The sequence below is a fragment of the Hakea prostrata genome, unplaced genomic scaffold (genome assembly GCF_041222555.1).
Source record: "Hakea prostrata isolate BN-2017 unplaced genomic scaffold, UWA_Hpros_2 contig_19, whole genome shotgun sequence".
NCBI lineage: Eukaryota > Viridiplantae > Streptophyta > Magnoliopsida > Proteales > Proteaceae > Hakea > Hakea prostrata.
In genome coordinates, this window is record NW_028291138.1 from 342,797 (window position 1) to 414,885 (window position 72,089).

At 41.3% G+C, this 72,089-nt stretch overlaps 3 protein-coding genes and 1 pseudogene across 3 annotated transcripts; all 4 read left to right on the plus strand.

Moving 5' to 3' along the window:
- Positions 1–8,582: 8,582 nt before the first annotated feature.
- On the plus strand, positions 8,583–9,088 carry LOC148999267 (uncharacterized). Its single transcript, XM_089141335.1, has 2 exons — positions 8,583–8,808; positions 8,859–9,088. The coding sequence occupies exons 1-2, from the start codon at positions 8,583–8,585 to the stop codon at positions 9,086–9,088; spliced, it is 456 nt and encodes a 151-aa protein (XP_088997461.1).
- A 5,514-nt stretch (positions 9,089–14,602) lies between these two features.
- Positions 14,603–27,440, plus strand: LOC148999268 (uncharacterized). The gene is made up of 4 exons (XM_089141336.1): positions 14,603–14,881; positions 14,978–15,267; positions 15,382–15,913; positions 27,117–27,440. Exons 1-4 carry the CDS (start codon positions 14,603–14,605, stop codon positions 27,438–27,440), a joined length of 1,425 nt encoding a protein of 474 aa, XP_088997462.1.
- Positions 27,441–33,652: 6,212 nt separating this feature from the next.
- Positions 33,653–35,598, plus strand: LOC148999269 (cytochrome P450 84A1-like). The gene is made up of 2 exons (XM_089141321.1): positions 33,653–34,609; positions 34,708–35,598. The coding sequence occupies exons 1-2, from the start codon at positions 33,686–33,688 to the stop codon at positions 35,329–35,331; spliced, it is 1,548 nt and encodes a 515-aa protein (XP_088997447.1). The 5' UTR covers positions 33,653–33,685; the 3' UTR covers positions 35,332–35,598.
- Positions 35,599–36,223: 625 nt separating this feature from the next.
- LOC148999270 (hydroxycinnamoyl CoA quinate transferase pseudogene) lies at positions 36,224–36,688 on the plus strand (annotated as a pseudogene).
- The last annotated feature ends 35,401 nt before the right edge of the window (positions 36,689–72,089 follow it).

The window sequence follows — 72,089 nt, forward strand, 5'->3', positions numbered from 1 at the left end:
AATATAAATAACACAATTATAAGTAAATTATAAAAAAAAAAATTGAAATAAAGCATACGGGCTAAATTTGTGGGAGAAATTGTAGGAAAAGAAGATAGATTTGAAGTCTATTAACTAAATATAGGGAAAACAATCAATTTCCATATATTAAGTAAAAATAAATAAAATTTCAATGATGATGATTAGATCTAATAATATTAATGACTGAAATTCTAAACATCCAACTAATAAAACTTAAAATTTTAATTGCTATTAGTGGGAATTGAAAGTTTAGGGATTCAAAAATAAAATTAAATAATTACGATTAGATCTGATAAAATTGATGGCTGAAATTCTAAATGAGATTTAAATTTCTATTAATAGGAATTGAAATTTCAGGAGAAAGTTTAGGGATTAAAAGAAAAAAAAAATAATGATTATGATTAGATTGATAAAATCAATGGCTGAATTCTAACGACATTTAAATTGCTATTAGTAGAATCGAAATTTAAGAAGAAAGAAAGAACAACGACATAAAAAAAATTAAAAATCAATTTTGCTTTTTGAAAAGAATACTAGAAAAATCTTGGGTGAGAGAGAGAGAGAGGAATAATTTGAAAAAGAGAGGATGAATACTTGTGGAGAAGATTTAGGAAAACTCCAATGTCTACTAACTACTCCAATGTTTTGTGTGAAAAAAAAAAAAAAAAAAAAAAAAAGAGGAGATTCATGATAGAATAAATAGGGATAAATTTTATTTAGGATTTAACTTTTGGCTAAAGTGTAGCTAAACGGACCTTTGAATAGGTTAGCTGAATGGCTCTAAATATTCATTATCAGATTTGTTAAGTTAAATCTGAATCGTCCAATAAAATTCCTATTTTTCCTCCTATTATTTGTGGGTTAGTTAAGTTTAACCTAATATCACCATTGTCAATTCTTGGTAATGTCTCTTTCTTCTTCCTCTATTCATTCTCTATCGGCTTCACTAAAAGCCCTTTCACCTGCGTTCATCAAGCTAGGAGTTCCTCACTGAAAATCCTATGATTCCAGTAGATTTTTTGTTGTCGTCTAGAAGAAGTGAAAAATAAATCTCGTTTCACAAACACCACATTTTCTCTCGTCTCACTTGCAAATCCTTTCGATGTTTCTCACAACAATGATCATTGCTTTCTTGCCTGAGGTTCTCAACTATCTCTACTAAATTATCTCTCCATTGTCGTGCATCCCATTCTTCTCAGGAGAATTCTTTAGGTATTCCTCATGTTCTCTTCCTTTTATTTTATTTTATTAATCGTTTCTGGTTTTCTATAGTGAAGGAATGTGTGGTTTTGTGGTTTTTTATGAAAGAGTTTTCGGTGAAGCCAATAGAGAAGGAATAGAGGAAGAAATAGAGAAGGAACAAAGGAAGAAATAGAGTAACGCTACTAGCTTGTCAGGGAGAATCGAGAGTTGTTTTCTTCTTTTCTTTTTGAAAATATAATTGATCATAGAAGGTTAATTTAGTTAACCCATAAATAATGGGAGAAAAAATAAGAATTTTATTGGACGATTCAGATTTAGTTAATAGATCTGACGGTAGATATTTAAATCCGTTTAACTAACATATTCACACGTCCGTTCAGCCACCACCTTCCCTTAACTTGTTATGATTTAAAACTAGGGGTTTAATGGTAACAATCAGATACCCTCATTTATAAGCATAATGGGGTTGATGCAAATTCATTTCTTATCGTTTTCTACAAATATATTCAAAAGCTTTCATGGTTTTTTATTTTATTTTTTGATGAATGGCTTTGTTTGAATTCATTACCTTAAGCAACTAAATATGAGCATTGGAGGAAGACTGCAGGTGGGGGATGGGGTGGGGAGAACGAGGAGGAAATAGAATGAGTGTCGACAGAGAGAACTCACGAGCAAGGTTTAAACTATCGTGTATTGAGATCGTATCGGTCAGGTGATTTTAAGAGACGTATTACCTTGTATCGAGTATTGTATCGCTCTGACTAATATATTTTAGAGTAATTCAATGAAGAGACGTATCGAGATGTATCGTATCGGTTGGGTCAAATATGGATACGTATCGACTAGTATCGTATGGTATCGTGGAATATTTTAAACCTTGCTCACGAGTGAGAGAGAAGATTTGATTCTTAAATATTTTGAATTAGGTTTGGTTTTATTAAACTAGCCACTAGGTTCTAATGATATGTGTTGTCTTCTGTCAATCAATAGTCTATTCAATAACTATGGCTAGAGATTAGGGCCACACTCTCTCACTACAACCATTGGCATGAGAATTAGCGCGTGTTAGGAAACTTCCTAGCCCAATACAAGAGTTCATCTACTTAATCATGTTATACTAAGTTTGGATATCCTTCATATGACACCAAACAATTCGATTAGAGATTATTGTCTATCTAGGAAATGTCACATCTTATGGCACTAACCAACTCGGACTACGTTTCTTGTAACCTTATGATCATCCACATATAATAGGTAGGCTACCTTATATCCCCTCACTTACTTTAGTAGGCTATTGGGTGTCTATGAACCCATTTTTATTATATGCAACCCTACCATGAATGACATGTGGTCTGTTTCTATCACATCGACCCAATTGGTATCCCCTCACTCCACCTAAATATCTGAGGGTAGTGATCTGTTCGTGAAATAAAGTAACCTCAAGCGCACGGTATTGTGTAGCTAAAGGGTCGATCCCAAGAAGATATATAACATTAGAATTTAACCTCTTAATGGTAACGCGAGAGTGCAAGGATTCAAAAATTTCAACTGATTAATTAAACTAAATTAGTAGATCTAAATGAGCAGTCCTAACATATACATCTATTGCAATTGTATTAAGAATAAAAATAAAATAGACAAAACCTAACCATTCCTCATCCAATAAATAAATAATGCATAAATAAAAAGCAAGAATAAAATATGCGAACAATAAATAAATAAACAAATAAAAGGGAAGTGATCCAAGTGTTAGCTCTAGATCGAGGGAAGGGGAGTATAAGTATGATGAATTTGACCGTGGACCATTTGCCGTAGCTTATTGTCCATCGATCGGGGGAACAAATATTAAAGGAAAAGAAAGCGTAAAAAGTAAATAGTAGAACAAATAACAAAGCAATAAATGGAAAAGGAAAACCTCAACCAAAGAGAAGCACGACTATAGGCATCTTTGTTCAAGGAACCAAGGGATAGGAAAATAATAAATGAATACTGAAAAGTAAATCCTAAGTTAAGAATATGGAGGGGTAGACAGAAGCGAGAATGAAGGGGGGGGGGAGAGAAGATTATTGATGAAGGCTACTCACTTGCATCCTTGAATCTTGAATAATAAAAAAAACCTTGAACGATCGATTTGAATCTCAACCAACCCTAACAACTAGATTTGGAATGATCCAAATCTGCTATTGCTAGACCCAGAGAAAAACAAATCCTCTTCGAAATTGAAACTTGCAATTTGAAGCTTGAATTTGAATTTGAATTTGAAATTGAATTGATCAATAAGAAATAACACTTGCATAAAAGAAACTAAACAACTTGAATAATCATTGCAATACATATAAAAGTTAAACATAAACATTGAATCTAAAAAAACTAGAACCTCACAAAGCAATCAAAGAACTATAGAAAACCTAAACAAGTTAAAGAGAAAAGAAGTGTGGAAGGCCTAAACAAACTAAAGAGAAAAAAAGTATAACCTAGGTGTAAGAGGAGAGGGTATTTATAGGGGATGGTGAATGGGGGTAGAAATAAGGAAATAATAATAATAATAATGGTAATAATGATAATTGAATAAATAGATAAATAAGAGTTAAAAAGAATAAAGGAAAAAAATAAACAAATTCGTTTGAGAATGTAAGGGAGGGAGGGAGGGAGGGGGAGAGAGAGAGAATGAGTGGAAGAAAATAAAAGAAAATTTTATTTAGACGTGGAGAAGAAGGAAAGAAAAAAAAACTTTTAGAAAAGTAATGTGGGTTAATTAAGGGAAGGAAAAAAAAAAAGTAAAGTGAAAGAAATAGAAAGTGGGGAGAGAGAAAAAAATTAGGAAAATAAATAAAATCTTCTAGAAAATCTATGGGAAAAAAAATCATAATGGTTGACTACTTGTGGGTCCCATACATTTTTCAATTACAATAAAGTAAAATAAAATAAAAATCATAACTAATCTAAGTCGTAGATCAAAATTGACTTCTTTATTTCTAAGATATTCTTGGAGTTGACCCATAATTGCATCTCTAGCCCATCATGCTCCAAATCAGGCCATTTTTGCACTTGAAAAATTGAATGGATCTCTTGATGTATAAAATTTCATGTTTCATACCCCAAACTCCAAATATTTGCTCAAATTTTGAAAAATCCTAATCTGTAGAAACAACATAAAACCCAAGGTAACTTTGCTCTAAGTGTGTAAAATGTATATTTTATGTCCTAAAATTTCACACATAAATGTACTCCATCATGATCCACAATCACAAGATCAAGGTTTCATGTTAAGTCACACACCACACCACATGATAACATAATCATGATCAAAATATCAATAAAAGAATCAAATGTTTTAAATAATAATAAGTATCAAGGATATTCGAAGATCTCAAATAGATCTCAAAACAATGCAGAAGCAAAATCAAACTGATATAAATAACATTTGTCCTAAAATGGAAAGTGAAACTAGAAGGATAAAGAAGTCAAAATTCCTAAAGTCTACATCAAGTACATGTCTTTAATTAAATGATATATATGAAACCCAAAATTCTCGGTTTCTTGGATAGTCTCTTTCTTCCTAAGTGTTGGGCTAATCTTGGTATGCACAGTCTACACATGCACACGTGTCACCCCAGTAATCCGGTATGTCGTACACATTGGTCATTGGCATCTTGTAATCTTAAAATGTCAAGGCTTCTTGATTAGCAATAAAATCTAAAACAATATACAAAAGGGATGAGTTTAAAAGAACTTAGTGAGTAATTCAAAACTATATATAAATCCACCATTCAAAACATGAGAAAATGTATGATAATATGGTATAATATGCATTGCAATGTCATAGTGTTCCTATAATCTAATCAATGGAAGTCTCTATGTAGGTAGACATGTATTAAGATGCAACACCAGCCTCCTATAGGTAAATTCACATAGACCCCAACGGCTCCAACCTAATTGGGTGTCATGACCAAGGTATTAGGATAACAGTCCTCTCATCAACCATGGATGGGGATTAGGGTCACACTCTCTCACCATGATCATTGGCATGAGTGCTAGCACGTGTCAGGGTAATATTTAGCCTAATGGATGTAATCTACTTAATCATATAATTCTAGGTTTAGATATTGTTGCTTGTATCTAAAGATGCTACCCAAGTGCACGATTCACAATCAAGTAATATATAGTAAGTAGAGTATCGATCCCACGGAGAATTTTATCTTTAACTTTCAATGTAAAAGTAAAACTGATTTAAACAAGATTAACAAGATTGATTTGTGATTGATGAACTAAATAAACAAATGACAGGTAATTAAAGTTGAGAACCTAAATGGAAAATATGCAATAGAAGGACCTTTAATGAATGATATGAGTGTTGGGAATCAATTTCCCCTCCCCTGAATTTATAATGCAGACACCATAGTAATACTACATCACAAAATATATCAAGAACTTGGAACGAAATGACATAATGGCATTTTCCAATCCACATATGCATTAGCATCCTAATTCAAATTCCTCATATTCCTATGGAGAAATGAAATGAGAATGCAACTTATACCCAATTCCAATCATGGCAACGTGAGGCAAGTGAGTATTCCTACCCAACCTACTAATTAGTTAAAACCAAATGAAGGTTAAACTAACCCATGCCATTCAGCAATCACTTAGACTCAATTAACTTTCCAGTTAACTAAAATCACAGCATTCATTCAATGATGATCAATCAATAAATGAAATTAATCAATAATTAACATGCTGAATTCATTGATAATAAACTATACTGCAGTAAAACTAAAGAACATTGGATAATTATAACTCAAAATACAAGTTCAGGTACTCTTATCATCCCAACACAATAAGAACTTAGCTCATATCAGAATTCAAAAGCACATAAATACATATAATCATCAACATCATTCAGCTAGAGTATAAGAAAATAGAACTATAAAACTGAATAAAAAACTAAGAGATGCAATGCTTCCACATGAGCTCTAGCCTTCTTCTTCAACAAGTCTCTTTCTCCAGCAGCTTTGTTCTTTCCCACGAGCTCAGCTTTTTTGGTCTTTTTTCTATTCTCTTCTAATTTGCTTCCAGCCCCTCACGTTCTTCTCTTTCTTCCTCTTTATTTTCCCCAATTTTCCCCTAATGATAGGGTAGAAATCTGGGCTATAGGATTAGAACATTCCCTTCTGATATCTAAGGCTGAGAACATTCACGTATTTACAAGAATAAAGTCCCCTTTAGTTAGCCATTTTTAGTCATTTCCATGTGAACTCAATCTGAGAATATTCTGCTCCGTGATGCTATAACATCTCTACGGCAAAGTTAGAAGACATGTTCTTCTTCTCTTATGGGTCTTCACCTACAATGCCAAGAGAAAGAGGCTTAATCAAATTCATCCATTAATTGAAGAGAAATTCATGCAAGAATGACATAAAGGACCTTCACAAGACTTAAAATGTTAAGACTCACTAAAACAACATCTAATGACAACTAACACTAAAACAAAGATAAAATACTCTTAAATCAAGCTATCTCAAGTATAAAATAACCAAACTTAACTCTATTTCATAGAGTTATCAGATACCTCCCCCTAGCACCAAGCACTCGGTTCAATATCCTTCCCTATCTGGAGTCAACGTATCCTATGGCTTCAACTAACTCGGATTATGCCTCCTCTCAACCCTATTGGTCATCCAAATATGATGGGTTGGAAGCTCTCATGTCCTCATGGGTTGGTTACCAATCTTGAGTGCCTATAAGTCCAACCCTACCAATGAATGGCCCCCACAATGTGGTTGTGTCCCCTCACCAATTGATTACCTATAATAACCCCCATATTCCTAACCCAAAACCTAAATTGCAGGTCCGAGTACTTGAAGCTTTAGCTGAAGAAGTTGTGGGTCATCCGGATTGAAGCCCAAGATTCGGCCCTAAAGCTTATTGATTGAATAAGATTTGTTTAGTGAAAAATCTTAATTTTTGAAAAAAATAAAAGAAAACAAAATTATTACATAAGTATTGAGATTGATACCATGGCCCATGGGTGTCCCTAGTCCATTCATCATCGATTAGAGAATAACATCTAAGGTAAGACAAATGACCCAAAAGTCAAAGTATTGTTTACTTTGTTTTGGGTTAAAATGTTGGGTTTAGGTGTCTTGTAATCTATGGGTTAATATAATTATAGTTTGGGTGTATTTGTAATTTGATCAAGGATTTGGGTCAATTACTTGTACATGGCTAAAATTATAATTATATAGGGATTAGGGTTTTAAATTTTCTTGCAAATAGTCTTTAGGATAACCTAGATTGAATCGACTTGTAGGGGATTAGGGGATTATCGTTGGAAGGGATGGGGGACAAGCAAAGGAGTAACACTTGTACATGCGTAAATTTTAATTATATAAGGATTAGGACTTGTTTAAAGATGCTTTTTTCAATAACTATTTTCCCAAGTCGGTGAAGGATGCGAAGGAATCTGAATTTATGGCTCTTACTCAAGGTTCCAATTCAGTTTTGGAATATTAGCAAAAATTTGAAGAACTTTTCTTCTTTTGCCTTGGAGTCAATAAAAGTTGATCTTGAGAAGGTGAAGAAATTCTTCAAGGGATTGAGACCTTCGATCAAGACTTATCTTGCGGCTCAGCTGATGGAAAGCTATGCTTAGATTGTTTAGAATGCTAAGAAAGTTGAAGAAGGTGAAAAAGAGAACTATCAGCCGCAAAGGTTTGTAGTGAACATGAATAACTTTGTGGATTGTAAGAGAATATTTACTAGGCCTACCATGTATCCTACTCCCACCCATCAGCCTAGAAGTGTGAGTTCTGGATTGAGTTATGAATCAAGCTACGGGTCAAGTAGTGGACCAGGGCATCCAGCTATGAGTAATCAGACTATTAGACCGGTATGCAACCCGTCGACAATGATTAATCTGAGACCTTTAGCTTCGACTCCAGTGACATTAGTTGGCTCGAGGGACATTACATGTTTCACTTGTGGGAAGACATGCCATGTTTCCACAATTGTTCATAAAGGCCCAATCAACAACAGTTAGCAGGGACAAGACTGGTGCTGACCTTTAGCAAGAAAAGTCTATTGTGTTACCAGAACTGAGGTTGCCTTTGAGCATGATGTAGTCATAGGTATTGTTCCAATAGCATTATTTTTGCTTTTGTACTATTTGACACTGGTGCATCTCATTCATTTATAGCCACATCATTTGCACCATGCATCCCTGGTATTCCTAAGAAGCTGGATAGAGGACTTATATTAGTACTCCTACTAGATCTATTGTGAAATTAGATGAGGTGATAGAGTCCTGTTCAGTGTCTATCGTTGATAGAGAATCGGAAGCTCACCTGGTGAAACTGGATATGAGGGACTTCGATGTGATACTTGGAATGAATTGGCTAATGGAACATCAAGCCATTATCTTGTGTTCTGAAAGGAAGGTGCAGTTCCATCGTAAAGATGCTCCTCCATTCGAATTCCAAGGTAATCAAGGGATGCTTAGCAAGAAGGTCATTGCAGTGGTTGTATGGGTCAAAGCATTGACAAGAGATGTTGGACTACCGGCCTCCTCTATGAATGCCTCAAAAGGTGAGGAACAGTTGCGGATATCAAAGTAGTTAGAGATTTTCCCAATGTAGTTCCAGAAGACTTGTTGGGTTTGCCTCCAGAAAGGGAATTAGAGTTCACCATTGATCTAATTCCGGGAGCAACTTTTTTGGCGAAGGCTCCATACCGAATGGCTCCGACAGAGTTGAAGGAACTCCATATTCAGTTGAACGAATTGCTAGACAAGGGGTTCATCCAACCTAGTGTTTCACCATGGGGTGCCCCAGTGCTATTTGTGAAGAAGAAGGATGATAGTATGTGATTGTGCATAGACTACCGTGAAGTGAACAAGTTGATGATCAAGAATAAGTATCCTCTTCCTAGAATGGATGACTTGTTTGATTAATTGAAAGGTGCAACAATGTTTTCAAAGATTGATTTAAGATCTAGATATCATCAATTGAGAGTGAAATCTAGTAATACTTGCAAGACGGCGTTCAAGACCAAATATGTGCATTTTGAGTTTAGAGTCATGCCATTTGATCTTACTAATGCGCCTGTAGCATTTATGGACCTGATGAATCGATTATTTTAGGATGTTCTGGATAAGTTTGTCATAGTGTTCATTGACGACATTCCGATCTATTTGAAGAATGAAAGGGAACAAGCTGAGCACTTGAGATTTGTTTTGCAGTGGCTAAGAGAGGAGTTGTTTGCAAAATTTAGCAAGTGTGAATTCTAGTTGCCCAAGCTAGTGTTCCTAGGTCATATCATGTCAACTGAAGGAATTAGATTGATCTCGAGAGGGTTAAAGTTGTGGTTGACTGGGACAGACCTAAGATAGTCATAGAAATCAGAAGTTTCATAGGTATGGTTGGATACTATAGACGCTTCATTCAGAATTTCTCCAGATTATCAACCCCTATGAAAAAGCTTACCAAGAAAGGAGTCAAGTTTGAATGGAATGAAGCTTGTGAGAAGAGTTTTCAGGAATTCAAGGGGAGATTAACTAATGCTCCCGTGTTGACTATAGCAGATGACTCTGGATGTTTGACAGTGTATATGAATGCATCTAAGGTTGGATTATGATGTGTCTTGATGCAATATGGCAAGGTGGTGGTGTATGCTTCTAGACAATTGAAAGAGTATGAACATAACTACCACACACATGACTTGGAGTTGGATGTGGTAGTGTTCACTCTAAAGATTTGGCGTCATTATCTATATGGTGAAAGAATGACAATAGACACTGATCACAAGAATCTGAAATATTTCTTCACCTAGAAGGAGCTGAACATCAGACAACGTAGATGGTTGAAACCGGTGAAAGATTATGACTGTGATATTCAATATCACCCATGGAAGGCCAATGTGATTGCAGATGCTTTGAGTAGGAACAGCAACCAACAGATTGTGGATTTAGCATCCCTAAGCAAACCTATGTTGTATTCTATTATTGAGTTTGGATTGAAAATTTTGCTAGAAGGATCTAAATCTATCCTAGCAGCTATGTCAGTTCAATTGAACCTAAGGGACAGGATCATAGCATTGTAACCCAACTGATCCAGAATTGAAGAAGAAGATTGTGTTGATTTCTTCAGATTCTTGGGAAGCATCAAATTTCTCTTTAGCCTCTGATGGTGCTGTAGTTTTCAGGGAAATGATATGTGTTACCGCAATATAAGAACCCATCATCCTCAGACTGAAGGACAATCGGAAAGGACCATTCATATTCTAGAAAATATGCTCAGAGCATGTGTTGTTGATATGGGTGGTAACTGGGATGATCATCAAGCATTGGTGGAATTTGCATATAACAACAGTTACCAGTTGACGATTGGAATGGCTCCATTCAAGGCTTTGTATGAATGTATTTGTAGAACTCCTATCTATTGGGATGAAGTTGGAGAAAGACATGTTCTTGGTCCATATTTGATTGAGACCACGAGTGCCATGGTTGATGTAATTACAAAGAGAATCAAGACGGCGTAGTCTAGATAGAAATCCTATGCAAATAAAAAGAAGGACATATTTGAAATTTCAAGTTGGAGAGTGAGCTTTCTTGAAGATGTCACTATTGAAAGTTGTCATGAGATTTAATATTAAAGGGAAGCTTAGCCCTAGATACATTGGAACTTTTGAGATCACTGAAAAGGTTGGGCCATTTGCTTATAGATTAGCCCTCCCTCTGTCTCTAGCTAGTGTGCATGATGTAATATTCCATGTCTCTATGCTAAGATGGTGCTTAACAAATCTAAACCATCTTCTCCAGCAAGAACCTAAAGGTTTGAGCGTTGATTTGACCTATGAGGAAGAACCTACGAAAATCCTAGACAGTAAGGACAAGTAGATGAGGAACCAAACCATATCTTTGGTGAAGATTATGTGGAGCAATTAAGCTTCGAAAGAAGCATCTTGGGAGAAAGAAGACAAGATGCGAGCTAAATATCCCTATCTATTCGGACACTCAGGTACGTTGAAATTTGGAAAACGAACTTTCTTTTTAGGGGTAGAGACGTAATAACCCCCATATTCCTAACTCAAAACCTAAACTGCAGGTCCGAGTAATCGAAGCTTTAGCCTGAAGAAGTTGTGGGCCATCTGGATTGAAGCCCAAGATTTGGCCGCAAAGCTCATGGATTTGGATGTTGTTGGTGAAGAACCTGCCTTACTAAAAATTGGAAGAAGATCTAGTCAGAACCCGGATGGTTTGGGTAGGTGGATATCCAGTGCAGGAAGGTCGAGTTGGAAGATGTCTATGAACAAGGTAAGATTCCTTCACATGTTGTTTAAAGTTGTAGCAATGCTAGGGATCAACTGGGAGAGCAAAACGCCCAAGTATTGAAAAGTACCAGGAGCGGTTGCTTAAGGCGGTCGATTGGAAAATTCCACTAAAAAACCCTAATTTGCCCTTGGCACCCTATTTAAAGCCTTCCACGACCTAATTTTGTATTATTTTATTCCTGAAGGTTGTTGCGGACTAAAAAGAGTCAGAGAACACGTGCTTGGTGGAAGATAACCTCTTTCCATGGAGAAGCTTTCGAGTTTTCTTTGACTTTCGGATCCTAAGTAGAGGTAAATTAACCACTCTTTTAATCTACTAAATTTTTACGTTATTAGAGAGTATTTATTCTTCCTTTGGTTTTGTTGTGATGGTTTGGAGTAAATTCTTTTCCATCGATGATCTCAATTATATCATCCTAGAAGAGTGGATTTTATATTTGATTCAACGGTGGATCTTATCAAAGAAGATGATGTTGATCTACACTATTCCGTTCTAATATCTGTAGTCCGAGTGGCCTCTCTGGAGTTCTAAGAATGTAGTTTAGACTTGGATTACCCCAAAATCAAATTGAGGATGGGTGATCAAAAGTTTGAATTTCGGACTTGGAATTTTGTCCAAGAGTGGAGTGGTTGCTTAGGGCAGTCAGTCAACTTGACCAACTACCTTAACCAATCAGTTGGATTCTAGAGGCTGTGTTGAAGTTGTTTCTACACTTTTTGAGTTCCAGACTCTAATGTAACTTTATAATCTTAATCTAGGGGTTTTCTAGGATCTGCTAGGGTATTTGCTCGAGGGATTTAGCACGTTATTCAATACTTTTTCCACTAAGCTAGTTAAGGACATAATTGCATATATAGATGAATTGTTGATATAATGAATTGTTTACTTTTCTAATCATGTCAATGACCTTATATCTTGTTGTAATTATTGTTATGCATGTTTACTTGTTAATGATGTATCATGAATGATGATTGATGCATTTTATTTCTTTGCTTAGAATGATGTATTTGGTGCAACTATGACTTGGGAAATACCTAATTTGGTACTCCTAGCTTTGGATATCAGGGGTTGTGGTATGGGACACTGTCTTCTGATGCCCCCAGCACTATCATAGTTGTTGTCCTTCATGACTAGGAGGTCTAGATTGCATGGTTAGGTACCCCTACATGCTACTACCCTTTTAGTAGGGGTATTGAAACCAAGTGACCCGTGATGGTAGTGATATGACTCTGTGTCATCCAATAGAGGTAACCAGTTCGTGAGGAGACTCAGTGGTCCACTGTTTATCATATAATTGTAGGGTTGGACTTATGGGCATACAAAAGACGGCTTGGGTGTCGTGAGTAGACAATAGAGCTTCCGCCCCAACAATATGTGGATGACCATAGGGTTAATGAATGTGATCCAACAAAGGTAATTAGTCTGTGAGGACTTACATTCCTAGGTGGAGAAGGATACTGGACTAAAAGGGCACTAGGCATAAGGAAAGTATCTGGACCACATGTAGCATGTGACCTTATGACTTTGCATTGGGTTTAGAATCCCCAAACTTCCCCAGTACCTAGACCTATGGTTGTGGTGAGAGAGTGTGGACTTGTATCCCAGCTATGGTTGATGTTGTGGTCCATACCACTTACCCAGTGATAAGGATGAAATAGCGCTGAATCGGGTCCAACCACAGTCGGGTCATGGGCTCTGGTTGGGGATGGGCTCGACCACAGTTGGGTCAAGAAACCCGGTCGAGGTCGGTCCAGAATTCAAATCAATAATTAACACGAGGACAAAGGGACTCTAAAATTATGGGGATAAACATGATCCCGAAGAGTTCGGGATACATAATCGAGTTATAAAGGGTAACTACCACTAACGTGATATGGGCGATCATGCTAAGAAAGGCAATTGCCTATATCTCAGAAGGAAGGGTAAAAACCCTAAGATCTAACAGCCACTAAGAGAAGATACAAATGAATCCAACGGTCGGGAATAAGAGGTAAATCCTATATAAACTAAAGCCTTAAACCCAACAGAGGTATCTAAATCGTTTCCCTCCATTATTGTTTTCAATTAAAGCTCTGCAACTAACCAGAGCTCTGTTATCTAATCCATTACTGACTTAGCCTTCGGTGGTGGCCACCCGACCCTGCGGTTAGGCCATGTCTAACCCCATCTTGTAGGTTTTTCATCAAGGATCTGGAGGCTAAATAGATTTGGACGCATCATTTGATGCCGTCTGTGGGAAACGCTTCAAAAAGCCATGGTGGATACCGGATCAGCAACATTGAGGAATCAAATCTTAATCCTCCTCCAGGAGGAAACCCCCTGAAGGAAATTGTATTCGTGATAGAGAAATTCACAAAGATGAAGAGGTTGCCGAAGGTGATCGCCTGAACAACTCAAATAACCTCTAGGAACAGATGAACCAGATGCAAATCCAAGTTTTGGAGATGCAACAAATGCTACGAACGGTGGCCAGGTTGCCTAGGAGCACCAAGACACCCAATTCTCCATGATCGAAAAGAAGCTCAAGGACGAGCATGAAGGGCTGGGATAAGAGTTTCACCATTCAGAGGATGTTCTCCTCGGAGAAATAGACAACAAACTGAAGGTCATAACTTCGGGCAAGAAATAAACCAAGGCTCGTAAGGAGTTCGGGAAGAACGATCTGGAGCGAGAAGAACTAGGGAATTGCCCTAGAGCGATGAGCAGAACATTCAAGATCTAGCACAAGGGAGTCAAATTGGGACCCTTATCAGACTCGGATGTGGGGTACGCACACATATGACAACATCTCAACATTTGGGTCTTGATAGCATTCAATCAGATGGAACTTGGGCAGTACACATTGATCAAGAACTGGCGGATATTAACCAAAAGTTGGGACAACTCATGAGGGGTAGGCGGTCTGATGACATTTACTCAATCATTAGGAAGACTCTGTTCGTGGATGCCATTGTTAGGTACGAGTTCCCCCATAATTTTAGGCTCCTGACCTTCTCTTCATTTGATGGGTCAGGAGATCCTATTGCCCACATGAGTTATTACTAGTAGGCAATGGTTGTTGCTGGTAATTCTGATGAAATCTTATGTAGAGTGTTCGGGTCTTCACTTACAGAGGCAACACTGAAGTGGTTCTCGAACCTACCTTCGGGAAGAATTGCTGATTTTGATGAACTAGCCCAAAAGTTCATTGGTCAATTCCTAAGTGGAATCCAAACCAAGCAGACCGAAGAGACGTTATTCACTGTCAAGCAAGGGAGGAATGAGTCTATTCATGACTACTTGCAAAGGTTCAACAAAGCTACTATGGATATCGAGAACTTGGATGAACAAGTAGCCAAAACAGCTCTCTTCATAGGCCTTTCCAACAAGCGACTCTTGGAATTGTTGTTACAGGATATGCTAGCCACATATTGTGAGCTTGTATAGAGATGCCCAAAGCAAGCTGAAGTGACAGAGATCTTTGATGCTCAACAAGGAGAGATGAAGACAACTAATAAAGAACAGAAGGCTTCTAAAAAAGGGCATGGTTTGAAGATGCCAAACAATGATCAAGGGAGAAAAGCACATTCGGGATGGAGGCAACGTTCACCAGATCATGCAGAATGTACCCCATTAAATGCTCAATGGTCGAAGATTTTAATGCAAATTAAAGATCAGGACATCCTAAGATGGCCACCGAAAATGAAAGCCAAGCTTGGAGAAACAAATTTGGAAAAGTACTATCGTTTCCATAAAGATTATGGGCATTACACGAATGAGTGTAGGGATTTGAAGGTGGACATCGAGAGATTAATATCCTAGGGGTATTTATCCAATTTTGTGAAAGGCAGGGGCGATGATCGGGATAGAAGAGCCACCGGTGGAAAGAGAAGGGAGCACTTGGGAAGCAGAGACTGTCGGGTTGAAGCTTCCCAATCCAAGAAAGGAAAAGAGATTGTAGGAGCTAGCCGATCTCCAATTCTCACCATATTCGGAGGCCCAAAGCCCGAATCCCTCAGAAAGTTGAAAGCAAAGTCTAAATTTGTGGGTTCGGGAGAAGCACTAAAAAGAAAGAAACCAAATGTGGAGGAGAGCATTGTTTTCAATGAAGAGGATGAGAGAGGCGTATGCACACTTCATGACGATGCGATCATGATCAAGGTCAAGATTAGCCGTCGGGAGGTACATAGAGTTTTAGTAGACACAGGATCGCCTGTAGACCTTTTGTCATATAATGCGTATCAGAAGTTGAAAATGGAGGAGGATTTGTTGAAGCCATCTTCCACTCACCTATATGGATTTGCTGGATCGTTAGCAATTGCAGAGGGATCAGTACAACTGGATCTGACAGTTGGAAATGTCCCCAAAGAAACCATTGTTCGGGTAAACTTCTTAGTCATTCAGGAACTCCTAGCATACAACGTCATACTAGGGAGACCATCCCTCATGAAGTTGGGAGCAGTTGTATCAACTAGACATATGAAGATCAAATTCCCAACCAAAAAAGGAGTGGGAGAGGTAACTTTTGATCAGAAAACCTCTCGAAAATGTTATGTCTCATATTTGAAGGATAAAGCTGGGCCCAGAAAAGTACAACTCTATGAATTGAAGTTCGTGATGATCAGGACGAAGATGTAATGCAAAGGCCCGAACTTGTTGAAAAATTAGAACGAATTCAATTGGATTCTAATAATGAAGGAAGAACTACCTTCATCGCGTCTGAGCAAACAAAAGACTTCAAAGAAGAATTGAAGAGTTTTCTTTAGGAGAACATTGATGTCTTTGCATGGTCGGCAGATGATATGCCTAGTATAGACCGATCGGTTGTGGAACATAGGTTATGGATCGACCTGAATGCCAAACTAGTAATACAAAAAAGAAGGAATTTCTCAATTGAGAAGCACGAGGCTATCTAGAGCAAGGTGGAGAAATCGAAGAGTTCGGGATTCATCCAACTGATCGAGTGTCCAACTTGGTTAGCCAACGTTGTGATGGTCAAGAAGTTGAACGGATAATGGCAGATGTGTACCGATTACACAGACCTCAACAAGACGTGCCAGAAGGAATGCTACAGTGCTACCCTTTACCTCGAATAGATCTTCTAATTGATGCAACAACCGGATATGAAACTTTAAGTTTCATGGACGCGTATTCGGGATACAACCAAATCCTAATGAACGTGGAGGATGAAAATTTATGGCATTCATGACCGATCGTGAAAGTTTTTATTACAAGGTCATAACGTTTGGGTTGAAGAATGCGGGAGCAACTTATCAAAGAGCTATGAATAAAATCTTCAAAGATCTAATCGGGAAGAACATGGAGGCCTATGTTGATGACATGCTTGTGAAGAGTCTTCATCGTTCGGGGACACATTGCAGACTGGTGTGAAATCCAGCCCAAGCACTAACTCGAAAATCCATTTGTTTGTAGGTCCGAAGACCCGAAGTGAAGGTAGAAGGCAATTGTGGACCATCTCAGTGGAAGACATGGTGTTTGACCCAAAACCCATGTAGATTGATGATGGAGTTCCCTATATGGAAACCTTACCTGATTTGGAGAAGAAACTGCATCTTGATGATGAAAAGCTTGGTTGATGGACTTGAGCCCTAGTTTGACATATTTTGAAAGGTCCCTCAATGCTAGGTAAGTCACTTGATTGAGTTGGGAGAAGCCCCTTTGGAATTTTGAAGTTTGGAGTTAGAAAACCTGATTTTTGGCCTTACTGTCAGTGTTGGTCGATCACCTGACCGACCAACCATGAGTGACCAACAATGACAGGGACTATTTGGTAAATCTCTGAATTCTTAGGTTTTTTTATGCTCTATATATTATAACTTCGTGGTAAACTGCCCCATATTGTTCCTAAGCCTCTGGTGAACATGGGAAGCCTCTCTCAAGCACTCACATTGGTGTTTTGGAAGATCTTTATCAAATTCTCAAAGTTCTTTGGCGAAGCTTCTTCCTTAAGGTTGGTATTCACTCCTACTCTCACTAGGTCTACTCTCCTATTAATTTATTCCTATCTCTGTGATTAGGAGGATGATCTATTGTCATTCCCATGACTGATCCTCCAATCTCTGTAGTTCTAGAGTGGATCTCCATATACTTTATAACCTTTTGAATCTTCACATGATGATTTTGAAGGGAAATCAAGTGTGATCTTCATGATTGATTATCCATTCTAAGCTTTTGACTTCTAAAGCATGCTAGATTCATTCCCATGATGATTTTTGACTATGATCTACTGTTCTTTTCTTTCTAGAGTGAATTGTCATTCTCTCTAGCTTTTCCGTAGAATTCACGGATTGATTTTGGAGAAAGCCTAGTTTTGATTAAATTAGAATTCTACTCTAATGATCATTGTTGATGCCTAATCTATGCAAGATAATCTTAGTTTACTATTCTAGAGTTTCCCTTAAAATTTCGGAGTGTTTCGAATCCCGAAAGTTGAGTTTCGGATAAAAAATTAGGGATTATGTCCGTACAGAATTGGCTTGGTCAATCACCTTGGTTGATCACCTGACCGACCAACCTGACTGACCAATAGAGTCAATGATAGCAAGGTTTGCACTGTTTTGATTCGTTTCACTTCCAATCTTCAAGGGTTTGTTCCTAATGCTTAACCTATGTTTGTTTAGGGTTTATCTGCTAACTTTGGACCTATCCTCATACTTTTCTCTGGAGTTTTTCGAGATTAACTAAGGTAAGGACGTTTGTTCCCAAATAACCTAAAATACATGATTTCTTATATTTAATTAGAATTGCATGATCATACTACTATTTTCATGACTTACTTATAGTTACATTGCTGCTATAATTACTATAACTATAGTAGGACTTAATCATGTGATTCACTTGTTCTTTTAATTATGAATGATTGGCTATTTCCCTATGTGAATGATTCATTAGTTGTGGTTATGAATGACTAATTTGGAATGTGTTTGCTTAAGTTGTATTTGGGGAAAGGGGAATGTCCTTTTGACATTTTTGTCTTTGGACACCAATGGAGGTGGTATGGGACGCTTTCCTATGGTGCTCCTTGACACTTTCCCTGATTATTGGTTGATATACCTTAGGCTTGTCTAGCAGTGTTTGGCTAGGATTACCCTGTTATATCAGACTCGATTCATAAGGGAATTGAGACCGAGTGACCCATGGCAGCAATGGGGATTTGCGGGCGTTCAAGACCGGTAACCAACCCGTGAGAGGACATGAATCACATTGTGGGGGCCATTCATTGGTAGGGTTGTAGTAGTAGCCTTTGGATCATGGGCGCTCAAGACCAGTAACCAACCTATGAGAGGACATGAGAGCTTCTCGTTTACTATTTGTGGATGACCAATAGGGTTAATGAGTCCGTTGTCCGAGTTGGTTGTAGCCATAGGATACGATGACTCTAGTGGGAAGGATACTGGAAAGGATCGCGAGAGGCGAGGAATGGAAGTATCTAACCCTGACTTGATATAACTAAGTAGGTGACTTGCATTGGGCTAAGATTTACCCTGACATGTGCCAAAACTCAGACCAATGGTGATGTGAGAGAGCGGTGACCTAAACCCCAGCCATGGAATGTCACATCCCACAAAATCCACCCAGCCGGTACCCTATCTGGAATACCTAGAGGAGTGATCCACGGTCCCGACTGTGAAACCCAGCCCTAACCTTGACCCGGAAACCCTGTTGTTTGTAGGTCCGACAACCTGAAGTAAAGCAAGAAGTCAACTATGGGCCATTCTAGTGGAAGACATGGTGGCTGGCTTGGAATCCATGAGTGTTGATGTCAGTGTTCCATTTATGGAAACTACACCCTAATGAAGATGGAATTAGTTGATTGACTTGGAGTGCTCTCTGTCATGGTTCGAAGGCATTTCTACCTACTAGGTAAGTCACTTAATGTGTGTGCAAAACCCCTTTATGTTTGGATTTGATCTGAGCCTTCATTTCCCTGTTTTGGACTTGCTTGTCTGATTGGTCGACTCATTGGTCGACTGGACCAGTCGACCAATCCAATCGACCAATGGGATCTGATTTTGCTAATTAGGTCTTTGCTTGCTCTATTTAAGTCCAATCTCGAGTCTACTTCGTATTTTCTACCTCCAAACTCTTTGGAATGTACCAGAGCCCTCTACAAGTCATCTCCCTTGCGTCCTTGGTGATTATCTTGAGGGATCTTCGTCAAAACTCGTGCCTTTACACAAAAAGGTATGTGATCATCCTCTTCTATGTTTCATCTTTGATTCTTCATTATTTTTACTTCCTTTTCTGATTTAGGACAGTAGTAGTGATGTTGTATCTCTGTTGCAACCATCACTATGCTCTTTCCCTCTCTTTTCCTAAGGATCTAGAGCTTGGTGGATGATCTTCATCAAGATCATCACTCGCTTTTGAAGGAAAGCTTGTATTCATTCTCTTTCCTTATTTAGATTGATGTTCTTCAGCCTTAGCTCTATTTCTTTTGAGAATCCATGCATGTTATTCAGGATTCCTTTGTCACAATTAGTGATCCATCATCCTATTGTTCTTGTCCATGATTTTTACTATGAATTCTTCAAGAACCATGATTGATCTAATTATGGTAACTTTTTGTTTCCTAATTTGTAACTTGAAGACTTGATTTGATTAGTGTTTTGGAGTCCTCTATATACTAGTATACTGCCATTGTAGTTTCCCCCTGGTTTAGTACCCTTTTGAACCACCAAATTCGGTTTTATATTCTAAATCTCTGATTTTTGAAGGCCACTGTCTCTGTTGGTCGACTCATTGGTCGACTGAGGCAGTAGACCAATCCAATCGACCAATGAGTACATCAACCTCATATTTGGTCTGTTTTGGATGTTTTGATATCTTTCCTTCTAGGTATCTTTCCTTCTAGGTATCTTTCCTAATATGTTATATATACTTGTTTAGGACTTTCTTCCCAAGTCTAGTCAAAGTCTTATTTGATTCCCCAAGATCCTTTGCGAGTTATATAAGGTAAGGATGGTATTTCCTTAATTACATAGATTGCATTATCTAGTTTCTATATTTGAATATCATTGATTTGTTTCCTTAATTAGATTCTTACAATGATATACTACTGATGCAACTACCTTGATTACAATAGCATTACTTGTTTATACTAAATTGATTCATGTATGATTTACTTACCAAATATATGCAAGTTGGATGTTATTATTGATTTCTTTCCATATAAGAAGTTGCCATATATGTGATGTTATGGATTTATGTTTGTGAATGATTAAGTATGGTTTGGAAAGGAGAGGTGTCCTTTTGACACTTCTGTCCTTGGACAACTACGGGAATATTATGGGATGTTTCCAGAGATGCCCTTTGGACACCTTCCTAAACTGTTGGATGACATACTTAGGGTTGTCTAGTAGTGTTTGGCTAGGATGTCCTATTATGTCAGACCCTAATCGGAGGGGTATTGAGACCGAACAACCCGTGGTAGCAATGGGGATTCATGGGCACTCAAGACCGGTAACCAACCCGTGAGAGGACAGGAATCACATTGTGGGGACCATTTATCGGTAGGGTTGCATATGGATAGACTTGGGCTCACGAGCGCTCAAGACCGGTAACCAACCCGTGAGGGGACGTGAGAGCTTCCCGTTTACCATATGTGGATGACCTATAGGGTTGATGAGTCCGTAGTCAGGGACTATGAGGACTCTAGTGTGAAGGATACCGGAAATGATCACCAGGGGCGAGGAATGGACGTATCTGGATCTGACTTGATGTAATTGAGTAGGAGACTTGCATTTGGCTAGGCTTTGACCCTAACATGTGCCGGTACTTAGGCCAATGGTGATGTGAGAGAGTGGTGACTTAACCCCCAGCCATGGAATGTCCTGAGGGATGCCGGACCCACTACCAAAAGGCGTTGTGTGATGAGACCTTCCTAAAGAAGTACGGTGCTATGACTTAAAGCATGTCTGCCAATAGAGACCAACATACATAGAGTTAGAATCATATTTCATCATGTGTTTCATATCATAAAGCATTTTACTCTGCTTGAAATCATGCTATTTATGTTGTTATGGATTAACTGCCTTACTGGGTTTCTTTGAAACTCATTTCTTTTGTACGATATCTTTTGTTAGACTACTCTACAGGTACTAATGACTATGAAGGTCAATTCAAGGAAGCGCAAACTGAAGAGGCGTACTTCACGCAAGGTGCTGGCAACCATGAAGGTTACATTGAGGATTCCTCAAGTGGTTTTACTTGTTACCAGGATTAGCCCTACTATGGAGTGGGAACATCTGAGCGTCATTGATGAAGTCTATGTTTATGAAGACGTTATTTATAAGATAGAATAGACTTTAGTTTAGTTTGTTATATCTTTCTTTATTTCTTATCTTAGAAACAGATGTAACATTTCTTTTGACTTGCGATCTACTTTCCGCTGGTTGTAGAGTGGGATTCCGCCTCACTTTACTTTATTGATTTAGACATTCTGATTGTCTTTCATACTCTGATGATATATGATCTATTCTTTCCTTATTTGGATCTTTTGTTTATCTTTTGCACATTGATTATTTATGTTCATGATTATGTTATTGTCTATGTGGGAGGTTGATTACCTCGATACTTGATCTTCGGGGTTGTGGATCACACACTTGGGTATGCCAGGTAGGGTACCGGCTGGGTGGATGTGACACCGACGATCAAGTTTAGGAACGATCATATCCACTTAGCACAATAATATAATCAAAAGCAAGAACAAATCATTGTATTCAAGTAATTTACTAATAAAGTCAAGAAAGGATCTCAAAAGGATCACAAAAGAACATCAGAGTGCGGAAAATGATACCAATAGAGTAAATAGTCAACATGCGGAATGAGGCGGAAACCCACTCTACAACAACATCGGAAGGTAGTTCGAATAAAAGTAGAGGTTACAACTAGTTCTAAAAAAGAGGAAAGAAAGAAGTAAGCTTCTAAGCTAGTGTCTCTTCTAACTTATAAATTGTATCCTCAATAACATAATTAAAAGAAAACAAGACATGGCTGCTTCCACTCCAGAGTAGGGCTAGTCCTGGAACGCATCAAAATCCATTGAGGGACCTTCACTGTAATCCTCATAGCTGCCAGTACCTTGGGGGTAGAATGCTTCATCAATGGGCGGCTTGTAGTAGGGGCCATCAAGTTCTTCTGTTCTGGCAGGATAGTCTAACAAAATATTTGCACAAAAGGAGTGAGTTCAAAAGAACTCAGCAAGGAAGGCTATTCCATAATAACATAAATAACATGATACAAAACATAGCATGATGCAATATGATATGAAGCAAACAATGCATGTATGAATCTAACTCTATGTATGCTGGTCTCTATGGCAGACATGCTTTAAGTCATAGCACCATATTTTCTTGGGTAAGTTTGGTCACTCGGCTCCGGTAGGTAATGGGTCCTGCATCGCTCGGGACAATCCATGGCTGGGGTTTAAGTACCGCTCTCTCACATCACCATTTGGTATAAGTATTGGCGCATGTCACGATAAAGCCTAGCCCAATGCAAGTCATCTACTCAGTCATATCAAGTCAGATCCAAATACTTCCTCTATGGCTACAACCAACTCGGTTCAGTATCCTTCACACTTGAGTCACGTATCCTATGGCTACAACCAACTCGGACTACGAACTCATCAACCCTATTGGTCATCCACAAATAATAGATGGGAAGCTCTCATGTCCTCTCACGGATCATTTCCGGTCTTGAGCGTTCGTGAGCCCAAGTCTAGCTATTTGCAACCCTACCAATAAATGGCCTCTAACAAGTATCCACAATGTGATCTATGTCCTCTCATGGATATGACTCACCGGTCTTGAGCGCCCACAAATCCACATTGCTACCACGGGTAGTTCAGTCTCAATACCCTTCCGATTCGGGTCTGATACAACAAGAACAACCTAGCCAACACCACTAGACAAGTCCTATGTATGACATCCAATAATCCGAGAAAGCGTCAATGGGCACCATCGGAAACATCCCATACTATTCCCTCTGATATCCAAGGACAGAAATGTCAATAGGACATTCCCCAATCCCAAATCATACATATTCAATCACATCCCCAATTCCATCATATCATATACAAATGATATTTCGTCATATAGAAAGATATATAATATAACATGATCAATTGCATATGTAATAACAAAATGAATGTTCATGATAATAAAATAATATATAAACATGGTATTACTGTACTTGAAGTACATACAATAGTCATATGATGTTAAGAATACAACAAAGAAGGTGAATCTACTAAGTTTCAACATAGAGACAAGATTCACATAATCTATGTAATTATGGTAACAACCGTCCTTACCTTAATTCGAATCGAAGATGGTCCGGATATCAAGGAGAATGGTTCAAAGGTTCGTACTTGAACCCTAGACAATCATAGATGCAATATTAGAAGAAGAATCAAACAAATCGGAGGTCAAACGGATCAAATTGGACAAATGCATCAAAGCTGTATTCAGCTGGTTGACTAAAGCAATCGACCAAGTGAACAGTAACGGGGCTGAAATGAGATTTTTGATTCGAAACCTAGCTTCTGGGACTCAGATCACTCCGAAATTTGGAAGGAATGTTAGGAACAATAAATGAAGACTATCTAGCAAAGATTTAACATCAGTCAATGGTCAAATTAAGAATCCCTAATTTGAAACCCTAGCTTCTAAATGCTAAACATCATGTTCTTCAATGAAATCAATTGCAAATGCAAGGAAAATCAGGGAATCAATTAAGGGAATGATGAACAATAGATTAGAATCAATTACTAACATGAAATCAAACTTAGCATACTATAGAAATCAGTTTAGGAGATGAAATCATGTTGCTATGAAGAAAATCATGAGAATGCAAGGTTAAGAATCAATATAGGGAGCATAGCATTGATAGAGTGAGAGGGGTTTATACAAATGCAAGGAGAGAACAAAAGAAGAGGTGGTTGCAAGGTTGCAGCACCATCTTCATATCCCAACAGCAAGAATGAGAAGAGAAGAGAGTAGATTAGAGAGAGAATGTGAGATTACATACCTTGGAGATGATCTTGGGAATGAGAGACAAGGAATATTGTAAGAATACTTCACCACTACCAAGGAGAGGTCTCAAGAGGCTCTCTCCACGTTCTCATGAGGTTCTAAGAATAGAATAGGGTTCTAACTACGAGGTTCACTTAAGTAGGGCATAAAATAATCCAAAAATCAGAATTTTCGTATTTAATATCCAGCTGGTCGACTGACCCAGTCGACCAAGCAAGAACAACAACTTCAGACAGGGAAATGGAAGGCCAGAATTCAGCTCAAATTCACTTGGGCTTTCTCCTACAACTCAATCAACTAGTCTAGGTCAGAGAATTACCTTCGACCAAGTCGGGAAGTGCATTAGGTACGTCAACTAATCTCCCCCTCTTCAAGGTGCAATTTCTTATCAAACACTGACAATGCTTCCAAGTATGGAGCACTATCATCAAACTCCATGGGTTTTGGATCAAACCATGTCTTTTACAGAGAGGGTCCATAGAGGCCTCTTCCTTCACTTCGGGACATTGGATCTACCCTAAGGGAAAGGTCTGACATGACTTCCTAAGACTTTCAAAGATAGCAACACTGTTATCAAGGTCCAACTTCAAGGTTAAATATTAAACAAACCTTTCTCCACCCAAAACAGAGAGGGTGTCCTGGCTAGGTTTGGGCTATATTTCACATAGAATGTCCGAGAGGGATGCAGGACCCAATTTCCACCGGAGAACCCAAGATACCGAGATGGTTGAGGGAGAGTGATTTGAGACCTACCTAGAGGAGTATGGTGCTATGACTTAAAGCATGTCTGCCACTAGAGACCAACATATATAGAAGCATACTTGCATGACTGCCTCATATCATATTGCATCCTGTATGTTTTGCTATCATGTCATATGTGTTATTGTGGAATAAACTGCCTTGCTGAGTTCTTTTGAACTCATCCTCTTTGCAACAACTTTGTTAGATCTTAACACAGGTGCTAAAGACTATGAAGGAAAAGCATATGAGATTGCCTTGGATGACTCATACTACTCCCAAGGTGCTAGCAGTTATGACTACGACTGTGAAGACTACCAAGGTGACTGTGGAACGTATCAGGATTAGTTGTACTCTAGTGCTAGTACACCGGCATTGGGACATAGAGACTTATACTTTTAGAAGGACTTTATTTAAGTTCAAAGAGACATTAGTTTAGACTTAGTTTATTTCTTTTCCTTACATTTTGGAATTGGTTGTAATTTCCTTTTAAGTTTTGAGCTACTTTTCGCTACTATTGTAGAGTGATTTTCCGCTACACTCTACACTAGATTTATTCTTTTGGTATCATTTTCCATACTATGATTGATTTGTAATCTCTCTTTAATCTTTACTTGATTATTCAGTTATAATACTTAAACATTGATTTAGTCCTGTTCTTGATTATATTATTGTGAATGTTGGAGGTTGATTTCCTTGAACTGATCTTTGGGGCTGTGGATCACACACTTGGTTATCGCGGATAGGGTACTGGCTAGGTGGATGTGACACCTAGTGGAAGTTTTTTCCGTTTTGAGGAAGTACCAAATGACGCTTAATCTCAAGAAGTGTGCCTTCGGGGTGTTTTCGGGTAAATTTTTGGGTTTCATGGTTTCCCAACAAGGGATTGAAGCGAATTCGGTAAAGATAAAGGCCTTGATCGATATGGAGCCTTCGAAGACTATTCGGGACGTATAGTGCCTAACAGGAAGAGTAGCAGCTTTGAACCGATTCATAAAGCAATCAGGAGAAAATGTCAACCTTTCTTCAAAGCTCTTAAAGATCTGAAAGGAAGCAAGGAGGCGTGATGGACAGAAGAATGTCAAACAACGTTCGAAAGCTTGAAGACGATGCTCGGGAAACTAGCCCTATTATCTCTACCGGAGAAAGGTGAAACCTTACAAGAATACTTAGCAACTTCGCCTTCAACTGTAAGTGTAGTTCTTGTTCGGAGAAGGACAAGAGGCAATGGCCAATCTACTATGTCATCCACGTACTCCTGGATGCCAAAACAAGATATTCACAGATCGAGCAACAAGCGTTGGCTCTAATGATGGCAGCAAAAAAAATGAGACCTTATTTTCAAGCACACCCGATCGAGGTATTAACCACTTTCCCCTTGAAGAAAGTTCTTTATAAGCCTAATCTCTCTAGAAGAATGGTAGGTGGTCGATAGAACTTGGAGAGTTCCAAGTAGATTTCAAACCTCAAACGACTATAAAGGCTCAAGCCTTAGCTGATTTTATGGTGGAGACTACATCTCCAGTGGAAGGAATTAACAAACCTAACCTCTTGACCATGTGGGATATCTATGTTGATGATTCGAGCAACAAGCAAGGGGCAGGAGCAGGTGTTTTGTTAAAAAGTCCAGGTATTTTTGTCATCCATTATGCACTGAGGTTCAGGTTTGAGGCAAGAACAATGAAGCCGAATATGAAGCCTTCATAGCTAGCCTTCAGTTATCAAAAGCCTTATCAATATCTAAGATAACTATTTACAGTGACTCTCAGCTCATTGTTAATCAACTATAGGGAGAGTTTGGGACGAAGGAGCCTAGATTGAAAAAGTATCAGGAAATGATACAACTTTTGAGGAAAGAGTTCAAAGAAGTTCAAATCTGTCAGATCCCGAGGAAGGAAAATACTATGGCAGACAAGCTCTCAAGGCTAGCAAATGTGAAGGAAAAGACCCTAGAACCTTTGGTGTACATTGAGGAATTAAGTTTCCCAAGCACAAAGGGAAGGGAAATATCTTATATAGAGGACGAACAATGTTGGATGGACCCAATCGTTGAATATATTTGGGATAACAAATTGCTCGAGGATCCAAAGGAACCTAGAGTCATTCGTGTTTGAGCATCAAGGTTGACAATACTAAATGACCAGTTGTACCGAAGATCCTATGCAGGACCACTGCTCAGATGCTGGGGACCCGAAGGATCTAAGAGTGCATTGGTAGAAGTACATGAAGGTATCTATGGAGCTCACATGGGTGGTCGAGCACTGGCGCATAAAATATTGAGGCTCGGGTTATACTGGACAAAGGTGCAAGAAGATGTTTTGAAGTACGTGCGTCACTGCAAGAATTGCCATATCCACTCGACAGTGTCGAAAAAACCAGCAACCACCCTAACATCAATCCTTGATCCAATTCCATTCACAATGTGGGGGATTGACATCATGGGGAAGTTCACCAAGGCGTCTGGAGGTCGGGAGTACCTGATCATAGCAATTGATTACTTCAGCAAATGGGTTGAAGCAATACCACTGGCAACAATAACTGAAAAGAAAGTGGAGAAGTTTGTGTTGGAGTCAATCATCCATAGATTCGGGATCCCAAAGATTCTGGTCACCGATCATGGAACACAATTTGACAACCCTCAATTCGCGCAATTTTGTGGGACTTATATGATCGAGAACCAGATGTCTTCAGTAGCATACTGTCAAAGCAACGGCCAAGTAGAGGTAACAAACCGAACCCTACTGGATGGAATGAAGAAGATATTGGAATCCAATAAAGCCTTATGGGTAGAGGAACTCTCAAACATTCTTTGGTCTTACCGAATGACAGTTCGAACACCCATGGGAGAAACTCCATTCAAATTGGCTTATGGGTCAGAAGCTTTGGCTTTAGTAGAAATAATGGCCAGCACCCTCAAAGAACGGGAGTTCGAAGACAAAGCAAACGAGCAAGGATTGTTAGACAGCCTAGATTTGTTGGATGAATTTTGAACAAAAGCCATCTCTTGAACTCAACAATATCAAAGGAGCGTAGCCTCCCACTACAATGCACGAGTAAAGCATCGACAGTACCATTTGAGAGACTTAGTCCTCAGAAGCACTTTAGCATCTGATCCATGTCATCAAAGAAAATTGGACCCTTCGTGGGAAGGACCGTACATGATTGTGAAGCTAGTAGGTTCGGGGGCCTATAAGTTGAAGAATCCAACAACCGATCGTGTAATGCGAAGGCATCTTAAAATTTTTTATCCTTAGTTACTGTTTCAATTTTGAGATGTAATACAATTTTTTTTTTTCAAATTTGCATTGCAATTCATACCCAATCTCTTTTGAATGGGGACATGAGAGGATTATAGCAGTACAATCAATTCAAAAGACTTCGATGTTAACTGATGAAGTTCCTTCTAACACTTCAAAAAATTGTCAGGAATTTTCTAAGTATTAGGCATCGGTTTAACCCGAATGAGACCTCCTAACACTTAGAAAAATTCTGAGGAATTTTCTAAGTATGAGGCATCGGTTTAACCCGAATGAGACCTCCTAACACTTAGAAAAATTCTCAGGAATTTTCTAAGTATAAGGCATCGGTTTAACTCGAATGAGACCTCCTAACACTTAGAAAAATTCTCAGGAATTTTCTAAGTATGAGGCATTGGCTTAGCCCAAATAAGGCCCCCCTAACACTTAGAAAAATTCTGAATTTTTCTAAGTACAAATCTCTGGTACACCCGAACATTACATGTGAGATTATTGAAGTATTCAACGAAGAATTACTAAAGGAAAGAGGATGATCTTAGAGACAATGGAAAAAGAAAATTTTCCATTAATACTTCAATGGCCAAAGGGGGCCAACCCTTAAAAAGAAAAAATAAAATAAAAGAAAAGAAAAAAAAAAAAAAGAAAAGAAAAAGAAAGAAAGAAAGAAGAAGAAGAAACTATTATCAATCTTGGACATGTTCGGGTTCAGGGATTTCTTGGGGATCTGCAGTACGGACTTGCTCCTGAGGAGGGGCTTGATTGTCTTGAACCACTTCACCTTCGGGAGAGAGAGGAGGAGAGTCGCTGAGGTAGAATTCCACATTCGGGTTATCTGCCGGAGGATCTTCCTTCGATCTGGACCATCCGAGAAGTGGTTGCTTCAAAGAGTCAAATACTTCAGGATGGCAGACCTCCTCAAAAGGACTGGTGTCAAAGGCCGAGTCGATAGTCAGAATTGCCTTCCATACCTCATTCTACCCGTCTCTATAGGCCTGAGTGTTGAAGGGGACCAACAACTCATTGAAAGGCTTACTATACGATACTTCCGAATACAAGTCTTCCTGGCTTCGACAGAGATATGTCCAGGCTTAGAAGGAGATGCCCGAGCTTGGAGATCCTCCTTCTCCTTCACCAAATTTTCAATTTCTTCTATGCCTCTGTTAGCATCCCTTGGAGGCTCCTCACCTCCCGATCAAGGTCACCAATCCTCCCAACGGCAACCTCTAAATCTTTGCTGGCTCTCCCCAACTGCATATTCTCCTCCTTCATCTTCGAGCTCTCCTCTCTCAGCCGAGTAATCTTGGCTCCCTGGTCCTCACCTCCTCCTCCTGCCGTTTCGACCGAGCATTGAGACGCCCGATCTGAAACATAGCTTGCATCTGTCGGTGAAAGCTATATGTAATTACCCTGAGAAAAACGACGAAGACCAACGATCAAGTTTGGGAAAATTTAAACACGTGAATTTCATGAAGAAAAGTTTAGAGAAGACATCTTATCTGACCGAGGAATTTACGAATCCCTCATTGTTAACAGACTTAAGGCTCTTGTTGTCAGTAGACACTTAAGCAAAGGTGACGCGATCCTTCGTGTGTAATTTCCATTGTGGAATATAGATCTCCCCTTCCTCGGGACCCGTTCGTTGTTTCTTTGATGCAGCATCATCGGTCAAGTCATGTCTCCTATTAGTGAGGATGACATCTTCATGGGTGGACTCTTCCACTTCAACGGGTGCCTTTCCCTTCCCGGCACCTTCGGTAAGCATTTTTAGAATCCCCTTAGGGGCTTGTGGAGCAGGCTTCAGGGAGGGGGTGACAACCTCCTCGGGGTCTTTCCTCTTCGCTCGAGGGGTTCTATCCTCTGCTGCCTCCATTCCCTTAGCAGCCAAAGCCTTCACCACCTTCGAGTTATACCTTGGAGGCACTACATGAAGAAGAAAATAGAGTTAGCAAATCATATATAGTGAACAACTCAAAGTAAAATTGAGCTCAACAAAGTTATAAGTGGGTTTAGGAGCTCACTAGGGGCTAGACCCCACATTTGAAGGGCAGCTTCATACTCCATCACTAGGCCATGAATCTCCTGACACGCCTTGATAGATTTAATCTTCTTGATGGCGCTTTCATCGACGGGGATTAATGGCAGAGCTCGATTTGCCTGGATATAGGAATCGAGTCGATTCTAGACCATCGGGAAATTGAGTTTGGATGGTGGCGCTTGGCAAACGAAGTACCGATGACGCCACCCCTTATGGTTGGAGGGGCTGGTACCCTCATCTAGGATGCCACCCGACCATTTTAATTCGGTCTTGTTGCACTTGGAGAGAAAAACCCAACCCGAAGGGTTGGATAGAGTAAAAATGGGAAAATAAAGGAAGAGAAGGTTGAACTTCAAGATCAGTGTAGAGCCCGAGGAAGACGATGTTGTGATGCCAACTATTCAGGAGAAGCATCCTCGAGCAAATCTCCCAATGATTCAGAATTTCAGAGAATATGGGGGAGAAGAACGGGAATCTAACACCACTTTTTAAGGTGTCTAGATAAAGGGAAAACTCCTTGGAGGGTTAGAGTTAACCTCTCATTCAGGTTTGGTACCCGAAGGAGATATAACAGAGGCAATGAGTAATAGTCAGAAGCATATTCTAACTCTTCATTAGTGAAGTGAGAGACGAAGAAACTAGAGCCTTGGGCTGGTCGGGAAGCCTTGGCTACAGCTTTGGAAGACTTTTGTTTTCGGGAATAGGAACGCAAGGTATTCCCTAAGGGTTCCCTAGGCTTTCGGTTTGGACCCATGGAGGCGAGCCAACGATCGGTAATCCTATCACCTTTGTCACCGGATAACTCAACGGAGGCAGAGGGGGTAGGTTGGTCGCCGGAATCATCTCGTCCGACGACATTACCGGCAAAAGCCTCATTGAAAGTTCTTCCACTACCCATTGTAGAGAAAGAGAAGGATTTTCTATTGGAAGGAGAAACTAAAATCCCAAGAACAAAACCCCAAACCCGAAAGAGCAAGTAAAGAAAGAAAGTAAAAGAAACAGTAAGGAAGGATTGATGAACTTACTTCTTAAGCTTACTAGAGAAGAATTGAAGCTTGAAGATTGAAAAGCTTGCAAATGCAGAGTGAACACAGAGAAACCTCAAAGACAAACAAGTTTGCAAATGAGACAGTAAAAGTTGAAGTTGAAGTCTAGAAGAGTTTAAATAGGCAAGAACATTAGATCGTGTACAACTGAGATGCACTTGGATCAACCGTTGAGACCGAGCGACGTTTCATGATTCAATCTAATGGATAAGATTTACCTTATCCAACGACTATGAATGACTGTCGATTCAAACCTGGAGGTGATGATGATTACGACTGACAGAGGCCATGTGGTGTGAAGGGAACATGTTACGAGAAGCATGGGCAGCTCGAAATGTACCGTTGCGTAGGCTAGTACAATAAATGTAACGTTTGGAGATCGGGAGGACGTTTGGCCTTCTGTCTTCCTCGTCTCAATGATCATAATTGGTAAAAAGCAAACCAAGCCCTTGGTTATCCCGACCGCTTGGCCTGGGGGGCTCATGATGAGGATGAAATAGTGCTGAACCGGGTCCAACCATGGTGGGTCATGGGCTCCGGTTGGGGACGGGCTCGACCACAGTTGGGTCAAGAAATCCGGTCGGGGTCGGTCCAGAATTCAAATCAATAACTAACACGAGGACAAAGGGACTCTAAGGTTATGGGGATAAACGTGATCCCAAAGAGTTCGGGATATGTGATCGAGTTATAAAGGGTAACTATCACTAATGTGAGATGAGCGATCGTGCTAAGGAAGGCAATTGCCCATATCTCCGAAGAAAGGGTAAAAACTCTAAAGATCTAACGGCCACCAAGAGAAGATACGAACGAATCCAATGGTCAGGAATAAGAGGTAAATCCTATATAAACTAAAGCCTTAAACCCAACAGAGGTATCTGAATCGTTTCCCTCCATTATTGTTTTCAATTAAAGCTCTACAACTAACTAGAGCTCTGTGATCTGATCTATTACTGACTTAGCCTTCAGAGGTGGCCACCCGACCCTATGGTCGGGCCACGTTTAACCCCATCTTGCAGGTTTAATCACCCGAGATCCCAACAGAGGTAGTCAATCCGTGAGGAATCAAAGTGACCAAACCTACCTAGAGGATGACTGGTGTTATATGTTAAAGTATGTTAGCCTAGATAGAGACTTGCATAGATAGATTTACATATGCATTCATAATTTAGCATTTCATCTATTCATCTCTTGCTTGCTATGTGATGGTGGTGTATGTATGAAATTGTTGTCTTACTAAGTTTTTTAAAACTTATCCTAGTGGATTTTCTATATTTTGCCCAAATGCCTTTGTAGAAGAAATATGAGAAGTTCTTTATGTATAGGACAACATCTCTGAAGAGATATTGGAGGCACCAATGGGAGATAGTTATGATGAATATGAAGTTTCTTGCAAGTGCACAAAGTGCTCTTACGACACTCATTGATGGGTAAAGAGCTTTGGTTGTTCGCTGCATGGATAAGGGATGAAGGAGCGTCTAATGACTCCTTTGAAAGTTATTTATTTTTAAATTCAATACTAAGCACTCATTGCACGTGAGCGAAAAAATACTAGAGAAATTCAAATTTCAAAAGAATTCAAATTTTAAATAAGTAATAAGTGGTAAGTGTCCTACTCATGAATAACTAAAAATTAATCTGTCAAGAATCTATTACGCACGGGGTTTTCCATTTTAAAACTTATATTTAAATTTGAATTATGTCCTGTTATTCTTTACAGTCTGGATCTTATAAACCCCATTAATTTTTTTTTCCATAAAGTAATAAACCCTATTTATTTTTTCTGGTAAAGTTGTAAACCCCAATATAGTTCTTTGTTTCTTGCGAAAGCATCTCCATTGCATGTCGGTAAAAACCCGTGAACATGTGGTAGCAGGAAAGAACCAGTTAAGAAGTTAGATGAAATAATTAAACCCTCAGAAAAAGTAGCCACCCAAATCTTGTATAAATGGCTCGTTGTTACTGGTGCAACCTCCACCAGTGTTGTTTTCTTTCTGCAGGAGAAAGCCATCGCTAGCTCATCTATGAATCCAAACATGGATTCCTTAGTTCTGGTGCAACCTGCGTCAATCTTGTTTCTCTTTCTTCTAGCACTGTTGTGTTGGCTGAGTGTGTTAGTAAGGTCACTGAGGAAACTATCATATCCTCCAGGACCAAAGGGGCTACCCATCATTGGGAACATGAACATGATGGAGCACCTCACCCACCGTGGACTAGCCAAACTCTCCGACCGGTACGGTGGTCTCACACATCTCCGTTTGGGGTTCCTTCACATCGTAACTATTTCGACACCCGAAATGGCTCGCCAAGTCCTTCAAGTCCATGACGCCGTCTTTTCCAATCGTGCAATCAACATTGCCATGAAATACCTCAGCTATGACCAAGCCGACATGGCCTTCGCTCACTACGGTCCTTTTTGGCGTCAGACACGGAGGCTCTGTGTCACGAAGCTCTTCAGCCGCAGAAGGATAGAGTCATGGAAATCCGTCCGAGACGAGGTGGCTTCCATGGTCCGCACAGTGGCCTCCACCAAGGCTGGTGAGTCGCTCAACGTTGGTAAACATGCTTTCCAACTCGCCACCAACATCACCTATAGGGCGGCATTCGGGTCGGATATTCTTTCAGCTCAGGAGAAGTTCGTGTCAATAGTGCAAGAGTTCTCGAGGCTGTTCGCTGCTTTTAACTTGGCTGATTTCATCCCCTGGCTCAGCTGGATCGACCCACAGGGACTCAATCCGAGACTCGTTAAAGCCCGCAATTCACTTGATGTGTTCATTGATACCATCATCGACACACACATTGCCAAGAGGAAGAACAGGACCCGATTTGACGACTCAGACGACGTCGACACTGATATGGTAGACGACCTACTTGATTTCTACGGCGAAGGCCGCGGCGAATCGGACGATTTTCACCTAACTAGAGATAACATTAAGGCCATTATCATGGTGATGATAGTCTAAGGATCGATCATGATATTTATTACTAAACTTTCTGAGTTTGAATTGAATTGACAGCTGATAATTTCCTTCTCCATGCATGGCAGGACGTGATGTTTGGGGGAACAGAAACAGTGGGATCGGCTATAGAATGGGTCATGGCGGAGCTGATGAAGAATCCAGAGGATCTGGAAAGGGTGCAACAAGAACTGGAGGACGTGGTGGGGTTGGATAGGTGTCTTCAAGAGGAGGATCTAGAGAAGCTCAACTTCTTCAAATGTACAGTAAAGGAAACGCTCCGACTCCACCCGGCGATTCCGGTGTTGATCCATGCGACGGCCAAGGACGTGGAGGTGGGGGGCTACTTCATTCCAAAGGGTACACATGCGCTTGTCAACGTTTGGCAAATCGCGAGGGACAAGAATGCATGGGACGAGCCTTTGAAGTTCAATCCATCTCGGTTCCTAAGGGAGGGTGCCCCAGATTTTAAGGGTAATAGCTTCGGGTTTCTGCCATTTGGGTCCGGTCGGAGGTCATGCCCAGGTTTACAATTGGGGTTGTACACCTTGGAGTTGGCAGTAGCTAATTTGCTTCACTGCTTCAATTGGGATTTGCCCGACGGCATGAAACCTAGCGAGCTCGACATGAGCGATGCCCCTGGATTCACCACTCCCAAAGCCGTTCATCTCGTCGCAGTACCCTCTCTTCGCCTTAAAGTTCCTCTAAACTAAGGCTCTTGCTAGGTTGGTGCGTCTGATGTGGTGGTACCTATTAATACATATGGGTTAGCCTTTGTTAGGTTGTTCTATAATGTTTCATTTGCTAACCATAATTTCATGATGATCTCATGTTTTATAGATCGAAACAAAACCAAATATTTGAGATACGTGTTTGCTCAAATGCATTCTGTTGTTATCATTATAATCAATTTACCTCTCATGTGTACATTCACCTGTTAGGGGCTTTCATCATTATGAGTAAGTAGAGGATTCGTCACATCTTTTATTAAGAACTAGTGTTTAGGAAAACTTAGGAGGACAATTAAATCTTCAACGCCCTTTGGGTTGGTGTCGGAATATCTCTCTCAATAGGGGGCATACTTGTTATTTTTTCATTCTACTGGTTTTCTAGTAGTGTGTTGTCTTTTAGGAGGGCATTTCTGTCCTTTCTACTGCTGTATATATAAACCACGGAAAAACACATCGGCGAATTCCGTGGAAACTTTGGCAAAATTCACCAAGTTCGCCAGTGGGCGAAATAAAAAAATTAATCGAAACCGAGATTTCAAAGCTTCGCCGGAAGATCAAACTACGATTTTTTGGCAAAACTTCAAAACTTCGTTGGAAAATCGACGATTTTCCGGCAAAAGTTCAAAACCCCTGCTCTGTGCTTTGAGGTGGGAAGCCATGGGAAAGGGAAATTAAAAATTTAGAGTCAAACTTGATTGACTGAAACAGAGATCTCTATGAAATCCAATTCTTGAATGAAAGATGAAAGGAGGAGATACGCAGAAGATAAAGAAGAAGAGAAGAAAGATCCTCAGCAGAAAGAAAGGGCCTTTCCTGCTGCCCACCGAAATTGAAGGCGAAATCTTCATCGTCTAATTATTGATTAATGTTACACATGTGTGAGCTAGTGAAGAAGAAGATGATGATAAAGGTGAGGGAGTCGACTATGGTGAGACCAGCACAAGACGCACCACAGAAGGTGCTTTGGAGCTCCAACATCAACTTGTTACAATGCGACATATATCCGATGACTGTTTCCTTCTATAGGCCAGATGGGTCTTCCAACTGCTTCAATGCCAAAGTGTTGAAAGAGGCTCTGAGCAAGGTGCTGGTGGCATTCTATCCATGGGCTGGAAGGTTGAGACGTGACGAGAACGATCGCACGGATATCAACTACAACGGAGAGGGCGTGTTGTTTGTAGATGTTGAGACCAATTTGGTTCTGGATGATTTAGTGGATTTCATGCCGTCCGTAGAGCTCAACAGCCTTATTCCAGCCATCAGTGATTACTCTGACAACGACTCTTCTCATCCTCTAGTCATGTTTCCCATCACCGATATTCCGGCGAAAGTTCGTTAACCCAGCGAACTGGCGATACCCAACGAACTTCCGCTCTTTGATATAAACCTCTTTTTGGGGATTAGGTTTTGATATATGTTTGTAATTTGTTGGGTTCTCTCTCTCTCTCTCTCTCTCTCTCTCTCTCTCTCTCTCTCTCTCTCTCTCTCTCTCGATGTGCGATTCTTCTCTATCTCTCTTGCTCTCCGGTTTGAAGTTCGGTGGTTGATTCCCTCTACGATTTGAAGGCATTCTAACTTTTGGTTAAGCTTCGTGTTGTTCATGGATGCATTGTTGTTGTGTGTCTCTAGGCGAGATCATTATATGGGTATTTGGTGTTTTGATGCCATGAGTTCTTTGTCGATCTCTTGAGGGTTCCATCTTTGAGATGTTGTAATTGTTATTTGAGTTTCTCTATACCCAACTTTAAATTGATTTAGTTGTGCATATTATTTTGAGTCATCTAGACTCATCCTTGGATATAGGTCATTTGCCCGAACCAAGTAAATCGCTACCTCTTGTCTCTAATTTTATGCTTGATCCGCTGCGCATATGAGGGTTTATTCCTAACATTCTGGCATCAGAGTTGCGGTTGTTAGTCACGGTTGTTGGCTGTTTATATATTTTGAGGATTAAACTTGTTATTCACTCATTTTATTGTTATTTGGCAATTTAGTTAATATTATGATTTCTTTTTAATTGAATTTATGCTTGTTTAGTGGGAGCTAATAAATTAATGTTAATAATATATTTCAATCTATGGTATAGGAATTTTTTTTCTAATTAATGTTTTGAAGAATGAATGCTTTTATTTGTACCTTATTGTTATGATGTTTTGGAAATTGTGGTTTTACAAATTTTCAAATGTAGTTTTAGCCATAATTGACGGATAGCTATTAACCATGGCCTTGGAACTAAATATGTGTTTGGCCTTGAATGTAATGGTGTTCAAGGCAACCCATGAATATGACGACATTCAAGGCTATGTTGAAGGATCGACAATGAATAATGTACTTATGCGATCAAAATTGTTAGATATTTCTTGTTTATCTCATTTCGGTTCTGATGCGTCCAAAATCTGCTTAGCCCTTAGATCTCCGATGGATGTCCTGCAAAAACAATCGTTAGATGTGGCTTGATCGCTGGGGTCGGGAGTCCACCTCCGAAGGTTAAGTCAGCTAATGAACTGATCACAAAAGGCTCTGCTTGAGCACAGAGCAAAAAGTATGAATACGAATATTGAGAATACGATTCAGATACCTATCATGTATGTAGGTCATGTCTTATATAGTGTTTACCTTTGAATCTCCTTCGTTGGATTTACTTGAGCCTTCTTTGAGTGGCCGTCCAATCTTAACGATTAGATCCGTTGCTAATAGATCCGTTTGCGGTAAGATAATGGATAACTGCACGATCATAGCGTGGCAGTTATCTGAATAAGCACGATCGTTTGCTCCCGCAGGTGCCGCCAACCGTCTACTTGATGATTTGTCCACTCCGATTATCACAGATTTGGGCGTGCTTGTTGACTAAGTAGTTTACTTCCTTAGCAAGTTATCTTTTTAACCCGGCCCGCACGGATGCGAGTCGGTTCACTTCTTCCCGACCGGGGTCGAGGGTCGAACCAAGGGCCGACCCGGTTCGATTATTATTTCTTCCATATCACGAGCCCCCCAAACCAAGCGTTCGGGCAATTCCGAGGGCTTGGTTTGAACTGGACCCGTTTGTCGAATGAAGGTTTTGCATAATCCTTCGCTTATTAAATGTTGTATCGTATTTAATGCGGCTGCATCTCTTTTTCCTTGAGTTTTGTGAATGTCTTCATTCTCTACGGGGGTGACGCCATGCATCCTCTGTAGTCGAAATCATCATTTCTCACGAAATCGAAACGACGGTTTCTCCAAATGCCTGTTCTTTCAAACTTTTTTGAAACGTCTTTCAATTGTGATCGTTGATGTTGAATTTATCTTGACCGTACACGTCCTCGATCATCTGTGTGCTTAAAAGCAATTCGTTGTCCTTATATGTTTCATTCTCTTTGCCAAGAATTTGAAACTTCGTCGTCTTCCTTGTGCCCTAACAATCTTCTCGCTTTTAGGCTCTCTGCTTCGGTGAATCAGTAAGTTCACTGACTCCTTGGTTTTCTTTACTTGTTGTCTCCGCTTTCTTTTTGTTAAAAACCAGAACTACCCTCATAGTAATGGAAGGTGGTAGGGTTCCTTCTAAAGGTCCTTCTGAATATAGCGCCGGTAAGGGTGATTCTGGTGGTGAGGGCTCTGTTTTTGTCCCCCTTAACCAATCAAATAGTGACAAGCAAACTTTAACTGCCCTTTGGCGTGACTTCGAAGAAAAGCATTGAAGTTCCTTCCGTGCTTCCTGAGTTTGGACCATCCAGAACTCCCAAAGTGATTGCCGAGGCTTCTGGGCAGTCTAAGCAACCTAGCAGGTCCAAGGACGAACTTAGTGTTCCCTCCTCCTACACTGAAGTTGATCTCCCGTCGGCCATCGAACATTTTGACTTTCCTCTTTCGTACTATTTTAGAGCTCCCAATCCCAACGAGAGGGTCGATTTGAATCCTCCTGATGAATTTTCCTTGTATATAGATACCCTGGAAAGTGGAGTTCGTTTTCCATTCTTCAATACTTTATTTTCCGCTGTTTTAAATCACTGTGACATTTGTCCTGGAATGCTCGTCCCCAATAGCTAGCGTCTCATCGTTGGCTTTTTGGGTTTATGTTTTGAACTTGGTATCACACCTTCTCCCTCTTTTTGTACATTTTCATGTTCTTTCTCTTTCCAACCCTTCGGGTTGGGTTTTTCTTTCCAAGCACAATAAGGTTGAGTTTGGATGGTCGAGCAGTATTCGCCAGGGGAACCTATCCTTCCAATCACAAAGGGTGGTGCAAACGGTATTTTTTCTGCTGAGCGCCCCAGTCAGACCTCAACTTTCCAATCACCTGGAAGCTGCTTACTTCATATTCTGAAGGTAATTTCTGAAGGTAATCGGGTCCTTCAACTATAAAACTGAAAGAGCGGCTACTAGGAAGATCAAGTCAATTCCATGGTATCAAGAGATACATGGTTATGAGATGGAATACACCCCGATTCTTCCGTATTGGGGACTAGCTCGTTGTGAGCCTTCTAACTGCTGTGTTTATATTTTTTGAGTGTACTGCAGCCTTACTCAATTTTCTGACTTTTGTCCTTCTTTGCAGTGCCTCTTAAGGTTAACCCAGAGAACCTTCGGGTTAAGGCAGCCAAAGCCGTTGTAGCTGTAGAGCAACGGTCCCCTTGGACTTTGATAGCAGATGAAATAGCTGCGCTGCCCCCTCCGGACCCTTCTTACAAGGGTATCAGAAATTTGAGGCCAATAGTTGAACTCTTGGGCAAAGGAAAAAGGCCAATTGGAGAAGAGGTCGAAGTTCCTTCCTCAGCCCGAACCAAAAGGAAGCATGACTCGACCGAGGCTTTCGTCCAAAGAAATCCCAAAAGAGCAAAGGTTCCGAGGAGGTTTTTGTTCCATAGTGGACGTTGAATGTGTCGGATCGGGTCACACGGAACCATGAGAAAGCTGCTGAATGGAGCTCTCTCAGCTTGATGCCAGTCGACCGTCAAGCTCTCGAGTCTTTGAGTGACGATTCACTCGTTTGTCTCTCAACAAGGTACTTTGTTTCCTTGATCTCCTGTCGCTTGCTTTGTAATTCTTCTTAGGATTTTTTGATAATTTGTCTGTTTTCTTAGGAATGTTGTGCTGAGTTTCTACCAACATATTGAGGCTTTGAACCGAGTTGGTCGTAGTGGTTCCCTACTCCAGACTCGTGAAGAGCATTTGGTGATGGCAAATCTGAAGTGGAGCGGCTAAAAAAGGAGGTTGCAAGATTGAAGGAGGAGTGTGAAACCCAGCCCTGACCCTAATCCGGAAACTTTGTTATTTGTAGGTCCAGTGAGGCAAGAAGTCATCTTTGGGCCATCTCTGTTGAAGACTTGATGGCTGGATTGGAATCCATGAGTGTTGATGCTAGTGTCCCAATGGTGGAAACTGCACCCGGATGAAGATTGGATTAGTTGATGGTCTTGGAGTGGTTGTATTGATTCGAAGGCATTTCTAACTCCTAAGTATGTCACTCTAGATGTGTGCAAAACCCCTTGAGGTTTGGACTTGATCTGAGCCTTCAATTCCCTGTTTTGAAGTTGTTGTCTTGATTGGTCGACTCATTGGTTGATTGGACCAATCGACCAATCAATCGACCAATTGATTCTATTTTTAAAATTTGAATCCTGTCCCTTCTATTTAAGTCTAATCTCGGGAATATTCTGCCTTCTTTGCCTCCTAAGCCTCTGGAACGAGTTAGAACCCTAATCTAACCCATTCCCTTGCATTCTTTGGTGATTTCTTGCAAAGACTTGAAGAATTCTTCATCTTCCTACGGCAAAGGTATCATTTCACTCACTCTCTCTTCTATCTCTGATTTTCTTTCTTTTATTCTGTTCTTCATTGAGATCAGAAAGATGATGAAGCATTATTGTAATCATCAATTCTCTGATCTCACCATATTCTTTAAGACTCATGATCATCATCATGATCTTAAACCCTGCCTGTTGAATTGAAAACCTAACCCTAATTCTTTGAAACCCTAACCTATGTGATTGTCTGGAAAACTTTTGTTAACCTACCTTGTGAAAGGGAAATCCTTTTTGGGTAACATTGTGTTAACCTAAAACTTAATCATCTATATTTTCCTGTTTTGATTTGTCTCTGTTCATCCAGATCTCACAATTATTTTCCGAGGGAACCAAAAGGGTGAAACCCTAATTTTCTTGGCTCAAACCCAGGAACCCCCTTGTTGATCATGTTAACCCAATTATTATGTTTTCTTTACTAGATCTGAATTCTTTCATATCCTAGTTCATTATCTTTAATTTTTCTATTTTCCCTCCTAACCTATGTTCAACCTAATTAGGTTAACCTCATGATTTCTAGGTAGTAACTTGAAAACTTGTTTTGATTTATGATTTGATATCCTCTATACCCTAGAATACTACCATGATAATTCCCCTCTGATTTGTACCCTTTTGAACCATCGAATTCGGTTCTGGATTCTCAAAATTCGGATTCTTGCAAGCCACTGTCTGCATTGATCGACTCATTGGTCGACTGGTCCAGCAGACCAATCAATCGACCAATGAGTACAACAACCTCAATCTTGGTCTGTTTCGATTGATTTATGATCTTTTCCTTTATGCATCTTTCCTAACATGTTGTGTGCACTTGTTTAGGACTGTCTTCTCAGGTTTAGTCAAGATCATACTTGATTCTTTAAGATCCCATCCAAGTTAGAAGGTAAGGACAGTTAATTCCTTAACTACATAGATTACTTGTTCCCTGGTTTCTACTTTATGAAACTATGAGATTACCTACTGTTATTGTATTTTAATTCTGATCTCCTACTGTGGGAACAGTAGCACTTGTTTATATCATCTTTTTCATTATTTATGTTATATGAATTACTTATTACTGCTTAATCTGATGTTGCTTTTACATTCTCTTTTATATGATGAACTACAGGTTGTGTATGTCATGACTGATCTGAGAATGTGTTTGATTAAGTTTGGTTTGGGATTGGGAGGTGTCCTTTTGACACTTCTGTCCTTGGACATTATCAGAAATAGTATGGGATATTTCCGGGGTTGCCATTGATGCTTTCCCGAATCAATGGTTGTCATACCTAGGGATGTCTAGCAGTGTTTGGCTAGGATACACCCCTGTTTTATCAAACCCGATTCGGAAGGGTATTGAGACCGAACGACCCGTGATAGCAATGGGGATTCACGGGCGCTCAAGACCGGTGAGTTATATCCGTGAGAGGACGGGAATCACATTGTGGGGACCATTTATTGGAGGGTTGCATATGGCTAGACTTGGGCTCATGGGCGCTCAAGATCGGTGAGTTATATCCGTGAGGGGACATGAGAGCTTCCCGTTTACCATATGTGGATAACCAATAGGATTGATGAGTCCGGTGAGTAATATCCGTGACTCTAGTGTGAAGGATACCTGAAAGGATCCCTAGAGGGGAGGAATGGAAGTATCTGGAACTGACTTGTTGTAACTAACTAGATGACTTGCATTGGGCTAGGTTTTTCCCTGACATGCGCCAGTACTTATGCCAAATGGTTGTGAGAGAGTGTGTTGACTTAACCCCCTACCATGGTTTGTCCGAGAGGGATGCAGGACCCATTACCAACCGACTGCCCAAGATATCTTAAATGGTTGAGGGAACCCAAGATATCTTATATGGTTGAGGGTGTGAGCGGACTTTCCTTAAGAAGTACGATGCTATGACTTAAAGCATGTCTACCATAGAGATCAGCATACATAGAGTTAGATGCATTCATACTTTATCTGTTTGATTGCATTGCATCATGTTATGTTTCGCCACATGTTATCTATGATGTTATGGATTAACTACCTTACTGAGTTTCTTCGAAACTCATTCCTTTTGTATATTTCTTTTTGTTAGATTATCTTGCAGATATAGATTATCATGACGAGCAGTACAACGAAGCACAAGTTGATGAAGCGTATTACACGCAAAGTGCTGGCAACGATCAAGATTACTTTGATGATTCCCTGGCGGATCAAGCTGCGCACTACTTCTGAGAACTGCATAGAGTTAGAACGGATTCATTGGATTGATGAAGTCCATACTTATGAAGACATTATCTATAAACTTGAAGACGCTTGATCTTAGTTTATTTCTTAGTACATTTGTTTCAGTTGTAATTCCTTTTGATTTTCATACTACGTTCCGCTATTTTTGGTGAAGTGAGTTTCCGCCTCACTTTACTCATTTTTGATATCATTGGATATCTGGTATCTTTCCGCATTGTGATTATACTGATTATTCATTTTTGTTTTGAACCTTGTTTATAATATTAAAACTTGATTTATTTCCTGTTTATGATTATGTTATTGTATATGTGGGAGGATGATTTCCTCGATACTTGATCTTCGGGGCTGTGGATCACACTCTCGGGTATGCCAGTTAGGGTACCGGCTGGGAGGATGTGACAGAATGGTATCAGAGCCCAAAGTTCAAGGAAATTCTAACCACAGAAAACAGTAACAGAACATTCTTGAGTCATAGATCCAGAAGTGACTCATCTACTCTTAGAAGTGAATAATAGAACACTTGGACTAGAAACTATTAATGAAGCATAACAGAATACTTCTGAATAATGCACAATAATTATATTTAAACAATTGTCACTTAATGCAATAAAAGAAAAGTGCATAATACACAATAATAAAATGAAACAAAGAGAACTTCATTAACTTTAAGAAAAGTTTTACAACTACTACATCTGAAAAGCATAAAAGAAAATCCTAGTACAGTCTATCTAGGTGATCTCCTCTAATCTCTGTAAGCTCGGAACTCCTCCGAAAGCCGAGTCACCCGATACTCTATCCATCTGTCGTGACTCCATCCTCTCATATAGGGCGACCTCCATCTCCCAGATGGAAGTCATCGATCTCATCCCAGATCCAAATTCCGGAACCCATGAGAAGGACACCTCTCAAGTGCAGGAAGGGAAATCATGATGCTCCCTGCTTTGCATCTCGATATCATCTCCGGCTATCATCATCAGGACCGATATCCTCTCCACCATCTTCGACTCCGCTCATCCTCTGTCTCATCATCCTCCTCACCCGGACCAGAGATCTCAATGTCCGTGTCGGTCCCATCGACGTACCATCCTAGTCCCCATGACATATCCTCGTGGACCGTGTCCACCGGTGTATCCTCGAACCCGACCCCAAATGCGAAGATCAAATCAGTAACCTCCCATAGCAAAGATTCCGCATGCTAGGCCTCAAAACCGATCCAAGATGACCTGTATGATTATGAAAGGTCAATCTCGAAGCCCATGTAAATCCGGTAGATGACTATGGCCTCCATCACCGTAATCCTATGGTGATGTCCAGCCTTCGGCATGATGTTTCGACCGACATGCACCGATAACTCGTGCAGAATCTGCATCGTCGCTGTTCCTAGGAGTGAAGCACGCGCTGTCCCACGAGTGTGTTGCATATCTCGCGCAACTCATATGGCATCAAGTAGCTATCTATATCTGCTCCTGCAGGTATCCATAAGCACTGATCTGGGTAGTGAGGGACCTGCAAGATCTCGGCTAACGATCTGGTGGAAAAGCGAATTTGAGTCTGAAGGACCCTGCTCCTGAGGACAAGTCTAAGTGGATGCCCTGGACCTCTAGCCTCCTCGGTGTAAGTAAGGTTGCTGAAGAACAACCTCACTAGCTCGGGATATACGCAGATCCTCGTGAAGAGATGAGTCCACCGCAAGGTGTCAAACCTCTGCTGTATCTTAAAGACTTGGAGCGGCAAGGTGTAATAGACGTCCTAGCTCGATCGCGTAGCTGAAGTAGGCCTCATACGGGAACTCGGCTGTGGAGTGTCGAAGCGCTCTGGTCTCCGGACATACTATCTAGGCTCTGAAGGAACCTGACCTCTACCCCTGAGTGCCCCTACTATGCGACCTCTACCTCGTCCACATACTCCTCTTGGCATAGTGAATATCTGTGGAAGAGACAATGACATTGTTGGTTAAGTGCTATTTCAAGATTTAAGCCAAAAGGGTATTTTCGTAATTTTTCGGAAAATTTCAAATTTGGGGGAAATTTGATTTGAAGATACTAGCATGTGCATAATACTTGGAATTGCATGTCTATGAAATTTATTTGATGAAATTCGATCGAAAACTTGATCTAAAGCGAAAAATTCAGCAAGAAGGAATTTGGGGATTTTGCATTCTAGGTCAAAATTGAATTTTTGAAAACTTGAAATTGGTTAAATCAAACTATATGGACATATCTACAGTATCATTTTGAGCATGTAGCAATTGAATTCATGCAAAAACTCCAAGCGGTTTGTGAGAAATCGAAAATTTTCTAAGGATAACGATTTCGGTACGAAAACCTTGCGAGAAGTGCAAAGAGGTGTTAGAACTTGTTGTCTATGCATGGCATTGTGTTTAAAACCTAGGGAATATGTTTCTAAGTATTCCTAAACATGATTTCTATCAATGGATACAAGTAAAACATAGTTTTGATTGAAATGCAAGCATGAGAAGATGAAAGTAAAAGAGAAAATGTTAGTCTTACCTTGTGTTTGATGAATGTGAGTTGTGGTGTTGTTGTTAAAGCACTTGAATCACCCAAAGATGCTTGGAAGAACCTTAGAAGATGTTTCCCTAGAGCTCTCTCACTTGTGGAAGAAGTTAAAATGAAGTTTGAATGTGAAAATGGGGCTTATAATGCGAATTTTCATATTCTGTGAGCATTGGTCGACTCATTGGTCGATTGGGTCAATCGACCAATCAACCACCAATGGACCCGAAGCTCAATTTTGGTTGAAATGTTGGAAAATGTGATTTTTGTCCTATGAATTGTTGTTGGATGACTAAATGGATGTATTTGAGCATGATTTAAAATTTTCAAATCATTTGGACATGTTGATTTCATTGAAACTTCGAAATTTGGTATTTTGACGTTTCGGTTCTTGCGAATGGTTACTCGAGAAGTGGGCATGGCGAATCCGGTGGTCGTGGTGAGATACCGAAGGTGGTCATGATCAGCAGACTGGTGACCAAGGTACCCGGGACATACCAGGTGCCCCGAATGTCGGAAGCTTTCATGATATTGCCAACATCATGGGCAATATGATGCAAACAAGCAGCTCGGTTTAATCGGATGTTGACGGGTTTCATGACACTGCATAATGAGACTCGTCTTGGTGTTAATGTGAATCCTCATGCCGCAGTTCGAATGCGGGTGGCCTTCTGGAACTCCTCATACTCTGATGGAGAGTTTTTCGAAGATGCGGGTGCCCAACTCCTTGGTGTTACCAAGGATCTCTTGTTCCCTAACAAGTGGATTCATGAGTTGGAAAAGACTTTTCGTCATCCGCAATGCTCCGAAGCTCAAAAGATTTTGTTTGCTTTGAGCGAAGTTGTAGCATGAAGCCGATGCTTGGTGGACTTCCACTCGGCCTGTTTTGGAAGGTTTGCATGCAGGTGTTGTAACTTGGGATTTATTCAAAGAGGCTTTTTGCATGAATTATTTCCCTGAGGCGGTAAAGGATGCGAAGGAAGCTGAGTTCATGGTTCTCGCACAAGGATCCTTGTCTGTGTTAGAGTATCAACGAAGTTTGAGGAACTTCATTTCTTTGCTCCGATTCTCCGGCCTGATATTGCTAAGGCGAAGAAGTTCTTTAAGGGATTGCGCCTGCCATTAAAGGCTATCTCACTGTCCAGCCTATAGTGAGCTATGCCCAAGTGGTGCAGAACTCGAAGAAGTTGGAAGAAAATGAAAAGGAGAATGCTCGAGTGCAAAGGCCTTAGCAGTCTAGAAACCCTGGTTTGGTGGATCGTAATGATCGGCGCTTTGTGAGACCTACACCCTATCCCACTCCTACTTTTCAGCCTAGGAGTATAGGTCAAAGCCCCGGTTTCGACGGCTGGTCGGTTTCGGTATGGCGGGAATCGACCACCGGTGAATGCAAGTGCTAGGCCGGTGAATGCGAATCCTAAGCCTTTTGTTCAGAAGCCTCCCGTTGCAACTGCTCCGGTAGGACAGAGCAATCCTGTTTGCTTCTACTGTAAGCAATCCGGTCATTTTGCTCGCGATTGTCCGAAGAAGCTTGTCCAGTAGCCTACCCCAGTGGTGAAGAGTGCTCTGCTCCTCCCTCTGGTAGAGTGTTCAGTATCTCTAGTACTGAGCAAGATGGAAGCCATGATGTGATCACAGGTACATTGTCAGTCGCTTCTTTTCCTGCATTTGTTTTATTTGATACGGGTGCATCTCATTCGTTCATCTCATCTGCATTCATTAAGAAGACTGACCTAATCCCTGAGAAATTGTCTAGTTGTTTATTGATTGGTACACCTACTGGTCCTACTGTGAAACTAGATAAAGGATTAGTTAAATGTCCTGTGTTGGTTGGTAAGATGAATTTGGAAGCTAATTTGGTACTTCTTGATATGAAAGACTTCGATGTTATTTTGGGAATTGACTGGTTAATAGCCCACAAAGCTGTATTTCTTTGCTCCTCGAGAAAGATTCAATTCCATACTTGCGTAGGTTCAGTTTTTGGATTTCAAGGTGAGAAAAGAAGGGTTTGTAAAAAGATATTGTCCGCACTGATGCAAATCTACACCATAGTAGATGATGCTTCTTCTGAAGATAAGAGAAAAGTGGAGAAAAGAGTTGACGAAGTCAAGGTTGTCTGTGACTTTTTTGATGTCTTCCCTGATGATCTATCAGGAGTGCCTCCAGATAGGGATGTTGAGTTTTCTATTGATCTCGTCCCTGGTGCCGCTCCGATATCTAAGGCTCCGTATAGGATGGCTCCTACTGAGTTAAGAGAGTTGCAAAACCAGTTAAATGAGCTCATTGAAAGAGGTTTCATACAACCTAGTGTGTCACCTTGGGGAGCTCCGGTCTTGTTCGTCAAGAAGAAGGATGGTAGTATGCGTCTGTGCATTGATTACCGTGAGTTGAATAAGTTGACTATCAAGAATAGATACTCGCTGCCCCGGATTGACGATCTCTTTGATCAATTGAAGGGTGCAGCTATGTTCTCAAAGATTGACTTAAGGTCTGGATATCACCAATTGAAAGTGAAGTCAAGTGATGTCTTCAAGACAGCCTTCCGAACAAGGTACAACCATTATGAATTCTGAGTCATGCCTTTTGGATTGACTAATGCTCCTACTGTGTTCATGGACCTCATGAACCGAGTCTTTCATGATGTGTTCGATAAGTTTGTGATTGTCTTCATTGATGATATTCTGATTTATTCGAAAAGTGAAGAAGAGCATGAAAGGCATCTAAATTTCACTTTGCAAAGACTACGAGAAAAGAAACTTTATGCTAAGTTTAGCAAAAGTGATTTCTGGCTCAAGAGTGTAGTATTCCTTGGCCATGTGGTTTCTACTGAAGGTATTCGTGTTGATCCTGAGAAAGTCCAAGCAGTTGCTGATTGGGAAAGACCAAAGACTGTAACGGAAATAAGAAGTTTCCTTGGTCTGGCAGGTTACTACAGAAGGTTTATTGAGAACTTTTCTTAGTTAGCTGCTCCTATGACTAAGTTAACCCAGAAGGAAGAGAAGTTTGTTTGGTCTGACGCTTGTGAGAAGAATTTCCAAGAATTGAAGGATAGATTGACAAGTGCCCCGGTTTTGACTATACCTGATAGTTCTGGTGGTATGACGGTCTATACTAATGCGCCAAAGATTGGTTTGGGTTGTGTACTGATGCAGCACAGTAAGGTTGTAGCCTATGCCTCTTGGCAATTGAAGGATTATGAGCGGAATTACCCCACTCATGATTTAGAGCTTGCCGCTGTTGTTTTTGCTTTGAAGATTTGGAGACATTACCTCTATGGTGAGAAAATTTCCATATTCACTGATCATAAGAGTTTGAAATACTTCTTTACCCAGAAAGAGTTAAACATGAGGCAAAGAAGATGGTTGGAACTAGTGTCTGATTATGATTGTGATATTCAGTATCACCCTGGTAAGGCAAACGTTGTTGCTGATGCTCTTAGTAGGAAGATTCAGAAGAAGGTTCTGGATTTGAATGCTTTGAGTCTACCCTTGTTGTCTTCTATTGAGAGTTTTAATTTGGAAGTCGTTCCTGAGAATTTTGTTGTTGTTCTTTTTGCTATGACGGCAAGGTCTGGTCTTAGAGATAAGATTGTTGCTTTGCAGAGTTCTGATCCGGAACTTAAGGACAAGGTTGAGAAGATTTCTTCGAATCCTAAGTCGGATCCCGACTTTGGTATATCTTTGGATGGTGCTTTATTGTTTAGAGGTAGATTGTGTGTGCCAGCAAATGAAGATCTTAAGAAGGAAATATTGAAGGAAGTACACCAATCAATCTTTACAGTACACCCTGGAAGCACCAAGATGTACAAGGACTTGAAGGAACATTTTTGGTGGATTGGTTTGAAGGCCGATGTTAATGACTTTGTTGCCAATTGTGAGACTTGCCAGCGTGTGAAAGTTGTTCATCAACCTCCATCTGAATTGCTTTAGCCCCTTCCTGTTCCAAATTGGAAGTGGGAAGATATCTCTATGGACTTTGTGACTAGCTTGCCTAGGATAAGTAAAGGCAATGACACTGTGTGGGTGATTGTTGATAGGTTGACCAAATCAGCCCATTTTATTCCTATGAAGATCACTCATACTTTGGATAAGCTAACTAGACTTTATGTGGATAATGTGGTTCGTCTACATGGTGTGCCAATGAGTATTGTGTTTGATCGTGATCCCAAGTTCACCTCAAGGTTTTGGAACAGTCTACAAAAGGCCTTGGGAACCCAATTGAACTTGAGTACAGCTCATCATCCACAGTCAGATGGACAATCTGAGCGGACAATTCAGACTTTGGAAGACATGCTCTGATCTTGCGTGGTGGATATGGGTGGAAATTGGGATGAACACTTAGCTTTGGTTGAGTTTGCCTATAATAACAGTTATCAAGCAACGATAAGCATGGCTCCGTTTAAGGCTTTGTATGGTTGCACTTGTAGAACACCATTGTATTGGAGTGAGACGGGTGAAAGAAAAGTCTTAGGTCCTGAATTGATTGAAGCTACGAGCGCAATGGTGGATATGATAAGAGAAAGGATTAAGTCTGCACAGTCAAGACAGAAATCCTATGCTGACAAGAGAAGGCATGATCTGGAATTTCAAGTTGGAGAGAAAGCTTTCTTGAAGGTTTCACCAATGAAGAGAGATTTAATGTTAAAGGGACGCTTAGCCCTAGTTTCATTGGACCTTTTGAGATTTTGGAAAAGGTTGGACCCGTTGCTTATCGATTGGCATTACCTCCGGCTATTGCTGCTGTGCATAATGTGTTCCACATTTCAATGCTCCGGAAATATGTTGAAAATCCGGAACATGTCTTACAGCAAGCACCTGAAGGACTTAGTTCTGATCTTACCTATGATGAAGAGCCAGCTGAAATTTTGGATAAGAAGGACAAGTAATTGCGGAATCGCACCATCCCTTTGGTAAAGATTCGTTGGAAAGACCATACCCTGGAAGAAGCTTCTTGGGAGAAGGAAGAAGATATGAAGGAGAAGTTTCCTCACCTCTTTGGAAGCACAGGTACGCTTTCAATTTCGAGGACGAAATTTCTTTAAGAGGGGGAGAATGTGAAACCCAACCCTGACCCTAATCCGGAAACTTTGTTTTTTGTAGGTCCAGTGACCCGAAGTAAGGCAAGAAGTCATCTTTGGGCCATCTCTGTTGAAGACTTGATGGCTGGATTGGAATCCATGAGTGTTGATGCTAGTGTCCCAATGGTGGAAACTGCACCCAGATGAAGATTGGATTAGTTGATGGTCTTGGAGTGGTCTCTGTATTGATTCGAAGGCATTTCTAACTCCTAAGTATGTCACTCTAGGTGTGTGCAAAACCCCTTGATGTTTGGACTTGATCTGAGCCTTCAATTCCCTGTTTTGAAGTTGCTGTCTTGATTGGTCGACTCATTGGTCGATTGGACCAATCGACCAATTGATTCTGTTTTTAAAATTTGAATCCTGTCTCTTCTATTTAAGTCTAATCTCAGGAATACTCCGCCTCCTCTACTTCCTAAGCCTCTGCAATGAGTTAGAACCCTAATCTAACCCATTCCCTTGCATTCTTTGGTGATTTCTCGCAAAGACTTGAAGAATTCTTCATCTTCCTACGGCAAAGGTTTGATTTCTTCTCTCTTCTATCTCTGATTTTCTTTCTTTTATTCTGTTCTTCATTGAGATCAGAAAGATGATGAAGCATTCTTGTAATCATCAATTCTCTGATCTCACCATATTCTTTAAGACTCATGATCATCATCATGATCTTAAACCCCGCACTGTTGAATTCTTGAAAACCTAACCCTAATTCTTTGAAACCCTAACCTGTGTGATTGTCTGGAGAACTTTTGGTAACCTACCTTGTGAAAGGGAAATCCTTTTTGGGTAACATTGTGTTAACCTAAAACTTAATCATCTATATTTTCCTGTTTTGATTTGTCTTTGTTCATCCAGATCTCACAATTATTTTCCGAGGGAACCAAAAGGGTGAAACCCTAATTTTCTTGGCTCAAACCCAGGAACCCCCTTGTTGATCATGTTAACCCAATTATTATGTTTTCTTTACTAGATCTGAATTCTTTCATATCCTAGTTCATTATCTTTAATTTTTCTATTTTTCCCTCCTAACCTATGTTCAACCAAATTAGGTTAACCTCATGATTTCTAGGTTGTAACTTGAAAACTTGTTTTGATTTATGATTTGATATCCTCTATACCCTAGAATACTACCATGATAATTCCCCTCTGATTTGTACCCTTTTGAACCATCGAATTCGGTTCTGGATTCTCAAAATTCGGATTCTTGCAAGCCACTGTCTGCATTGGTCGACTCATTGGTCGACTGGTCCAACAAACCAATCAATCGACCAATGAGTACAGCAACCTCAATCTTGGTCTATTTCGATTGATTTATGATCTTTTCCTTTATGCATCTTTCCTAACATGTTGTGTGCACTTGTTTAGGACTGTCTTCTCAGGTTTAGTCAAGATCATACTTGATTCTTTAAGATCCCATCCAAGTTAGAAGGTAAGGACAGTTAATTCCTTAACTACATAGATTACTTGTTCCTTAGTTTCTACTTTATGAAACCATGAGATTACCTACTGTTATTGTATTTTAATTCTGATCTCCTACTGTGGGAACAGTAGCACTTGTTTATATCATCTTTTCCATTATTTATGTTATATGAATTACTTATTACTGCTTAATCTCATGTTGCTTTTACATTCTCTTTTATATGATGAACTACTGGTTGTGTATGTCATGACTGATCTGAGAATGTGTTTGATTAAGTTTGGTTTGGGATTGGGAGGTGTCATTTTGACACTTCTGTCCTTGGACATTATCGGAAATAGTATGGGATGTTTCCGGGGTTGCCCATCGACGCTTTCTCGAATCAATGGTTGTCATACCTAGGGATGTCTAGCAATGTTTGGCTAGGATAAACCCCTGTTATATCAGACCCGATTCGGAAGGGTATTGAGACCGAACGACCCATGGTAGCAATGGGGATTCACGGGCACTCAAGACCGGTGAGTTATATCCGTGAGAGGACGGGAATCACATTGTGGGGACCATTTATTGGAGGGTTGCATATGGCTAGACTTGGGCTCATGAGCGCTCAAGATCGGTGAGTTATATCCGTGAGGGGACATGAGAGCTTCCCGTTTACCATATGTGGATAACCAATAGGATTGATGAGTCCGGTGAGTAATATCCGTGACTCTAGTGTGAAGGATACCGGAAAGGATCCCTAGAGGGGAGGAATGGAAGTATCTGGAACTGACTTGTTGTAACTAACTAGATGACTTGCATTGGGCTAGGTTTTTCCCTGACATGCGCCAGTACTTATGCCAAATGGTTGTGAGAGAGTGTGTTGACTTAACCCCCTACCATGGTTTGTCCGAGAGGGATGCAGGACCCATTACCAACCGGCTGCCCAAGATATCTTAAATGGTTGAGGGAACCCAAGATATCTTATATGGTTGAGGGTGTGAGCGGAATTTCCTTAAGAAGTACGGTGCTATGACTTAAAGCATGTCTACCATAGAGACCAGCATAGATAGAGTTAGATGCATTCATACTTTATCTGTTTCATACTGCATTGCATCATGTTATGTTTTGCCACATGTTATCTATGATGTTCTTACTGTGTTTCTTCGAAACTCTTTCCTTTTGTATATTTCTTTTTGTTAGATTATCCTGCAGATATAGATTATCATGACGAGCAGTACAGCGAAGCACAAGTTGATGAAGCGTATTACACGCAAAGTGCTAGCAACGATCAAGATTACTTTGATGATTCCCCGGCAGATCAAGCTACGCACTACTTTTGAGAACTGCATAGAGTTAGAACGGATTCATTGGATTGATGAAGTCCATACTTATGAAGATGTTATCTATAAACTTGAAGACGCTTGATCTTAGTTTATTTCTTAGTACATTTGTTTCAGTTGTAATTCCTTTTGATTTTCATACTACGTTCCGCTATTTTTGGTGAAGTGAGTTTCCGCCTCACTTTACTCCTTTTTGATATCATTGGATATCTGGTATCTTTCCGCACTCTGATTATACTGATTATTCATTTTTGTTTTGAACCTTGTTTATAATATTAAAACTTGATTTATTTCCTGTTTATGATTATGTTATTATATATGTGGGAGGATGATTTCTTCGATACTTGATCTTCAGGGCTGTGGATCACACTCTCGGGTATGCAAGTTAGGGTACCGGCTGGGAGGATGTGACAAGGAGAGTGACAAGGTCAACACTTTGAAGAAAGAGCTTGACATGTCCATTAGTCACGCTGGAGCTTCGGAGTGTGAAGCCAAGAAGCAAAAAAAACTTGCTTTCGAGTGTACTGAAAAGCTGGAGATTTTGGCCTTCGAAAATGATCGTCTTAAGAAGATGGTCGTTCCCAGCAAACCCGAACATCTTTCTCAAGATCTTCAGAGGGACTGCATTCGGAAGTATCTGAACAGCGTCCCCTTCAGCGATCTAATGACTCCATACAACCTTCAAGCCTACCGAGCTGGTGAAAATGATGTTTGGAAGGCTATCCTTGAGGCAAACCCGACTCCTTTTCAGAGTGTTTGCCACAAAGAAGTCTTCGACAACCTCGAGTTGCCTTTGCCTGACTGGGCCTTAGAAGAAGAGGATCCTATTCCGGCGGATCAGAACATTGAGGAGTTTCTAGATGATTCGCCGCCTCTTCCCGAAGAACCTCAGCAGCCTACTCCAATTGTGGATCCTTCCGCAAAACTTGTCCAAGAAAAATAGGAAACTGTCTTTTTTTTTTTTTTCCTTTTTTATTTTTTTTTGTTAGGGTTGGCCACCCATGACCTATGATAATGAATATTTGCCTTCCTTTTCTTGATCTCCTTCAATAGTTGTTGTGACGAACTGATAGAACTTGCTTTATACTTAGGGAATTTTCCCTTATATTTCCTTTAGAATCACGTTCGAGAACTGAACTTGGCTTTTTCTAAAATAACCTTGTACCTTTGCCGAAGCTGACATTCGGGGACCTCAGAGGGATTGACGCTTGAAAACATTGGAATCTACCTGTCTTTGAGTTGATTTAGTTCAAACCGAACCTTTTATGACGTACTTGAAGAATTTCTTTCCAGGTTGCTCCCCCTTTACGAAGAAGCCCAAACGTTTCCTCATATTTGCATATGAATTGTTCTTCCCAAGAAATTGGGAATACTCTTTTCATTTAATAATGGTGCGACGGTTGGTATTTGGCTGATATCCTCGTATCAGGTACTCAATGTTCCACGTGGAGGCTTGGGATGAACTTAGCTCTTGAGTTATGAATTTGGAACGTCATTATCCCCTAACAGTTGATCTTGCATTTTTTTTTCGATATTCGAAACGTCCCTTCATTTTTGACCCTTGATCTGTGTGGGTTTTCAACCGTCACGTCACTACATAAGGCTATTTAAGTCCCTCAAGTGTGCTTCACTCTTGTCTTCGTCATTTGCAAGAATAGTCGTTTATCTTTGCCTTTGCTGCCTTTGTACTTCGATCTTCTAACGATACCCAAATCAGAACTTGAACAAGTGAGTTTTCCTTTTCTTCTATTCAGTTCTAACACGAACTTCCTCCCTGAGTAATCTCCAAAGTAATATACTTGGGGGTTATTCACTCTGGAAGTTCTTCGTTGGGTATCCTTCTCTGTTGTCTGAACTTTAGACCTCTAGGGTTTCTCCCTTTTCTCTTTTGTTTTTTGCGTTGGCTAACCTCTTGAGCTGACGGTATTTGTTTTTTTTTTTAGTGCCTCCAAGAGTTAACTTGGATGTGGTTAGGGCAAAGTCTTTCAAAAAGACTTCTCCAGTGCTGAAAAAGGTTGTTCCTTCTGAAGAGACTGTTGTTGGTGATTCTACTAAAGTTCAGATTCCCACAGCCCTCTGCGATGCTTCTCTCGCGCCTCCCTCCATGATGGAGACTGTTCGATCCCCCAAGGAAGATGTTATTCCTTCCGTTGTCATTCGCACTTCTGAAACCCCTGCTGGTGCGTCATTGGTATCTTCCTCCAACCTTCCATTAGCTGTGGAGATTCCTCCTCCGTCAGTGGAGGAGGTTTTTGTAGAGACCGAGGGTGCTGCTTCCAAAAGAAAGCGTCCTCGGTCATATGATGATGTATACAGGCCTTCCTGGTCGCTAAAGCGGTTTGACTTGGTGACGGGCAACTTTGAGAAGGCACTAGAATGGTGCATTTCTGCTCAGATGCCCACCGAGAGCAGAGCCTTCACCGTGATCCCGGACAGCGATTTTGTAAAGTCCCTTGTGCTGTAAGTATCTCTTCCTTGCTTTTCTTTCTGAAAATTTTCTGCTTTTGACTAACTCTTGAAGTCTTGCTGGAGCCTTCTTGGTAACTTCCACAAGCAGGTGGAGTCGGCTTTTAGGCTCAGTAGCCTGAGTAATAATCTCTCCCGGCTTTGGGAGGAATCCAAAGCCAAAGACGTCGAGATTACTCATCTTAAGGATAGGCTTTGGGAAGTTGCCCGAGTGAAGAATTCTAAAATCGTGCAACTTCATTTGGATTTGGATGGTGCTAAGGAGAAAATCCGAAGGCTGGAGCGGGAAGTATAGAAGCTTTCGGGAGAGTTGAAAGGGTCTGAAGCGCCTACGCCTCAAAGGCAAGTTGTTACCCTTCTGCCCGAATCTCTTTCCGACTGATGTTCGCATGGCTTGCATCTTCAAATATTTGCAGAGTAAGCTATTTGTTGATATGCTAAACACTTATAATTTGCAGGCATATTGGGACGGCAAGAACGAGGTATGGGAGTCGATCTTAAGGAGAAATCCTTATTTCAACATGGCTCCCCACCTTGCAAATTGTCATCCCGAAGTATTTGAAAAGCTGCGACTTCCTCTTCCTTGCTTGGGCCAAGGATGTAGTGAACCTGCCCATTCCAGATCCGGATATAATGCATTATCTTGATGACTCTCCTCCTTTGTCCCCTCTCAGAGGATTCAGCTATGAAGAGCTTGCCTCGAATGCAGGTTTGACCAAAGGCCAGACCTCTTCGAAAAAGGCTGGATGAAGGGTATGGAATTGCGGAGGATTTTGTAGGTGGGAGTTTACAGAATTCTTCGCAATCATCGAGGAGGAGAATCAAATGATGAGAGGACCTATGCCTCCATGGCCAGCAATCATCATACGTTTTCCCGACTCTGTTTCTACGTTCCAGACTTATTTTTCTTGACTCTATGTTGCTTCTGGAAAAGCTGCTTCGATCCTTTTTTGGAGTTCTTTGCAATCACTAATGATGATGTTTCTTCTTGACCAAAAGAAGATTGTACATCAACACTTGTTATCTCATATGTATTTTTTTTGAGAATTTTGTTGTAAAGGTTGGCCCCTTCTGGTCGTTCAAAGAAATAGAGAATTAACTTTATCCTTGAGCTTTGTCATTCAACGAAGTCTTTGCTTTAATAGGTCTTAGTCATTTTAAACCGATGCCTTTACTTAAGGATTTCCGTAGAAATTCATTAAGTCTGAGAACGTCCCACTCGGGTTTTAAACCGATGCCTTTACTTAAGGATTTTCGTAGAAATTCGTTAAGCCTGAGAAGGTCCCACTCGAGTTTTAAACCGATGCATTTACTTAAGGAATACTGTAAAAATTCATTAAGCCTAAGAAGGTCCCACTTGGGTTTTAAACCAATGCCTTTACTTAAGGATTTCCGTAGAAATTCGTTAAGCCTGAGAAGGTCCCACTTGGGTTTTAAACCGATGCCTTTACTTAAGGATTTTCGTAGAAATTCGGGCGTGCTTTTTGATTGAGTAGTTTACTTCCTCAGCAAGTTATCTTTTAAACCCGGACCGCACAGACGCGAGTCGGTTCACTTCTTCCCGACCGGGGTCGAGGGTCGAACCAAGGGCGGACCCGGTTCTATTATTGTTTCTTCTGTATCAGATTCAATTAGTAAGTAAATTTCTGTTGTGACTGATAGAAATGAAGACATATGTCATATAATGAGGCATATATTTTGCTATTGTCTAACATCGGTAAACTCGTTAACTGGATCAAGGATTGATGGTAGATTTTGTGTTTGAGATTCCATGGCCACATCAATTTATCATAACATAGTAATTAATATAATTCAAGTGAAATTGTTAGGTTTATCATAGACTTGTGGGCTTCAATTAATGACTAGAGTTAATAATTGATGGAGGTCTCAACACATTGGGCCGATGCACTGCCATTAGATTTGAAATGGGTCAAATCAGTCCATTGTGGAAGTGGACTAAGATTTGAGATTGCTATTATAAATAGTTATGATGGGGATCCCTTCAATTATTATGTCTTTTTGTTCTTTTTTCTCTCCACAAGAAAGAGGTATAGTAGGAAAGACAAGGAGGTTAGAGAAGTTTTCATCAATCTGAGTTTTAAGTTTTGTGATCGATCTTCTTCAACATACAGTAGTGTAAGGTATGCACAATTCTCTCTCGATATTATATTCTAGTTCTTGTATGGTTCTTAATTAGGGTTTTGAGAATAACCCAAGGTTACTCTAACAATAGGAGCATACTTGCATTTACATTGCACCTATGCACTACATTTGCACGCCATAAGTCATATATGTGTTAAATGCATGGTTGTATGATATTGTTGGTCTTAATGAGTTTGTTGGAACTCATCCCTTATGGATACCTTCTTTTTGGATTCTATCATAGGTTATGAAGATCCTGCGATTCCAAAGGACTCAATGCCGTCAAATACGGATGAACTACTGGCTGCTGGGGACATGAAGGCTCACGATGACATGTGTCTATGCATTGAGTTCTCATATGGCACTCAGCCATTTTGAGCGCCACATAGTTATTTCTAGAGACACAGAAACCTTTGATTGGGATACTTATCATTTGATTTGGAAAATTGATGAATTGTATTAAACTAACTTTTCACTTCCAACAATCTTGACATACTTGTTTCCATTGACTTCTGCTGACTCTTTCAATATGTGATACTTCTTTGACTTCGTCTGACTTTTTCTCGGATTAATGTAATTACTGTTATGTCTTTACTTTTCTATTTTTGGATCATATTATTGTGTGTATTGTTGTGGATTGAATGTAGACCTGATCCTTGTGACGGTGGAATCACATCCATGGGTATTCAGGTGAATTTGATCCCCCCTAGGTGGGGTGTAACACTCAATAACTCCATGCGCAAATAGGAAAAGCTTAAGTGAAGAGGAGCCGGTTTTCCAACCTAACCCAAATGAACCGAACCAACTTAGCCTCATTACTTTTTGTCTTCGACTTGGGCGGGAGACTAGTCGTAGTCAACGAACAAAAGAATTCATTGCTCGTCCTCAAATCTTTGATGACGGCTATGGCATCCGGACGATTTCTTTCAGTCTTTTAGATGAAGAGACACAACAGCCAAGCTTTATTTTTTTTCATCAGGTTTATTTCTCCTCGTATAGGATTCCTGTCGATGAGATTTTAAAGAGAATGATTAGTGTTTCACATTTTGTTTGTTGATTGCCATTGGCAAACTACATTGCCACGCTAGCGTTGTTTGCAGTTACCAGTTTGAGACTTCTCTAGTGACCCCGGTCTCAAGTAATGGCACAACCACCACCGACTCCAAAAGCTTGGAAGGTGGAACTGCAGTGCAAAGGTGAGGAAGATGAAGCTGCAGCGGCTCATCGCAAGAATCTAAGGCGTCACAATCATACTTCTTGATATGGAGAGTTTATGATCGCCGGGTCATACCGACCGACCCCGACCCCGGCGAGACGGGGAAAACGACGCCCGGCGACCGGATCCGGAAGATGGCTTGCGAAGAAGAAGCTATTCGGGCAGCGGCCTAATCTTACTTATGGATTAGGGAATCACCCTAATGATGGCAGACTCAACCGACGGCGCGGATAATCATTATCGAAGGGATAACCATCGCATAACCTAAAGGTTATCTCGGAGTCCTCTACTAGCCCAAACTAGTAGAAGTCTATCGCCAACGGATCTCAGATAAGATCCAACGACTACCCGAAGAAGGCCAAGGCACCAACGAAAGAGATTCGAGGACACTCATATAAACCTCACACCATACAAGGTGAGGGACGGATCAACGACGAAAGAATACTATCCGAGACTTAGGTGGAACACGAAGACCAAACACGGCAAGCACTAGATCACCTGCTTCATTCCTAGCCGGCTTCAGCGAGCGGGATTAAGTTCATCAACCGACTTAGCCTTCGGAGGGGACCGACCCAGCGCGGGCCACACGCGCTCGGGGGACATCACGGGAGATCCAAGGGGAGCAGATTTTGGACGCATCAATGGCGCCGCGGGGAAATGACGAAAAGCCATGGGACTAGATCGCGCGCGCAGCAGGGCAACGCAATCGGTGCGGATACAGGGAATAATCCGGATATTCCCGGGAAAGCAAAATCCATCGAGGTGGATGATGGGCGGGGAGGACGAATCCTCCTCTTGATACAATCCAAGATCAATTGGATCGGGTAAAGATTCAACTCTTGGAGGTGAGCCAAGCACCGCATGCTCACCGGACGAGTGGTTTTACCACAAGAGCCGATTAGCGCGATTCGGAGAGACGGCATTGCCACGGACCAAAGCCGGAGGAAGACCGGAATGTTGATCGAATTCCGGAAGGAGACCGAGGACCGAAGGATCGATGATCAACCGAGGCGAGGCGACGGTTCGACACCGCAAGAGAGACAACCGATTCAAACACAAGGTTGGATACGGGGGAAGAACTCACTCACCCGCGAAGAACCGTCGGATGATCGAGCGCGGCGAGAGGAATGCTGGGAAGGACGGGCTGTTCGTGATGATCGAGTAGCACGGGATGATCGTGTAATCGAGGTCGGATCATATTGCTGAAGATCACCCGACCCAGATTGGTCGAGAATTGGCCAACATCAATGAGAAATTAGGGCGTGGCTAAGGGAAGAATAGCGAGGATATTTACTCGGTCATTCGGAAGACTCCTTTGGCTGAGCCAATTGCGGGATATCGGTTTCCCCATAACTTCCGTTTGCCTACCTTCTCAACATTCAATGGCTCCGGAGATCCAACAGCCACATCGGCTATTACCAACGGACCATGGCGGTTTCGGGTAATTCGATGAAATTTTATGCGGGGTTTTGGTTCATCTCTAACGGAGCGGCACAAAAGTGGTTTCGAACCTCCCCTCGGAAGGATCGTAAACTTTGACGAATTGGCGCACCAATTCATAGGGCGATTCAGTGGGATACGGGTCAAGAAAACGGAAGAAACCTTGTTTCTTGTCAAACAAGGAAAGAGCGAATCGACGGAGAGTTTCGAAAAGATTCAACAAAGTGACGATGGAGACAGAAAACTTGGATGAACAAGAGCGAACCGCTCTATTCACGGGACTCACTAATCGGAAACTCCGGAGTTATTACTACGGGATATACCGCGACTTATGCTTGAGTTGGTACGGAGATGCCGAAGCGAGGCTGAATTCATGGAGATTCTAGATGCGCGTCAAGGAGATAATAAAGTCTCCAATAAGGAACAAAAGGCTCGAGCGAAGCGAGAAGCCAAAGAAAAATGTTCGCGATCGGGTTGGAAAATCCCAGCCTTGGCGCAAAAGATCCCCCGGTAAAAGTGAGTACACTCCATTGAATGCTCCTCGGGCTGATATTTTGAATATCCTCAAAAGAAAAAATATTTTAAAGTGGCCGCCTAAAATTCTTTTGAAACCCGGAGAGCAGCAGGATAGGGAAAAGTATTACCGATTCCACAAGGACTATGGTCATTATACTAATGACTGTCGTCATCCGAAGGCGGATATTGAGAGATTGATATCTCGGGGACATCTGTCCGGTTTGTTAGCGGGGAGAAGGGAGGAGCCACGTGGGCCACGTGCGGCTGCTCCAAAGAGGGATCGTTCGGTTAGTTCAGAAAGATTGAGGGAGGCCCCAAAGTCTAAGAAGGGCAAGGAGGTGATTGAAGCTGCTAATCGGTCACCGATCCTTACCATCTTCAAGGGACCAGAGCCCGAATCATTCCGGAGTCTGAAAACAAAATCCAAATTTGTTGGAGCCGGAGAGGCGCAGAAGCGGAAGAAGCTGAATGGTGAAGATTCTATCACCTTTAGCGAGGAAGACGAAAGAGACGTTTGTTTACCTCATGATGATGCTATAGTCATCAAGGTAGAGATTGCACGGCGGGAAGTGCATAGAGTTTTGATTGATACAGGGTCCGCAGCTGACCTAATTTCCTACGAAGTGTATCAAAATTGAAGGTGGATCGGGACTTGATGAAACCTTCATCTACACACCTATATGGCTTTGCGGGGTCATCTGCAGAGCGGAAGGATCGGTTCGGTTGGATTTATCTATTGGAAGTTTTCCTAAGGAAACAACTGTCCGAATCAATTTTTTGGTGGTTCGGGAACTACCAGCCTATAATATGATTCTCGGGCGACCATCTTTATCCAAGATAGGTGCTATTGATTCAACAAAACACCCGAAGATAAAATTCCCGACGATATGGGAATTGGTCAAGTCTCCTCGACCCGGAAGATCTCTCGGCGGTGTTATGTTGCCTATTTAAAAGATAAGGAGGGTCCGAGGAAGGTTCCTGCCCTCCCCATAGAAGTTCGAGATGATCGGGAAGAGACAGAGATGCAAAGGCCCGAACCAATGGAGAAAGCGGAGCAAATCCAGCTGTGTACCGAAGACGAGAAAAGATTACTTATATCGGGTCCGAACAAGTGGAAGAGTTTAAAGATGAGTTGAAGTTATTTCTTCAACGAGAATAAGGATGTATTCGCATGGTCTCCGAGGACATGCCGGGATCGATCGGGCCATTGCAGAGCACAAACTCGGATAGACCCTAAGGCGAAACCGGTGATACAAAAAGAAGAAATTTATCTATTGAAAAGTATGAAGCCGTTCGAGCGAAGTTGAAAAACTTAAGAATTCTGGTTTCATAGAACCAATCGAGTGCCCAACTTGGTTGGCCAACGTGGTGATGGTGAAAAAGGCGAATGGGAAGTGGAGGATGTGTACGGACTACACAGATCTAAACAAAGCTTGCCCAAAAGATTGCTACCCGTTGCCTCGAATTGACCTCTTGATAGATGCGATTGCAGGATATGAAACTTTAAGTTTCATGGATGCCTACTCGAGGTATAATCGATCCTTATGAATAAGGAGGATGAGAAGTATACGGCTTTCATGACTGATCGTGAGAGCTATTATTACAAGGTCATGCCTTTTGGCCTGAAGAAGGAGAACAAGAGGGGAAAAGATTAAAGAGGAAGGAAAGAAGGAAGAGGAGAAGAGGAAAAGCAAAAAGAAAAAGGAGAGAGGTTGAGGAAAAAAAGGAAGAAAGAAAAAGGCGGAGTCCGGAAAAGGGAGGAAGAGGGGAAGAGGCAAGAAAATACAAGCGAGAATGGAGGCAAAAGGGAGAAAGGGGGAGAGGAAAGAAAAGGGAGAAAAAGGCTTAAGGAAAAGAGAAGGGGAAGGAAGCAAAGGGAGAAGAGGGAAAGCGAGGAATAAAAGAAGAGGAAACAGAGGGGAGAAGGGGGAAAAAAGAAAGGAGCGGGGGGAGGGGAAAAGATAAAAAAAGGGGAACAGAAGAGGGAGAGGAAGACAAAAGAGAGAAGGGGGAGAGGGGGAAGCAAGGCCAAGGCCACCAAGAGGATAAACTTTCCTCAGTAAAGTCAAAAAGAGGGAAGGATGGGGGGGGAGCGGGAGTCCAAGGAGAAGGAGAAGCAAAAGGGCAAGGACGAGAGAAAAGCAGGGGAGACAGAGGATCCCAAAAAACGGGAGGATAGGGATGGGAGAAAAAGAGGAGAGGGGAAAAAAGAGAGAAAGAAGCGAGAGAGAGAAGAAAAGAGGAGAAAGAGGGAAGGGACGGGTCAAAAGAAGAGAAAGACAATAGTGACTGAATAGCAACCAAGTCCAGGGGAGTAGGCATAAAGAACCACGCGCAAAAATATCGAGAGATAGTGAGGCATTCAAAACCAAGAAGAAGAAGAGAGGAAGAAAAAAGGGGGAGAGAGAAGCCAAGCAAGGAAAAGAAAGACGGACATGAAGAGATAACTTTCCAAGTTATCAGAGAAAGAAAAATAAAGGAAGGGATGGACAAAAGAGATAAGGGAGACAAATTCCGAGGATCGGAGAGGCAAGGGAAAGAGAAAGATGAGAAGGAGACTATACAAAAGATCTAGGGACCAGAGATGAAGGCGAAAGAGAAAAACGGCAAAGTTCAGAAGGAATGTGGAGCTACAGGGGGGAGCGGCACACAAAATTAAGACTGGGATATTGGCCAAGATCCAAGAGGGATGGACTAGTGGAGGGAAAAACAGCAAGAAGAAGGGGGAAACTATGACTCAATCTAAATCCCATTCCCTTGCAATGTGGGGAATTGATATCAGGGCAAACACCAAGGCATGGGGAGGGAATATGAAGAGAAGATACTCACAAAATGGGAGAAGGAAGGAAAGAGAAAAAGTGGAGAAAGGGAATCAATCATATATCGCTTGGGATTCCAAAGATTATGTCATGACCATAGTACTGGTGAGACAATGAGCAATCGTGGAACAATATGATCGAGCATCGATGTCCTGGGGATACCAAAGCAAGGGGGAGAGGTTACTAAGAAGCTATTGGAAGGAATAAAGAGAAGACTGAAGGACAAAGCTTGGGGAAGAACACAAAGGGGGCAAGAATAGGGAACACAGGGAGAAACCAAGGGGCAAAGGATGAAGCATGGCACAGTGGAGATAATGGAGGGGAGAGGGATCGGAGTTGAGGAAAAAGCAAATGAACAAGGAGCGATAGTCTGATTTGTTGGACGAAGTCGGGCAAAGGCAATAGCAGAACTCAACATATCAAAGAAGGATAGGCTCATTATAATACGAGTAAGAAGGGACAGGGAGAGGGGAGAAAACAGCCGACCGGACCAAAGAAAATGGACCCTGGGAAGGACCAAATGGGGAAACGGGGAGGAGCTAGGGGAAGAACATCGATTCTCGAAAGAGTGGAGTCGGGAATGCTAGGCATCTCAAAAGTTTTATCCTGAGGATGATTTCAATTTTGTTGGATGTAATCATTAACTCAATCAATGCAATTTTTGGCTCAACAAACTATCTTTGGATTGGGGGCACATACACCACATTCAAGAACAAGATCCAACTATAAGGCAGGAGAAAATTCGTATGGGTCATTCAAAACTATGGAAATTGAACTTTCTTAAGTGGGGGGATGAAAATCCGAGTGAGTTCCTGCAAGGCGGGTTGAAACCGAGTGAGTTCCTTCGAGACTTATTGAATTTTTGAATTATCCTAAGTAAAGGCACGGTTAAAACCCAAGTGAGTTCCTCGGACTATTGTATTTCTCCGGAAATCCAAGTAAAGGACGGTTAAAACCGAGTGAGTTCCTTGGACTTATTGTATTTCTCGGAAATCCTAAGTAAAGGCATGAGACAACTAAGACCTAATACAAGGCGATAAGTGGCTAGCAAAGTTCAAGATAAAGTAATTTCTTATTTCTTCAAAAGATCCAAAGAGGCAGTATCAAAACAATTACAAGAGGGATACAATCTTCGATCAAAGAAGAAAGTCATTATAGGTGAGAACAAGTTATACAAGATCGAGGACTGCTAGAACAAACATATGAGTCAACCATTGGTGGGGATTCAAGGAAAAGAAGAGAAGAAATGAGGATTACAAAAATATTTGGTAGCATAAAATCCTGAATCATACTCTTTGTCAGCTTGTCCGGAGAAAAATGGTCCGACCAAACGATGAACAAGTGCATAAGACTCTCTAGCGGAGAATAAAAGGAGAATCTTCCAGATATTGCATAATATTTGGATCGGAAGGTGGAGGATCAATCTTATCCTTGGTCCAGTGGGAGGAGGAATACCAGGGGTAAATACGGGATGGCAAAAGAGAGGGAGTGATCAAAATAAGGATCCTTAATATTGATTCCATACGTCACCATCCGAGCGCAAGTTATAAGCATTAGCATATCAACAAAGGGCTCGTGTAAATAGAAGAGAGCCGGAACATGGTTGGAAGGGATTGGGCAAAGGAATGAAGCTTGCCTTCAAGTAACGTGATCCGGCTCGACTTTCAGGCTGGGGATCTTCTCCGGCATCATCCAAGTCGACCGAAGAGACAATCATGAATTTTTCTCCGACCTCCTAAGCTAGATTGAAGGCGAGCAATCCAACATCTTTAGCTGGAGATTTCCGAAGCCTAGAAACTTCATTGCTCAACCTCCGAGTCTAGTAACGCTTCCACTTGGTTGTGGAAGTTACGAAGACTCCGCAAACAACTCCGAGTTAGCGAGGAGCGAAAAGTAATTTTTCAAAATCGAGAGGATAATGAAGAAAGACTTACATCACCAGGACTCGAAAGACTTCATCCGGAAGTTTGGAAAGAACTGCGCTCTCGAAGTCATTCGAGCAGCAGACACCATTCCAACGCTCTGTCAAACTCGTTTGACACTAATTCGAGCGAAGGATGAGAAGGATGAACTACACCAAGAGAAGGATGAGCTTCATCACTTGTCACCCGATGGCGCTTCCTAGTGGCAAAATCCTCCAACTCAGAAGGAGAGGACGAGGATGCTAAACAAGCACTAGAGTTAGAAATAGGAGCAGACCGTGGGACCACACCTTCATCGGATGCCAACATAGTTGCCTCGGATGCCCGAAGAGTCTCCTTCGGGGATGCACCAACAGGCTCACCAACAGGCTCACCAGCAGGAGCGCCGGCAGCACCATCGGCAATGGAGTGATCAAGATCTTCATGGGAAAGACGAGCGATCACTTCGGGCAAAGGAGGCACAGGGACAACATCAATAGAAACTGCGGGAATCTGACTTGAAGATTCACCGCCAGCAGTCACCTTACGCTTGGAGGATTCACTAGCTGAAACCACCGCACTGGCCCCAACCACCACCGACGGAACGATTTTCTTGCAAGATTTTGCTCTGATAAAGTTCGGGTTGATCTTGGGAGCCACTATGCAAAAAAACAAATAAACTAGCCGTATCAGTACAGAAATAAATGACAGCAACAGCGGGGAAACCCTAGTTTTCTAAAGCTTCTGACAAACCAACAAACTAAACCCCAAGTATCACTACTATGTAGTTTACTCAGGGGGGGAAGTGGGGAAAGAGATGAGTAATCAAAAAACTCACTTGTTCAGAAGTTGATAGAGCTGTTGTTGGAGTACGAGGAATACGGAAGCAGCCGAAGGACGAAAGGTCGCTTTGGCACTTTAGCAAATCTAACTTGCAGAAGTCAGGATAGATAGAGAGTACCCACGAAGGCTTTAAATAGCCTCAGGTATAAGACGATGGTTGAAGGCTAAGGACAACCGACGACCTAGATCAAAATGACGCTTCGAAATCCGCAAAAAGCAAGATCAACGGTCGAAGGGATGCCACATGGAAACATGTGGAAGCGAGCACCTGATGCAGAGATACCTCCAATCGTCGCACCGCCATTAAAATAACGGATGTATTTCCGATTCATTGGAAACATGAATGGTATACAAAAGCGGGAAAACGTTTGAACTTCGCGAAGGGAAACGTGCGGACTTTGCAATAAATGAAGTAGTGGGGAAGATTAATGCATCTTCCCGAAACGCATCTTCACAATATTTCTACAAGATTATTATTCGGCGAGGAATGAAAAGTTAAGTGATAAGTTTTATCATTAATACTTTGATATTCAAGGCAAGATTTCAGCAGGAGACGGGGAAACTTAGAGGCCAACATGAAAAAAGAAATGTCTATTCATTAAATTGAGGGTAAATCTTTACAAAAGGACAACTCCCTAAGCCTTTTCTTCTTTGTTGCCCGAGGGACCCCGGTCGGGAGGACCTCACGACCATGAGAAGAGCCTTCCTCAAGAGTGGCATCGGCTGATCCTCTACAACAACTTGAGACTCGGCTGTGATTTCTCCTCCGGAAGTGCCGGCTCGTCATTCGGGTATGCCTCATATTGAGGGTCAGCTGGAAAAGGATCATCTTCTTCCTGGGCCCAGCCCGGGAGATCCATACCAACTTTCCCGAAGACCTCTTGGTGGCATACCTCACGAAAAGGAGCAGTGTCGAAGTCGGGATCGATCCAAGGATTTGCTCCCAAACGCCCGCCCCATGCGATAAGCTTGAATGTTGTAGAGACCCAAGCAACTCGGAGAAACGACGCGCTCGGGTATTCCGAATGCACTCCTTCCAAGCTCGGCTTTATATGCTCGGGCTTGCTAGGGATCGCCAACTTCAGATGTTCTTCGAGCTCCCTACTTTGATCTCAAGGCGTCACCAAACAACGTGGCAGCGCCTTGCTCCCGGCCTCCGCCGGCAGCGATGACACGAATCCCGAAGCTTCGAGGGCTTCCTTGAGGGAGATCACTTCTTCCTCATGCTCTGCAGCTCCACGGAGCGCGGCGGCTAGTCTATTTCGAATTGGCCTTGGCCAATCTCTTCACAAGTTTGCAGCAAGGAGCGGTGCGACCAACCCGGCTCAATGCTTCCATGTGTTGATAAAAGCTCAACACAACATTCCTAGGAAGGCGGAAGATATCAGAAGAAGTCATTAGAAATTATGAAAATATAAGTAATCAAGAGGACCGGTACCTTGTAGATTGACTAACAAGGGAGGTGTCATCCAGGGCTTCAAACTCCTGGCGATTAGAAGGAGCAAGACCGAGGGAGCTCCATCTGCAGCTCTCGGATCCCGAGTAACCCCGTCGGTCATCTTCAAGGTCCACTCGGGGTTGAAGACCTCCTCACCATCCGTCGAAGCTTTGGATTTTTTATTAGAGGGAGCATCAATTGTGTCATGCCTCCTCTTGGTTCGGGCAGAGGAAGAGACATTAGACCTCTCCACCATCGGTTTCTTCCCTTTACCCGAAGCATCAGCTACAGGCCTGATATTCCTGATACCCCTATCAGCGATCTGCTATCTAGATCACCTTTCCCAGTTCTTCATTCCTTAGCTCTGTGCTTCTAGCGAGCCGTTTGTGATTAAGTTCATCAACTGACTTAGCCTTCGGAGGTGGACTCCCGACCCCAGCGGTCGGGCCACATCTGACGCTTTCGTTTTGCAGGACATCACGTGGAGATCCAAGGGCTGAGCAGATTTTGGACGCATCACTTCTCAATATGGGTTTCAGTCTGATTGAAGTATTCAACGCACTTCATGCAATCATGGAGAAGGGAACAACAGTGTAAACAGTAATTTGAGAGATGCTCATAACCAACAATGTTATGATCCTGGTTAAGAGTCATGAGAGGGGTTAAGAGTAGGGCCTATGAGAGGTGTTATTTTGTAAGGGATGTGTTTGGGATGAACGTATAGGTCATGTTCGGGAGTATCAGGGGTAATATGGTCCTAAGATTAGAGAACTAGTCTTGTCCATAAAGGAAATAGGGTATCGCAATAAGAGGAATGAATGATTTATTCCTTGTCTCTCTCCCTTGTTCTTCTTCTTCCCCAACCCTCCGTTTCTTCTAATCTTCTATTCTCCTCGAGTTTCTTTATTCTTTGGGCTCTCAAAACGGGTTTGTATCAAACAATGATGGGGAACATTCACCATTGCTTCACTGGACATACAAGGTTCATTTCAAAAGTTGGTTAATTTTGAAGCTGATATGAAACCTGTAGAACACCATACATTCCCCATTTTGAGCTCCACTTAAGTTCTCTTGCATCGACTAGACCTTCCCCAACTTCTTTGCCAAGTTGAAGTAAAGAAGTGATCGATGCCAACCGAGGCTCCTAAGTCTAAGAAAGGTAAAGAAGTGATCGATGCCACTCGATCACCCATATTGACAATATTTGGAGGACCCGAACCCGAGTCGCTTTGAAAATTGAAAGCCAAATCCAAGTTCATTGGAACTGGAGAAACCCAGAAACGGAAGAGACCGAATGGTGAGGGTTCGATCACCTTCAGTGAAGAAGATGAAGGAGACGTCTGTATACCTCATGATGACGTCATAGTCATCAAGGTAGAAATTGCACGCCGGGAAGTGCACAAAGTGTTAATTGACATAGGGTCTGCTACAGATCTTTTATCTTGTGAGGCTTATCAAAAGCTGAAAGTCGAAGAGGATCTTTTGGAGCAATCATCTACACATCTTTATGGCTTTGCTGGATCATCAGCTATAGCCGAAGGATCGATACAACTGGATTTGTTAGTTGGAAGCTTCCCCAAAGAAGCTACTATTCGAGTTAACTTCTTGGTGGTTCGGGAACTTCCAGCTTACAACGTCATTCTCGGTAGGCCATCCCTTTCAAAGCTAGGAGCTGTAGTTTAGACAAAGCACGTGAAGATAAAATTCCCAACTAAAATGGGAATCGGTCAGGTTTCCTCTGACCAAAGAGTCTTCCGATAGTGCTATGTGGCATATCTAAAAGATAAGGAGGGCCCAAGGAAGGCCACAGGATTGCCAATAGAGATATGGGACGATTGGGATGAAACAAAAATGCAAAGACCCGAGCTAGTAGAGAAATTGGAGCGAATCCATCTGTATCCTGATAATGAAAAAAGAACTACTCATATGGGATCTGAGCAGCTGGAGGAATTCAAGACGGAACTAAAGTTTTTCCTTTAGGAAAATAGTGATGTGTTCGCATGGTCTGCGGAGGATATGCCGGGAATAGATCGGCAGGTAGCAAAGCACAAACTTTGGATAGATCCAAAGGTAAGGCCAGTTATTCAGAAGAGGAGAAACTTCTCTATAGAAAAACACGATGACATCAGGGGCGAAGTTGAAAAGTTGAAGAACTCTGGGTTCATTGAACCCATCGAATGCCCAGTCTGGTTAGCCAACATTTTCACACCCCGCCCGCCAGTCTCGGTTATCCGCCCGACAACCCGTGGGAGTGAACCGTCACAGGATCCACGGTCTTACCCATCAATAATAATAAACACAAGTATAGACAATCAAGAGCAAGAATAAGTGCAATAATATATCAAAAGGTTACAGGAGTCCAAATACTCCGATAAAATCAAAGAACGAAAAGAAAGAGAGAAAATCAAGAAACAAAAGTAAAATCGAGTTCAGTGGAAGCAAAATAAATAACTAAATAGTCTGCTCTCTGGTTTTCTTTTCTAAATTTAAAAACTAGTTCTCTAAATTAGCAAGTAAAGATGTCCTCCAATCTTTCTCCACACGATCATCAAAATCCTGGCAATCTGCCTCCGTCGGCCATCAATGGGTGCTAAAAATGCACACACAAGCATCTTCAGGAGGCTTCATGCTCTGCAAGTTCATGTATCATTATCTGTGCCACATCAGCTTCATACGAGAAGGCTCTATCATATGAATCATCTCCAACATCCGACGTTGTGCAACCATCTGTACAATCATACAATATATACAATGAAAGGAATGAGTTCTGATGAACTCAGTAAGGAACAGACAATTCTCATATATATGTCAATACAATCGACGAATGCACATATGAAATGATATGGATGGTATGCAGAAATATAAATGCTACTAAGATCTAACCATGCAAGTCTCTAACAGCTTACATGCTTTAAGATATACACCAGCCCTCCTCTGGGTAGGTCTAGTCACTTTGATCCGGCAATGACTGGTTACCTCTGTAGGGATCCTGGGCAAAGGGGTAAGTCCACACCTAGCTCTCAAACCATGGCTGGGGGTTAAGTCAACACTCTCTCACCACGACCATTGGCAATGAGTACTGGCGCATGTCGAGGTTTCTAATCCAATGCAAGTCATAATGGTAACATACTATATGAAATCCAGATCCTTCCCCTATGGCACCAACCAACTCGGTTCAGTATCCTTTGCAACCTAGGAGTGAGAACCCTCACGGACTAACTACCGCTGTTGGACTCTACTCCTTAACCCTATGGTAATCCACATATTGTTGGGGCGGATGCTCTCATGACTCCCCACAACACCCGGTCCGTTCCTTGGACGTCCATGAGCCCAATCCTAACATATGCAACCCTACCATTGCATGACCAATAGTGGACCACTGAGTCTCCCCATGGGACTGGTTACCATTGTAGGATGAAACATAGTCACGTCACCATTGTCACGGGTCACCCGGCTTCAATTCCCCTGCCGAAAGGATAATAGCATGTGGGGTACCTAGCCATGCAATTCTAGACTCTCCTAGGTATGTCATCTAGTAATCATGATAGTTCTAGAGGCATCAATGAGCATGTGTCCCATACCACAACCCTCTGATATCTCTAGCCAAGATATCCCAATGGAATACCCCTTCCATCACA

Bases quoted from the DNA above. Each gene is read 5' to 3' on its own strand.
- LOC148999269 (XM_089141321.1), top strand. From the start codon at position 33,686: ATGAATCCAAACATGGATTCCTTAGTTCTGGTGCAACCTGCGTCAATC. The intron at 34,610-34,707 runs GTGATGATAGTC...CATGCATGGCAG, and splicing joins ACATTAAGGCCATTATCATG to GACGTGATGTTTGGGGGAAC.
- LOC148999267 (XM_089141335.1), top strand. From the start codon at position 8,583: ATGAGGGACTTCGATGTGATACTTGGAATGAATTGGCTAATGGAACAT. The intron at 8,809-8,858 runs GTGAGGAACAGT...TTCCCAATGTAG, and splicing joins CTCTATGAATGCCTCAAAAG to TTCCAGAAGACTTGTTGGGT.
- LOC148999268 (XM_089141336.1), top strand. From the start codon at position 14,603: ATGGTTGTTGCTGGTAATTCTGATGAAATCTTATGTAGAGTGTTCGGG. The intron at 15,268-15,381 runs GTACTATCGTTT...TGTGAAAGGCAG, and splicing joins GGAGAAACAAATTTGGAAAA to GGGCGATGATCGGGATAGAA. The intron at 15,914-27,116 runs GTAAACTTCTTA...AATCAACTATAG, and splicing joins CCAAAGAAACCATTGTTCGG to GGAGAGTTTGGGACGAAGGA.